The sequence below is a fragment of the Carassius carassius genome, chromosome 18 (genome assembly GCF_963082965.1).
Source record: "Carassius carassius chromosome 18, fCarCar2.1, whole genome shotgun sequence".
Classification (NCBI taxonomy): Eukaryota; Metazoa; Chordata; class Actinopteri; order Cypriniformes; family Cyprinidae; genus Carassius; species Carassius carassius.
In genome coordinates this window covers 7,774,348-7,846,436 of record NC_081772.1, presented here as the reverse complement: position 1 = coordinate 7,846,436, position 72,089 = coordinate 7,774,348, and the positions used below count along the sequence as shown (strand labels likewise).

General features: G+C 36.8%; 3 protein-coding genes across 5 annotated transcripts; 2 read left to right on the top strand and 1 right to left on the bottom strand.

The window, feature by feature from the left end:
- Nucleotides 1-20,692: 20,692 nt before the first annotated feature.
- Nucleotides 20,693-27,158, bottom strand: LOC132091829 (neuromedin-B receptor-like). Its single transcript, XM_059497933.1, has 3 exons — nucleotides 26,770-27,158; nucleotides 23,735-24,080; nucleotides 20,693-22,050 (listed from the first exon to the last, which is right to left on the bottom strand). The coding sequence occupies exons 1-3, from the start codon at nucleotides 27,156-27,158 to the stop codon at nucleotides 21,667-21,669; spliced, it is 1,119 nt and encodes a 372-aa protein (XP_059353916.1). The 3' UTR covers nucleotides 20,693-21,666.
- A 5,246-nt stretch (nucleotides 27,159-32,404) lies between these two features.
- Nucleotides 32,405-36,095, top strand: LOC132091828 (gap junction epsilon-1 protein). Of its 3 annotated transcripts, none has more exons than XM_059497931.1 (3): nucleotides 32,405-32,696; nucleotides 33,619-33,801; nucleotides 34,825-36,095. In XM_059497931.1, the coding sequence occupies exons 1-3, from the start codon at nucleotides 32,667-32,669 to the stop codon at nucleotides 35,224-35,226; spliced, it is 615 nt and encodes a 204-aa protein (XP_059353914.1). In that variant the 5' UTR covers nucleotides 32,405-32,666; the 3' UTR covers nucleotides 35,227-36,095. The 3 variants fall into 3 exon arrangements, with proteins under 3 accessions (XP_059353914.1, XP_059353915.1, XP_059353913.1); XM_059497932.1 differs by having other exon boundaries at nucleotides 32,657-32,792; XM_059497930.1 differs by lacking the exon at nucleotides 32,405-32,696 and adding an exon at nucleotides 32,821-33,491.
- Nucleotides 36,096-36,855: 760 nt separating this feature from the next.
- LOC132092257 (vacuolar protein sorting-associated protein VTA1 homolog) lies at nucleotides 36,856-68,018 on the top strand. Its single transcript, XM_059498419.1, has 8 exons — nucleotides 36,856-37,070; nucleotides 51,021-51,115; nucleotides 53,525-53,652; nucleotides 55,870-55,945; nucleotides 57,517-57,628; nucleotides 63,623-63,805; nucleotides 65,507-65,584; nucleotides 67,526-68,018. Exons 1-8 carry the CDS (start codon nucleotides 36,980-36,982, stop codon nucleotides 67,666-67,668), a joined length of 906 nt encoding a protein of 301 aa, XP_059354402.1. The 5' UTR covers nucleotides 36,856-36,979; the 3' UTR covers nucleotides 67,669-68,018.
- The last annotated feature ends 4,071 nt before the right edge of the window (nucleotides 68,019-72,089 follow it).

Here is a 72,089-nt window from a genome sequence, read left to right as displayed (position 1 = left end):
GACGGTGTTTTCAGCCTTCAGATACCCCAGAGATTTCTTTTGTTTTATCAGAGCTGGAAGCTTTACTCCCACGACACATAGTTCAAAATATTTAAGCTAGCATTCCCAGCAAGACTAAAGTATTCTAAGAATATGTGTATATGTGTTCTTTTGAAGAAATGCAAATTGGGACTTTCAATTATTCTTTCTGTTCCAATAGGTGGCAACAAGTGATGTCTTTCTAAGGAGTCAGAATTGAACAGTTGACTCAACTGATTCAGGATCCCACTGCGTTGAGTTTTGTAAAAAAAAATGTAAGTTGCTTGTAATGATAAAAACCTTCGTATTCATCCGGAAGAAGGAGGCGGGAACCGGCGGACAATCCAATTTTAATAATACAAAATAAACACAAAACAGCGCACCAGCCCCTCACGGACGACTGATGCGCACAAAATAAAACCAAAACACAACTAAAAGCCCAGGCCTGGTCCTCTCTCATCCTTCACTGTTGTCGCTCCAGTTTTATATCCTTCCATCTCCTACGTGGGACTCGGGACCGGCAGTGGGTCGCAGGTGTCACTGATTTGCCCAATCATTGCAGGCCTCACTCCTTGTTCCCACGTCCCTCGGCCCCGCCCCACTCGCCACATTGCTCTATATTCTTGTTTGTTAAACTTGAAAGCAATATCAAATCTGACTAATTATGAACACAGCTCTTGAACAGCACTCATGTGATATTACTTAAAGGGATAGTTCACCCAAAAATCTAAATTATGTCATTAATGACCCTCATGTTGTTCCAAACCCGTGAGACCTCTGTTTATCTTCGGACCACAGTTTAAGATATTTTAGATTTAGTCCGAGAGCTCTCAGTCCCTTCATTGATGCTGTGTGTACGGTATACGGTCCATGTCCAGAAAGGTAAGAAAAACATCATCAAAGTAGTCCATGTGACATCATAGGGTCAGTTAGAATTTTTTGAAGCATCAAAAATACATTTTGGACCAAAAATAGCAAAAACAACGACTTTATTCAGCATTGTCTTCTCTTCCGTGTCTGTTGTGAGAGAGTTCAAAACAAAGCAGTTTGTGATATCCAGTTCGCAAACTAATCATTCAATGTAACCGGATCTTTTTGAACCAGTTCACCAAATCGAACTGAATCGTTTTAAACGGTTCGCGTCTCCAATAAGCATTAATCCACAAATGACTTAAGCTGTTAACTTTTTTAACCCTCTCAGGCTCAAATTAAGTTTTAGTAACTTAGTTACTTAAGTAACCTTTAGTAAAGTTTTTAGTACTCCAGATACATAAAATATGTATCTGGAGTAATAAGGTTTTTAGTTTTTAACTGTTGCAAATCAGCAACGCCTGCCTTGAGAGGGTTAATGTGGCTGACACTCCCTCTGAGTCAAAATAAACCAATATCCCGGAGTAATTCATTTACTCAAACAGTACACTGACTGAACTGCTGTGAAGAGAGAACTGAAGATGAACACCGAGCCGAGCCAGATAACGAACAAAAGACTGACTCGTTCTCGAGTCAAGAACCGTTTCTGTCAGACGCGTACGATTCGTGAACCGAGGAGCTGATGATACCTCGCATGTGTGATTCAGCGTGAAGCAGACTGACACACAGAGCATCTGAACTGAACTGATTCTTTTGGTGATTGATTCTGAACTGATTCTGTGCTAGTGTTATGAGCCCAGGTAAACCAAAGGCTTGAATCAAGGGCAATCATCGCCAATGACGCCATTACGTCGAGCGCAAAAGAACCGGTGAACCGTTTTCTCCAACCGGTTTATTGAATCGAACTGTCCGAAAGAACTACTGGTGATCCGAAAACCGATGCAACCGATGCAATGTTTCGTTCATTATCTGGCTCGGCTCAGTGTTCATCTTCAGTTCTCTCTTCACAGCAGTTCAGTCAGTGTACTGTTTGAGTAAATGAATTGCTCCAGGATATTGGTTTGTTTTAACTCAGAGCGAGTGTCAGCCACATTAAAAAAGTTAACAGCTTAAGTCATTTGTGGATTAATGCGTATTGGAGACGCGAACCGTTTAAAACGATTCAGTTCGATTTGGTGAACTGGTTCTAAAGATGTATTTTCGATGCTTCAAAAAATTCTAACTGACCCTCTGATGTCACATGGACTACTTTGATGATGTTTTTCTTACCTTTCTGGACATGGACAGTATACCATACACACAGTTTCAATGGAGGGACTGAGAGCTCTCGGACTAAATCTAAAATATCTTAAACTGTGTTCTGACGATGAACGGAGGTCTCACGGGTTTTGAGTTATTAATGACATAATTTAGATTTTTGGGTAAACTATCCCTTTTAATACAGGCTTTTATTTCTGTGCATTTGTCTTGTTGTGCATGATGAATTTTTGACATAATTTCTATATAATGACTTTACCATGAAGCAAGGTAATCCATCTAATGGAAATGAACAGCAGTTACACTTAGTTCTGATTGAATGACACATTTAGCAAACACATACAAAGCAAAGGCACTGCAAGCATGTCTTGTAAAGAGAATTCTTTTTTTTTCTTGTTCTTTCTTCATTAAAAAGCTTAGTGTAGAATTTGAAAGTATTGCTGGCAAGTGCCCACCTTCACTCAAAAGGTCAGATTTTTTCACAAACATGTATCCAAAGTCATCTCGGTTTGTGTCATTTACTTGAGTTTGCTCTTTCAATATAGGTCTGACTGTAGAGGTTTCAGTCTGATTATACAATCATCAGAGGTACTCTGGTGAAGATTAGTGGAAAAGTAGTGTCAAATAAGCTCTATATATATTGCTTGAGTTGTCTACATTTCAAATGTCGCTATCTAAAATGTTTAAATGACTAAATTAAATGCACAGTGTTACATAGCTTTTCTAGAGAACCCCCGTAAACAGAGACTGAAATGCTTTTCACTGAGGTAAAGAACTTACGGTGGTTCTTAGTTGGCAGAACATAGTGTCTGGAAAATAAACATATTGTGTGCAAGTAATTACCAGAGCAGTTAGCTGAGAATGCAGGCCAAGTGCTAAGTTTATTCCTCAAATGAGAAAAACACTCCAGATACTGTCACATTGTGCATACAGATCACGTACTGACACAATAATAATGAATGTCTCATATTAGAATTGAAATAACATGCTGATAATAATAATCTGCAGTGCAATTGCAGTGCTGGTTAAAGTGGAGTGTCTTTTGCATGGATAATAAGGAAAGGTCAGAAATGATTATTTTTACATTACATTACACAATTCAGCTTTTTAAGTATATATATTGATCAAAATGAAAATATTTAAAATATTTTAAGAAATGCTCATGTATGAAACAAAATAGTGATGTAATATAATTATTAGAATTATAATAATAATAATTGTTATTTGTTTTTTAGGGCTTTGTTTGAAGACATGGTATTTCTTGTGATTCTGTGAGATTTAGCTGAGAATTTGCTGCTAATAAAGCAGTTCTTGTTTTAGACCATAATACAATTTTGACTTTAATAATATCTTGTCTATATATGCTATACCAAAGAGAAAATATATGCAGAAATTAGCATGTAAAGGAGATAAGCAACTGTAAATGTATTCGCATTTAATTATCTGTCTGAATGACAAAGGGCTCCATTTCTCTTAAAATAAGAAAGCATTTTTTATGTTTTCATCCAATGATCTTTGCAGAACATCTCATGAAATGCAGGTCCTATTGGCAACCTTCAGACTAACAAGACTGGTCATGTGTTTTGACACTAACTGCATAAGATGGATGTTGAAAATCCCCCTAACAAGCCAGCAAACAAGCGAGCAGCTTAGTAGGATTTAATAAGGATTACATTGTAATGCCTCATCTAGCAAATATTAAAATAACCTTTTCAAATTTGAGCTTATGCACCGTAAATAAGATTCTTCATGTTCATCTCAAACAATTTGCTCTCGTGGGTAGGCTATATTGTGACATTTGAAAGTGGAGATTGAAAAGAAAACACTTGAATATTGAGCTCTTATTTATTTATTTATTTATTTATTTATTTATTTATTGCAGCATATTGAATTAGATGTGATAAAATGTCTGGATATTCCATGCTGTATAAGGGGTAGGAATTGAGACTGTGTTCCTCTGTGTTAAAGGCAGTATGAGTGTCTGAAAGAATCAAATGGATACTTGTGGATAACAACCGTAGCACAGTCGTTTTCACAGATGTTTTCAGTTCTTTGTGAAGCACCAGACCACTGAACCAATCAGAAATAATCTTTTTTTTCTCTGAGCTATTTGACGGTTTGTGAGATTAGCTTGTCAGAATATGAAAATCTGACCTGTTGCCATCTGTCATGATGGGGTCTGATAAAGCATCATGGGATATTTGGCATACATTACAGTACGTTCTCTGAGGGCATGAAACAATCCCAATATTCATGCTCACCAGCAGCGATTAGCAGAAGCACTTTTACAATTATTACTATAGAGGGGAAAGCTGGAGCAGAGAAGATGTATGATTCTCTTATGTCCTTTACGCTGTTTGAGCTCGGAAATAGACCATTACTTGTTTTTGTATGCAAAAAGCAAAAAGAACAACCTTGAATGCGTCTTTATTTTTGTAAGTGTGCACTTTTCTTTTAGACTCAACGCTCTTTAACTTATTTAGCTTATTTTAATGGGATAGTTCACACAAAAATTAAAATTTTGTCATCATTTACTCTCCCCCGTGTTGTTCATTTGTGTTCATTCTTCTGCTAAACACAAAAGAAGATTTTTTTTTATATACTTTTAACTAAAGAAGCATATTTCTTCATGTTTCTTACAAATGTGACCCTGGACCACAAAACCAGTCATAAGTGTAAATTTCCATCTAAAAGCTGAATAAATAAACTTTCCAATGATGTAAGGTGTGATTTTATAGGACAATATTTGGCCGAGATATGGCTATTTGAAAATCTGGAATCTGAGGGTGCAAAAAAATCAAAATATTGAGAAAATTGCCTTTGAAGTTGTCTGAATGAAGTCCTTAGCAATGCTCATTAACAATCAAAAAATAAGTTTTAATATATTTGCAGTAGGATATTTACTAAATATCTTCATGGAACATGATCTTTATTTAATATCCTTATGATTTTTGGCATAAATGAAAAATCGATAAATTTGACCCATGCAATGTATTTTTGGCTATTGCTACAAATTACTTAAGTGACCCAGTGACTTAAGACTGGTTTTGTGGTCCAGGGTCACATTTGTGCCATCTAAACAGGTACAGTGCATGCATAAAATTTTCCCATTACTAGGAATTTTCTTTTTTTTGTTGTTCAAAAGTTACTGCTTGACCTATATTTATCTTATATGTTGTGTCCTCCACATGCAATTTCATGCCTGGCACCCCATTACCTGCGTTGCATTATCTTACCACACACCCCAGCCCAACTGCCATCGCCAGCTGTCTAATTCACTTGTGTCGCCACATGAGACGGGCCTGAATATCTAGATAAGAAATTTTGTCAATCCTCTCACTTTAGTTGTGGAACATGGTTCCAACTGATGTTAGAAGGGACTTATTCTTATTTTTTATAGCTTACAGTAACAAAATTGATAGACCTTGTAAACTAGTCAACTGAAAGAGAACAGATGTATTTTTATTCTCATCTTCTTCTCTCAATAGAGTTGAGATTGGATGAATCGTTGAATAATAGCAAATCAATAGAGTAATCAACTAAATTAATCCCGGAGGCATTCCATATGGGCAGTATTGGGATGTTGTTCTCTATATGAAGGATAGAGGTCGGCCTAAAGAGAACCGCTGTGAATGTGATTTAATCTTCACTTGAGATGAAGGCTTGTCTTTTTTTATGAGAGCTGTGACCTTTCTTAAGTATATAGCTAATGACATTGAGGCTCCTGTTGCAGTATCGGCATGCCAATTCACCGCTGTCTGATTTCTTCTGCATTACCGTAGAAGCCTCATCAGACTAACAGGCAGAGCGGCTGGAATAATCACTATTCAAGTATTCCAGTTGTAGACTACACAAGAATATCTAATAGCATTTCGAAGGAACACGGTGTAGATATTAGCTTGTGCCTTCAGCCATTTAAGCTGTCTTAAATATAAAGACAAGGGTAGAAGCATTGCACTGCAGGATTAAAAAACCTAATAACAGAGTTTGACTTTTGTAGCCTACACATCATCATTGCACTTTGGAGCTCTAAGGTTGTTTGTTTAATTATTATGAACACATTCATAAGTGTTTTGGCAGAGTTTGGATATGCCAGTTGGACACTGTATAACATGAAAGTGAAAGTGAAAAAAAAAGTGAAGTGACATTCAGCCAAGTATGGTGACCCATACTCAGAATTTGTGCTCTGCATTTAACCCATCTGAAGTGCACACACACAGAGCAGTGAACACACACACACACTGTGAGCACACACCCAGAGCAGTGGGCAACCATTTATGCTGCGGCGCCTGGGGAGCAGTTGGGGGTTCGATGCCTTGCTCAAGGGCACCTAAGTCGTGGTATTGAAGGTGGAGAGAGAACTGTACATGCACTCCCCCCACCCACAATTCCTGCCGGCCCGGGACTCGAACTCACAACCTTTCGATTGGGAGTCCGACTCTCTAACCATTAGGCCACGACTTCCCTGTGTCCCACGTATTATATAATGTGTGAGTGAGTCTGAGGTAAACACCCCAGGAAGTCTTCCTGGAGTCTTTGTGTGTGTGTTCAAAAGTGGCTCTACAATGGAAAATGTATGAAGCACTCCAGCACTTCAAACACCCTCTGAAGTGTGTCATGATCCACTGTGAAGTTCATTTCCTTTCAGATTTGTGTCTGGATTTCCTTTCAGTTGACTATGCCAAAGCTTTCCATATTTACACAACAACCAGTAAAGATGTTAGAAGAATTTCACTCCATCCAATTCTAAACGGTTTGATTGAATGTAGCCGTTTTGGCCTGCGTAACTTTTTGCATTTTAAAATCAGATCTTTACACAACAACAACTGATTTAGCTGATTTTCAGTGTTCGAGAATATTAAAAAAGAGCAGTAAAGACAGACTTTTCTGGTGGCTGGGATTTCTATTGTTTCTGGAGGAGGACGTAATGTCATCCCATTAATAAGATTGAACATTTATGTTGAAATAATTGAAACCCAGTGAATCGCTTATCTGAGATATATTCATTAGAGTAGCTCTAAATGCCTCAGTGAGCTTTGCATGACATATTCTTTATTTCTTTGGAGAAGTTTATGCATGAATATGCTCAGTATTCCATTCTGTCTGTCACGATGAGCATTGTTAAAAAAAACAATAAACCCAACGGCTCAAACTAACCTGACTGCTAGATTTTTGTGTGTTACCTACTTTGGAGAATGTGTTTTATTGGATTTTTCTGTGAAGCAAGGAAATGTTCATCAGAGCAAGAAGATGTAGTTCTGGCAAAAGTGTCACCATAAGTTGTTTCCTGTTGTAGAATTTGATGTGCATATGGGATCTCCTCAGTGCTCATGTTTAATGTATACAGGATGTTCTTTTTCACAGCACACCAGAAATGACCTTACAAGGTGTCAGTAGTGTTCCATATTAATGTGCAGGAGTGAATCCACTAATCCCCACCTGTGAATGCTTTTTTCAAAAGTGCCTCTGTGATATACCAGCTTTCAAAATGAAGTGGAGACCCATATGGTCTGACCCATTGGCAAAAAGGTCAGTTGAGTTTTGCCTTTAAACATCAAATGCAAAGTAAACGCCTTTTCACATCAAATGCAAAGTAAAATGTAAAACTAATTGCAGAAAGATTCATTCACATTAACACTGAAACACATTTTTGCCAAGCTAAATAAAAGCTAATTTCAACTCCCAGTTCCTCTGTAGTTTATGAAACAAACCCAAAATGGGATGTTTAAAAAAAGAAAGAAAGAAATTGTATGTATGTATGTATGTATGTATTTTTGATGCTGATGAGGAAATCAGGCAATGTTAAGGCATTAGCTGTTGAAATTGAAATATTACCATGCAGTCTGGTAGCTTAATGTTGGCTGGTTGATTTGCAATTGTGACGATAGTGGCGGGGCTGAGAGCCGTGGGTCCGGAGCATATCTCATGCAAAACATTACAAATTTGCCATGACATCACCATAACTCTTCCATGTATTTTTGCAAATAAATCAAAGAAATATGGTTTGATTAATGCCAACATTCATATGTTAGTTGAATTGGAAACAAAGTTAAAATTATAAGCTTAGTACATTTGCATTGCATGCATAACAGGATAAGATTTGAATTTTAGTATGCAACAGATGATACAGTGGAAGGTTAATTAACATTACGTTAATTAATCAAATCATGCATCCGGATTTGGGTTTGAACATTGCATCTGGTAAAAAAATTTTTTGTTGTTGTTGTTTTGTCCCCTTACCATTTAGGTCATGAAAGAGTGATTGTCAAATTGTGTGTGTGTGTGTGTTGTCAATAGATTGCTGTCTGTTCATTGAGATTAGACCAGGTAATGGCTAATCTCTTTACTTCCAAGCACTCTGTGACATTGCACAAATTTTTTTTATTAGTTCTTGCAGAAGATGTAAAGCATTGTTTAGGAATCAGCAGCATTCAAAAACATATTGAGTGCCCATGCTAAAATGTTAAAGACACATATTGAAGTGAAAATTCATTCATTCATTCAGTCATTCATTCATTCAATATACTTAATAAGCTGTAAGGAAAAGAGCAGTGTGAACATTCTTTAAAACTTCCACTTCCACAGAAGCAAGAAAAGTCTTGGATAACCCTTTCTAAGTAATTACCTAGGATTTGAAAAGATGCTCAGATGTCTTTTCTGGTCTCTGTAGCAACCGCTGGTATAATATAATATAGGAGGCACACTGATGAGGAAATTTCAATGTTAATAGAAGCCTGGAGGAGGTGATATGTATTGATGCATTGAAAAGGTGCGCAAGCACTACTCAATTATACTTGCAATTATGCCCATAGAGAAGTGGAAGGGAAAATATCTGCCTAATATAGTAATGGAAATATTTGTTACAGCAATTACTGCATTTGATGTTTGTCCAAGGTATTACAGATGATTTTGCTGAAAGGTTTGCCTTAATGATTTGTAGTTTTTATGACCCTGGGCAAGGCTTTGTAATGTCATTGGATGAGCTGTATAAGCACTCTGTGCATTTAAAACTTCACATTTACTCAAAACTGAAAAAATAATGATGTAAAAAAAAAATCAATTTAATTACTTTGAAGACTGAAGTATGCAGTTAATTACATAATCATTAACACAGATAGTCTTATTGCTGTATGTATGTTAAAGCCCTGGAGTGAGAAAAAAACCCATTGCTTTTCTGCCACAGTACTTAACACTGTTACTGCTCTAAATGCTTTAATGGACCATTTTCAGCACATTTATGACTAAATGAGACCATTGAAATTGTTAAAATGATGAATTTTGCCATACTGTAACTCAAAAAGCTTGACAGTAGTGATGACATCTTACTGTGCCAGCAGATTCCCAGTAGTCTCTGATGATGTTTTAAAGTTGGATAGATCGATATAGCAAAAAAAGCCTTGGCTAAATCCTGTTAGAAACCTCAACCTTACCATTGATCTGGGTGAGAATTAAATTCTGTTCAAACCTCCTCTCCACCGAGCAGACTTCTAAGGCTGATTCAACATTACACAGACGCAAAGATGCGGCAGAGACATTCAGGAGGCTTATCTTCAGAGGTTTCAAAACATCCCTCACCACATGCTATATGCTAGGCTTAGGGGAAGAGATGCATATTTATCATTGAGCTAGCAGACAGGAAGGATTTGATGGACGTACATAAAGCAGTCTGTCATTGAGTTGAGGATGCAGTATGCAGTGTGTAGTTTGTAAGTAGTGGATTAGTTTCTAACAGAAATATTCATGTATTCTGGACTCAAAGTACAGAAAAGTAAAGACAAAGCATGGTAAAGACAGTGATTTGTTTTTACTGGTAATTTTAAGTAGTATCAGTAATAGTTGTTGCACTGCATGTTGATTGTACCCATTTTACTTCCTTCATTACTTTCCACGATTCATATAACCCTCTTTGAACTATAGCCTGCGATGTTTTCCTGTGCTGAACACTCTTATAAATTAATATTTGGCTTTAAATTAAATGCATAATAGTTTACCAAATCAAGCAGTTGTATCATTTCCAACACTTTTGTTTCATTTTCCAGTCCAGTGGTGAGATTATAAGATTGTGCTTTGATGCAGCTTTCTCAGTTAAAAAAGAAAACAATTTGTATCATATGCTGCAAATGACTGTTTTCAGTAGTCTGTTCACGTACACATATGATTTCTCAACAATATTTTGAGGTAACTAACAAACTATAACTGTAATGCATGCAATAAAATATTTCTCTGAACAAATCAATCAATAAATTAAAAAGAATTTGACTGTGTAAAATAACTTGAAATCATATGTGAAGGCTTTTTGAACTTGACTTGGTTTTCCCTGCAGCTTTCAAGCTTCCCGTCGTCATGGGAACAGCCGAAATGACCTGGAAGATACCCTATGGAAAATGAATTCTATTCATGGAAATGAAGTTAATGGGCATCTTATGGGTACACCAACAACAGCTCTCCTTTCTATTCTGCACTGATGGCTAATAGCATAATGGCAATCATTCACTTATCTGCAGCTCTTCACAACAACTGTAACTGACCCTTTCCAATCAGACCTCTAGCAAACACTCCTAACCAATAAATCCTTTATTAAGCTTTCAGCACTTTTCCACCACCAGTGTTTGATATTTGTGGAGACAACCCCTAATTGCATTTTCTCTGGCAGGCAGGCAGGCAGAAAAACGTGATCTCTGGTTACCAGATGTTTTTACAAAAACAAATAAAACCTTTTAATCTTTATTAAATCACATTTTATTAAATTGCTTATACAGTAGCTAACATCTTAAAGTGCATTTCTGCCTCATAGTAAAAGATAAAAAAAATGTAAGTTTAAAATAGGAAATAAGTAAGAGGTTAAAATAACAAATAAAGCTGTATATGTTGTTTCGATTGTCCTGTTGTTTTTCTTTTTCTTTTTTGTTTTGCTCTATGGACAGCTGTGCCTCAAGGAGGTTTTAACATTGTATCTTTCCTCATTCATGAATCATTTCATTCCAGCCCATTCGGTGGAGGTATAACACATGATTACATCGCTCTGCTAACCACTAAAATAAGAAGAGGAGTGAGCTTATAGTTATTGTTTACAATTGCTGTTAAGGTCAAATTTGAGCTGTAGTGTTTGTAATGCTGTGGATGTTTGCCTGGTTAGCTTGGCATAATTAGCCCTTGCTGGTAAATGTTGTAACTAACTACACTTCTCTACAGTCATTAAAAAGTAGTGTGATTGTGATGATTTTTTATTATTATTGTAATTATTTACAAGCAATATATGAATTGCATTTATTTCATTGTGTTATAATAATATTTTCCATGTGTTCTGCCTTTGAATTTACAGCCTAAGATAGCTGCTAGTAAAGAGAGATTTTTACAGTGAGGTCAGCCAAACAGCATTGACACGATGTATTTTTTCACATGACATTTATGGCTCGGGTAATTGGCGTTATGTAATATAAATCTCTTTGGTGTTTTATCAGTGTTATTTTTGTATTGTTTAATGTTTTACTGCAGTAATTTCACTAAAACGAAAAAAAATAAAACTAAGCAGTATATATATATATATATATTAACCTACTTGTGCTACAATTTGAAAAATGATTATATGTTATCCAGTTTTATGTTTCCACTGTTGCTTCCTCTAGGCAGTATTTTAAGTATAAAAATAGACATCAAGACAATAATATTGCAATATGTACGTATTAGCTAGTTTTCCATCTAAACCCCTTTGTACCGAATCCACTATTTTTCTTATGCTGCTACTGGCCTTGGCTGACAAATTCTTTAAAAGGGTCACCCTTTCATTTTGTTTTGCCATCTTTGTTTCCAATAGCAATTGCAATGAATCTTTGTTTGATGAACTGTGCAGCACAGCACTATATTGCTAATATTGAGTGGTAAGTGGATGCTTTAGGTCCACAATATAATGAGAATGCATGTTGGTTAAGGCTTAAGTTACCGGTCACTCCTCTATCTTGCCTCAACAAAGCACCATCCCATTCAGTTAAACAATACTCTGACCTTATTTTTTTTATTTTATTTTTTTATCAATAACCATGATAAACAGTAGTGTCGAGAATGACCAATCACAAAGGTCTCTGGGTGAACCAGATAGCAAAAGCACACAACTTGCTGAAACATATGAGAGCAGGAGTTGCTTTACTTACAATGGCTTCCATACATCAATGTCTATGGGAATTGTTTGCCATTCTAGAGGTGGAGAAACAGCAACATATGGCAGAATGACGTACAATCGATATCTTGATGTCTAAATAATTGTGTGAGTTGGAATCAATATATTTATTAAGTGTTGTACAGTGAGAACTGATTGTATCCTTGATTAAAATAACTTAAGTTTTTATATTTAAGTATTTAATTTCTGCGCCACCAAATCAGAATTGCAAAAAAAATTGATGTTGACATAATATACATCTTGGTCTGCATGACTAATATATAAATGGCAGCATTTCCTGTACAGAATACAGACAGTTTCTGTAAATTCACTTTTGCTGGAATAATTTCAAGGGTCTGGCAAAAATGAACAGCAGTTGATTCGTTTCATTCTGTTCTGGTAAGATGCTTAATGACAAATTATTTCCTGCCTGCTTATGGTTTATAATTATGTATTAAAGTAGTGTAAATTGACTTCCCAGTGGCCTTTTGTGTTGTGTCCCCAAAAATCCTCTGTTTGCTCTTGAAGTAATTTAAATTATATTGAATAACTTGTTTTGATGAAGAAATCATGTATTAGTTTTTTCATAAACTAATATAGGAAGGCAACATGAAAATGCCTTTTGCATTGGTCTGTATTATAAATAATATTATTTAAAGATTTCAAATCCACAATGCATATAATTTGTTATTGTAAATTAGATTATTTAATGATTTCAAAGCCAAAGCAATTCTTTATTTTATTCAGTTGCTCAGTCTTATGTCCTCTTTCTCTCCCATCATTTTTGCTTTGATATTTTTTAACAGTGATCAATTTTGAAAGACCATTACCAAAAAATTTGGAAGATCTGATGAAACTGCCTACCAGCTGTTCTGTGATGTTATTTACCAGCCCATATTTGTGTCAGTTTTGATAAAACAAGGAAGGGAGGAAGATGAGGATGTGGAAGAGGATGCAAGCTGACGTTTGTGAGTATGTGAGGAAGGAAGAGAAAGCAAACACACAGAAGGGATTTGAAACATTTGAAGGTCTTGCAGGTGCTTTAAGTGACTTTGGTGAATAAATCGCCATAGGCCAGTACTATATCCTCCACAAATGCCTCACTGGCAATTCCTTTTGGAGCCCGTTTTCAATTATTTATAAAGGTACAGATTATTAATGAGAATGGTTAAGCATATAAAATGTCTAGCACACTATTTTGACACATTTATGGTGGACTAACAGGCCCAAGTGAATATTTTGTAATTATAATAACAAATTATATCTTTACTATGAGATCAGAGTTTAATTTGTACACTGCTGGAAGGGAACAGCAATATATTGTGAGAACGGTTAAACAAATTTTCTATTGTGCCTGAAAGAGTCCTGATGAATTAAGAAAGACTGCTCTGAAAAATCCCACTCACCCTCTTAGTTAATATTAATCTGATATTAATCTGATCTGCTGAGATGAAGGTAATCATATCTTGTCAGCTCTCCTTCATTAGCAACTGTCGTAAGAAATGAAATGATCTTGCTGAACTGTCATCACTTTACTGCATTGATAGTAACAGAAGATTTCTCCCCTACCAAGACCTGTCATATTAAAATAAAAAAGCTTAGCTATTCATGCTGTTAGGGTGTGTGTGACCCTGGACCACAAAACCAGTCTTAAGTTGCATGGGTATGTTTGTAGCAATACCCAAAAATGCATTGTATGGGTCAAAATTATACATTTTTCTTTTATGACTTCACTTGGACAACTTTAAATGTGATTTTCTCAACATTTAGATTTTTTTGCACCCTCAGATTCCAGATCTTCAAATAGTTGTATCTTGGCAAAATTTTGTCTGATCGTCATAAACCGTACATCAATGGAAAGCTTATTTATAAATTATGTATAATGTATAAATGTATAAATCTCAATTTTGAAAAATTGACACAAGACTGTGGTCCAGGTTCACACACACACACACACACATATATATATACAGTATAGTATATAAGTATTGGAACAATAAAGAAAAAATTGATTTATCTGCTGTGGAGTCAAGACATTTGCAAGTATGATCAAAAGATGAATATGCGACAAAACTACAGAATGTCACATTTTATTATTAGGTCCTTCGACACATACGTGCATTACCAAATAAAAAGGACCGCACTTTTACTTTCTCAAAAAATCTTATTCTGTATGATTTATACGGGTTTTGAAAAATGGGGACATGGTTTATGTCCTCATAATTCACCCTCTCCTTGTAATACCTGTGTCATACCCATGTCATTATACAGAGTTGTGTCCTGATATGTTACAAAAACAAGAGCACACACACACACACACACACACATATATATATGAGGACAGCAAATATATATATATATATATATATATATATATATATATATATATATATATATATATATATATATATATATACACCAAATAAAAAGGACAGCACTTTTAGAGTTCATCCCACTATTTGATGTGAGCATAAGTATTGGAACATTTGAATTTAAGGCAGATGTAAAAGATTAAAAGCTAATGTTTAGTTGCAGATCCCTTGCATGCAATCAGAGCAGTGAGTCTGCAACCCATAGACATCACCAGACTCTTGGTCTTATGCTTTGAAATGCTTTTCTCCAGCCTTTAATGCATCCAGTTCTAACTGTTGCTTGTTTTGGGGAGTTTCTGTCTTAAGTCTCCTCTTCGGCTGGTGAAATTAATGTTCGATCAGATTTTAATCTGGTGATTGATTTGGGTAATCCAAGACTTTACATTTCTTTGCCCTGATTAAGTCCTTGACTGAAATGGCAGGGTGTTTTGGGTCATTGTCCTGATCCAATATGAAGTGCTTTCTAATGGGTTTGGTGGCATTTTCTTGAATATTGGTAGCCAAGATGATTTTGTACCCTTCCAAATTCACTGCTACTGCCATCATACATTAAGTCATCATTACAATGAAGAGGTCCTGTTCTAGAGACAGCCATGCATGCCCATGCCATGACACCACCTCCACCAAGCTTTACAGATGAGGTTGTATGTTTAGGATCATTTACAGTTCCCTCTTTTCTCCACACTTTTGCTTTCCAATCACTTAGATAAAGGTTAATCTTTGTCTCATCAGTCCATCAACTCAGTTCCAAAACTCTACTGGGTCACATTTGTGAAGAATCTTGCCTTTCTATTTTTGGTGCTGATCAGAGGTTTGCATCTTGCTGTATAGCTTTTGTAATTCTGTGTCAAATTCTCCTGCGGACAGTAGATTGATAGAGCATCACCCCAGCTTTCTGGAGATTGTTGGTAATTTTACAGACATGTTTTATAGGGTTCATTTTCACAGCTTTTATGATTTGTCTGTCATCAACTACTGTTGTTTTACTCAGCCGATCAGTTCATCGTTGGTTGCTGATGTCACCAGTAGTTTCCAAGCTCTTGATTTCTCCATGCCCTTTGTTTTTCCTATGGTTCTAATTGACTTCCTCTTTTCTTTTAGCATCCAAATTGCTTGCTTTTCTTTCAGAGTCGGCTTCCTCGTCTTCATCCTGGTTTGTGTGTGTCATCATCGAATGCAAAACTTAGAATGCAGAAGCAATAGATATAACTGATAAGACACATTCCCTGCTTTTAATATCTGAAGAATAAATAGAACAGGACACAGCTGATCACTTATAAAGAACTGTGAAGCTAACTGTTCCATTACTAATGCTCAAATAAAAAAATGCTCACATTTTTTTTTTCGGTGCACTATTCCTTATATAAGAGAAGAGATGAATTGATAGCACTGGAGCAGTTCTTGGGTAATGAAATTATTCTGTTAAGAAAGTGCCATTCATTCTGTGGAAGAGGTATAAAAGTGATCAGCGCCAACAGCATCTGGCCAAATTTGAGATGTGAGCTAATAAATGTGTGAAGAGTCACAGCATGGGTGCTGTGTTAAATGGAATTATCACGCACAATGATGGGATGTCTGCCAATTATTTTCCTTGATTGAGCATTGGCCTTATCAGAATGACAGCAGAGGAATAGCCTCCATATCATCAACAGGCAAAGTTCTGCAGAACACGGGGAAGTTATAAAAATACATTTAACCAGGGTTGTTTACTTTGGCATATACACGAATGCCATTTTAACATGCTTTTTTGCACATTTTTGTAAAAAGCTGAACTCTTAAAGATGCAATTGTGTCACTCGACATTTGATGCTTTGCAATTTTATGGCATACGATTATGCAAATGTACATAGAAGTGAAAGAGTTAATGCTAGGTCACAGTTCATCAACTATGGCAGATGATAGGTAGAGAAATAGAGAGTGTGCCCATTTCCATATCACAATGAAAAATGTAATTTGGACTGTCTCTGTTTTTGCTCTTTTTCTTAAAGCCATTTTAAACTCCCTAATTAAACCTTACTAATGAAGTTAATAAGGGTCACTAGAAGACTTTTCCCAAAATCTTGGTTCAGTGATCAGCGGAGAGGGAATAATGGCATCAATTTGCATGCTATTCCACTCAGGAACACAAGTGAGCATGGCAATTTGGAATTTGGCTCTGCAACAATAAAAATAAAAGCATAATTAAACGTCTGCACTGTTCGGCCTTTCACTGGGGGTTGTTGGGAAAATTGCGCATTAGTGTTTTTTGCTAGCACAATGACAAGACTCACAAAGTCTTTCTCAATGCGCCTCAGTGTCTGATCTGACTCTCTTCCTGTGGAATTGCAAAGGAAATGTTAGATTGTCATGTCACTAAGGAACTCTCTCTGTGAAAAGGAAGAGGAAAATCATCTGGGATAGTGAAAAACACACATCATGTTATCTTATTTCCAAGGAAGAACCTAAACTGTGTACATATAGAATGAAGCTTTTCATACACTTTCATTACTATTTCATAAAGGACAATTTCTTTTATGTATGAGCAAGACCTACAATATTAGTCCAGTCAGTGCTGTACGGGGTTTACAAATATATGAGAGAAAACCATCAGTATTCTGGTAATCTGATTATTTATTAGTGTTATTCATTATAATTTCTTCTTAAATTTAGAATCTCATTTTCTCAGGTATGCTTTGATTAATAATGCATAGAAAAATACCAGTCTGGTGCAGTACAGCATAACATTCCCTTTTATGCTTGTTTTTGTTGATTTATATTTGATATACAGTTATTGATGCAAATATTTTCTTCCCATTTTGCTATGTGACAAATAAAAATAAAATGCAATTCCAATCTGGGAGACGAGGTTAAAACATGTCTTAAAAATTCTTTACATCTGACTTTCAAATGTTGGGCGCCATGACTCATTTAGCTGCGTTTAACTTTAAAGTTAACTTTATCTATGAATGAACAGATCATGCTCTTTAAAAATGAACCAAATTTGCATCGCAGTTGCATCGGGAAGTTAATATAGCCAATATTCCAAGTCTGGTTTCAGGGATCACAAAGCATTTTTATATTTGTAGAAGTGCAAAAATCTGTTTAATTTGATTCCATTTAAATCTCTAATAATTTTTTTTACTAATAGTAACTTTTTAATCAATTTAATAGCATTTTTAAACACACCTTGACAGATATTATTGAGAAATATGTCTCACAAATAATACAGTAAAAAATACACAAATACATTGAAAGGATCTCAAGAAAACATTAAAATACATCTTTGCAATGACCACATACAATTTACTTAAAGCCAACTAGTATTGTTGTAACACATAGAACAATTATGGTGTATTCATTCATATTTATTCATTCAAGTATGGTCCCATAATGAACATGTTTGTAAAATATAGTGAAATATTTTTAATGAGGTTATATTTAATTCTTATTTAGTGAAAAATAAATGATTAGGAAACATGAACATTGTAAGCATAACTGACAGTTCATAATATGCTGGAGTCTGACATTGCTTATTTATAATTATACTTTCGGACTTTGCACAGTGTCTGTGCGAGAAGGACCCACCTCGGGACTCGGCCATAAAGCCAGTGCTGGAGCGGTCTCATATGTATTAGGCCAAGTGGTGTAAGTGCCCCAGGAGCCTCTGAAAGAGTTTCAGTTGGACCGCTGTCCTGCTCTTGAACTTATTCAAGCAGGCTAGCACCGACCGCGCACGTTCCTCTGTGAGGCGTACAGTACTGTCTGTTCGACCGAATCCAACTCCATATCGAAAAAAGAGATCTCTTTTCCGAGGTGACCTGAAGGCCCAACAGGCTCAGGTGCCGGAGCACCACATCCCTGTGCTCGCACAACTGATCTCGAGACTGTGCTAGTATCAGCCAATCGTCTAAGTAGTCGAGAATGCGAACACCCTGCTCTCTGAGAGGAACGAGAGCTGCCTCTGTGACTTTCGTAAAGACACGGGGAGACTGGGACAGCCCGCAGGGCAGGACCTTGTACTGATATGCCAGTCCTTCGAACGCAAACCGCAGAAAAGGTCTGTGGCGCGGAAGGATGGACACCTGAAAGTACATGTCCTTCAGGTTGATCGCTGCAAACCAATCTTGGGGACGGACACACCCGAAAATGCGTTTCTGTGTCAACATTTTGAATGGTAGCCGATGGAGGGCCCGATTCAAAACTCGCAGATCCAAGATTGGTCGTAACCCACCGCCTTTCTTGGGTACAATGAAGTATGGGCTGTAAAAGAGGGCGGCAGCGCAGCTGAATCTTCGTCCGACAGCTCTCCCTCTGATGCTGAGATCGACATCCGGTCGGGGGGAGGCCCACTGGATACCACTGGTACGCTCGCTGTAGAGGGCCCAGTGCGTTCCGTGGGTTGCTCCACTGGATCGGAGGTGCAAGAGGAGTGGTGGTCCCCAGAGGGTTGGTTCACTGCGGGGTTTGCCACCACTGTGACCCTCAAACCATTCGCGCTACAGCCGGAAGTGTGTCGGCCGGCAGAATGAGCCCCAGATCGTGGCCGCGGCAACGGGACTCCGCCCCCCTGAAGGTAGCGAAGCCTGGTTCGCAGCTGCGAGATGGTCATATTCCCGCAGTGAGAACATGACTCATCCACGAAAGCCACCTCAGCGTGCTCGACGCCCAGACACGTGAGGCAGCGATCGTGACCATCACCCGTTGCCAGGTAACGACCGCACCCAGAAACGCACGGGTGAAACGGCATCCTTATAAGGACGATCCGTCGTCTTTACAAAGACGCACCCGTGAAGCTCTTTTAGAGAAGTTTGCTCTTTAGGAAATGCTCTTTTAGATTGGTCTATCGAAGCGATATCCCATATTCGTCAGTCACAGACATTGTTTTGCTTTTATGAATCGATGACTATGATACATAAACTTTACATCCAAATGAATGAATTTATAACTGATTATTTTCATTTTAATATTGAATTCCAAACTGATAATAATCACTTTAAGCAGAAAATTGCAAAGTAATGAATGTAGCGGGTCTCTGTAGCTCAGTGCTAGAAATATTTATGTTATATATAAGCGTCATCCTTACACTGCTTTTTTTTTTTTGCATTTGTTCTTAAAGATATAATTAACCAGTTTGGTTGAACTTCTCTTGATCCAATTTAAGAGCGCTCTTTAAGTTAATCCATATGTTTAATTTACTCTCAGAGTGAAATCCCAATAAAGAAGATGGGAAATGGGTAGTGAGTCTGTTTAATCAATCATTTAGATCCTGCTTCTGTGGAACAGTTACAATCGATTTTTGAGGAGTTTAGTCTGACGTGTCTTTTCACTTCACTTCATGATGCTAAAAGATGCTATTTATTATGCTCCGTGCTGTTATATGCAGGGTGTAAAAAGTATAAATTATGGGTACTGTCAAAATTTTACTTAAAAGTCAAAATATATAGTCAGAAACATACCTTGTGATTTGAAATATGCTTATAAAATCAAGAGCCATTGAAACTGTTCTCATTAAAGTAACTTGGAAACTGTGCAAATCAGCCTTTTTTTAACATCAGGGGGATGTTAAACTGACACCAACCTCTTGAAATGTATTACTTGAAATAGTTGTAAAAAGTGTCAACTAAGTCAAGTTAACATTTAACATAAATATAAAAACATAAAACGCATTGCTTTAGGTCAAAGAATATGTGTTGTGAGATATGAGATATCTCTTTACAAGGACAAATTAGTTATCACTAATTACATTTTGTCATTAAAATGGATTTTATTGTTTTGAAAGAAAGTGGAAAAGGGATTTGACTTGTTCAGTAAATAAGACCAAAATGCATTATGATGACCAATGAAATACATACTTTGAAGGTCTAAGTGAAAGTGTGTGTTGATTAAAAGTGCAAAATAATACCTTAAGGGCCACAAGATCACAAAATAAAACCTTCTTTAAACTCATTGTATAGGGCACTAAATCATGTAATGTTAAGGTTTGATGCTTTTTTATAGTTCAGGAACTTCATGAAGGCTCAAAACGTGGCTCAAATGTCCACTGCCTGTTTTAGTCCAGAAGCTAATGGCAGTTGCCACATTTACAGTTGATATTTTGTCTTCATGACTGAATGATTATTCCACAACATTACACTGGGTATAGAAAATAATTACCCCCTTTCAAATAATGATGCAGTGTTTAAAATAACAAAATATTTGCTGGTGAATTTAAGAATGATACACAGCATATATTCTGCCACAACGATCTTTTCATTACTATGACTCATATATTGGAAGGTGAGGGGGGAATTTATATTCATGTTGAATACTAATCTGTTTATGCACATATTAATCTAATCACCACAGTTTACCCTTGAGTGTGCGACCTCTCTGATCTATAATCATGGACATTAACATTCACCGGGAAGAGCCATGTCTTCCATTGCTCCTAAATTGAATATATTGTCATTGTCTGAGAAATAGAAAGTGATCATAGGCAATGGAAATGATTTCAGTGGCATCTCTATAATACGCTTGTCCCCATGGTGAAATCAAAACTGCTTTCCCGAACATTCATTTACTGTATTAAGTGCACTTTCCATCTGTGAATTTTCATCATTTGATTGGATGATAAATGAAATAAGATTGAGCTGAAAAGCAAACCTGCCATTATACAATAATGGAAACCTTTAGTCCAATTTTTTTGTACAGATCTGATATTTTATACAGGCAGAAATTGTGTTTTGGTTGAGGAGAAATATAATTAGTGTTCATTTATCAGTGAGATATCCATTCTTTTCTGTTTGCAATAAGAATAATGTTTAAAAAATGAAGCAAATTTCATTCTTGGGCTCAAGCAACACTGCAAGCGTTGGAAAAAAAACATGCATGCAATATATACAACAGTAATCCCTCTGTCTTGCCTGCTTCAATAACCGCTCGTATACCCAGCTGGGTCACCAAACACTTCAACTGAACCTAAATGTGAGTCACCAGCAACCCTTATGTTGAGATTTTGACCAATTTGGAGAACAAATGCTAAATGCAGACTCCTGTTTTGTGGCTATGTCCGTTGGCAACAGCAGGTGTACTCTTCCTGATGGAAGTCATGCGGATAGCAGAGGTGCTCTGGAGGTAGCTGGTGTTGTGCTCTTGGTATTTGCGCTGTCTGCACAGCAGCTGGTTGTTGAAGTGCCTTCGGAAGCTCTCGCTCAGTAGGTACAGGGCAAATGGGTTCACACAGGAGCTGGAGAAACTCAACACGCGCGCCACAAGCGTGATGATGAGGTGTGACAGTGAAGAGTCGATCTGTCGATAGTTGAATGAGCGGTACATGTAGAGAATGTGGTTGGGGAACCAGCAAAGTGCGAAGAGGCCCACAAAAACCAAAACGATCTTTGCTAGACGCTTCCTCGTTTCCGTCTCAGAAGAGAGAAGAAAAAAATGACACATTAGACCACTTGATAAAGCACAAGGTGCATTTTAGATGAGAAAAAGGTCAATAAAAATGCATGCAGGTTCAGTAGTACATCCTCTATCCTGATTCTTAACCCAGTAATTGATTGTCATTTGCTGAAATCAAGTTTAGTTCTAACAGGTATTCTTTTCAGCAATTTATGTTTTACCTATATCATTAACATGTTTTTTTGAAGTAAGTCTCTTTAAAAGGCTTAACAAGGCTGCATTTATTTGATCAAAAATATAGCAAAAACAGTACTATTGTGAATTTTTATAATTTAAAATGATTTTTTTTTCTGTGATGGCAAAGCTGGATTTTCAGCAGCCATTACTCCAGACTTTAGTGTCACATGATCCTTCAGAAATCATTCTTATATGATGATTTGATGCAGGCTGAAAACAGTTTTTTTGAGGGGGGGGGGCATATTAAAACAGAAAATGATTATTTTAAATTGTGATCATATTTTTGTCTGCATTTTTGGTCAAATAATTGCAGCCTTGGTGAGCATAAGAGACTTCTTTCAAACATATTTAAGAAATCTTAATTATTCCTAACGTGGTAGTGCATGTTGCTTTGTGCTTTGATTTTATCTTATTTTATTTTCCAAAGAATAAGGAAACTCATACTGGTTTGGAATAATGTGAGGGTGAGTAAATAATGTCTGAATTTAAATTTTTAGATATGTATTTTTCTTTTTTCTTTTTTTTTTTATCAGCCGGTTTCAGAGAATCTGCTGTGCTAGCAATGTTTAATTGTTCAATGAAGTACATGCAGTGCATAATACAAGAGATTATATCCCAATAAAGCCATTCATACCATTCATGCCATTCAGAGAAATGAATGATAGATGGATGAGAAAGACTGCATTGTTTTGCCCTGTGAAATGCATAATTACTTACAACCAGAAGAGATAAGAGCTGCGGTAAACCTCAACTAGGATGATATATTGTATTATCAAGGGCAAGAGGGAGTGGAAAATTTTAGCTGCCTTGAAAAAGCTGCTTAAAGAGATTATCAAAGAGAATATCTGTCATCCTTAAGGACCCTTGGCACAATGCTGAACTGATGATTCACAGCCCAGCAAAAGATAAAGTGCCCTGTCTCAACAAAACTGTCAAGGGAACATTTTCTAAAGGGTGTCCCTCAGTTCAATAGTGGATCATTTTATAGTTTCTCTAAAAATGTTTAGAGAAATTAACCTCGTATTAGATCATCATAAAGGGCCAATTCCATTTCGGTTACAACAATTTGACATTGTTTCTAAATAATGGGTAAGGGTTATATGTATTATGAACTGCATTAAGAATGCCTTTTGAACTTTAATTGAATTCCTGAATTTGATTAAAGAGTTGTTATTTCTTTATAATTATTTGTGAAATTTGTTATCAATTTCTGAGAAAAGTAAATCCAAAATGCTACTTTTTTTTTAATTATAAAAGTAATCTTGGGTGGACAACTCCAAAAATGGAATAGACAGATAATCGGATGGATGGATAGAAGGATGGATTCATATAATAGAAAGATTAAAAAATCAGACAGATAAATAAACATCAGATAGATCTGACAGATAGATGAAAAATAAGATACTGTATGGAGTGTATGCATTCAACAGTGTGAGCTTTATGCCCTTCCCCTGGAACCTCTTACCTGTCTTTTGGAGTGCTCACTAATCTCACCTGGCATATCGTGAGCACTCTTGTTAAGTGTCCTCGCAATGTGGTAGTAATAAACAGAGATAATGCTCAAAGGGATGAGGAAGTAGACAAGGAATATCATAATGGAGTGAATCTTAGGATGCATCTCGTTGGAGAGTGGATACGGTACACAGGCGGTGAATGTCATGTTCTTGTCTGGCATATGAACCACCTGCGAGAAGACCGCCTCAGGGATAGCCAGCAGCACTGAGACAACCCATATAGTGACAGCCTTCAAGCAGGTCCAGAACACTGCGCTGGAGGTCTGGATGTCCATGGGATTCACAATAGCTTTGTGTCTAAGAGAAACATATGTGAAGAATTGTCAGCACACAGATTGCTGTGCAATTCATTCAGGTTGAGGATGTATGAAATTGCTTTGTTTATCAACAATTTTTCATTGCTTGAGGGAAAACAACACTGTGGGCTCTTATCTGAAGTCAGATTTGATTCTCTGCTGAGGTTTATGGTTAGTCCACCCCAGAATGTGTGCCTGTTTAAACAGTACTTGACCCATTATTATTAAAACAGCGGTTTTGAGACGTGCGTTTTAAGTGTTACAACTCAGTGTCTTATTCAGTTTCATTCCATGTTGTTAAAATTACTGCTGTCATCATACAGGGATACATTTCTCTTATTGGATAAGCTTATTATGTGACAGTCTTTGAAGAATTTGACTACTCTTTCAGCACAGACACAATCGGACATAGACACTGTGAAACATTTGCATTAATGTTTATTTATTTATGTACAAACAGCAGTATTTCCGAGGGTCGTGGCACTTTTAAATGATCATTTTCAAGCGATAAGAATAATTGTAACTAACATTTTTTTTATTTTTATTTTTTTTACTTTGCCACTACAGATTTTTGGAATTATAAATTCAGAATATTACAGTGTGAAATCAGTGTAGAATTTTTTTTACATTCATTATATATTTAAATAAATGTTATAAAATATTTTGAAACTATATATATTTACAATGTGATTTGTGCTATACATTTAATAATGTAACAAATATATATATATATAATTTTTAATCATATGTTACTTCTCTATACTTGAACCTAAATAACTTTTACACTGGGGATCAGCAGTAAGTCTAAAACTACATGATCAAAGTCATAAATGATTCATCTCTAAGTTAATGTTTTGTTTTTTTTTCCTGAAGAAAAGATTTATAGAAAATACGATAGTTCATCTGTGCACATCTTTCCGATATTCTGCTGGAGCTGCAAAGCCTACAGACAGAATACACAAAAACCAATAGAGTAAATTCATGGTGGAAAATTGGTTGCTTTTGTTCCAACTAACTTGTCTGTTTTCTCCTATTGACAAACCAACATGTTTTGATCTATTTGACAGTGTCCTTTAGACATTCTGCTGATATCATTTCTAAAGTAAATGGAAGTCTCATACGACAGCATCATTGCCCTGACTTCTCTCCTCTACCAGGTTTCACTGCCCCAGGTTTGCTTTTTCCTCTCTCAGTGAAAACGGACTGCCCTGCCTCAGGCATGAGTTAGCCGGGGACTGCCACAATCACAGCTTGATTTCTCCCTGAGAAAACAAGTCCCAACTGAACATACAGTATGAACTCACTGAAATGCAAATTAACTTAATTGTATTTCATGCATGACTGAGTACTGAATAAATTCTAATCAGATCAAGTCTTTAAAACAATCGTTTGGGTGACGTTAGAAATCGTCAATGCACTTGTCGTCCTTCCTCAAATCTATAATTTTAGACTTAATTCCTTTGGCCAGGTAATTCATTATCACAAGCAGCTGAACATTGACTACATTTTGCATCACGATTGTCATTTTGGGGAACAGAACTGTTAATGTAGCCTACAAATCAATAGCAATAAATGAGAACTGCTTGGACCCCAGGGTGATGGCATAATCAACTTTTAGGTGCTCCAAACAACGAACAGACAGAGCAACAAATCAGACTAAGAAAGGTCATCACCTTTAGCAAGGGCCCCCCAAGCACTGACACAACAATGAAGTATAACACAGAGTATGTGAAACAGAGTGGACATATGTCATCTTCACCACGGATCCTGAGCTATATTTTTAATGCTATTAATTTCCACTAATGCAGCCAGAAATGAGCTTGTCAATAAATAAAACAATATATTAGGGTGTCAAATATCATTTAGGATTTGAAGCACTGCAATCTACTAATGTAATCTTTGAATTATAAAGATATTCCTACTTTCAGTTACCGTTTACTGGAAGAAATATTAGGGAATTATTATCCCAATGTATGTGGAGATTTCTTTTAATAAACAATTTTTTTTTTACTAAGCTTTATCCAAAACACTCATCTCTTGGCTGTAATGATGCCTCTGTTATTGACAACAGTCTTGGTCCAATTTGGTTATGAAAACGCTGCATTTCTAAAATAAAAATTCACTGCAGTGAGAGTAAATCAGAATAATAATGTCAGAGGTAGGCTGTAAAGATGACTTCCGACCTTCCAAACAATATTTATGTGTACAGAAAATATAAAATACCAAACTAAATAATAAATATTTTATGAACCTTCCAAATGTGTGCTCTGTGCTCATCTAACCCCATCACTCTGTCTAATGTCAAAAAAATGAACAGCATTTTTGTTGTTGAGAAATATATCTGAGCCATGAATCAAATGTAATACAGAATTCCTGCAGGCTGTTTGCCAAATGCTGTATGATATCTACATCATCACGATTAGTTCCTCTGTAAATCAAAGTAATTTGCATTTGCCCTCAGCTACAGGTGCTTAATAAGGAATTCTATGATGTTTAATGACTTAAAGCAGTAAATAGAGATATTGTTCTTATTCAAAATAGTTTTAAAAACGTTTATTGCTCATTTCTCTTTTTTATGGTTAAAAATCATAATCTTATATCTAAACGTCATTATCTTCACAGTAGTGAATGTGGCAGTGATTGCGGTGGTACAATGAGGATTTTTTTTTACAATTTACAATTTTTTTTACCTGTCCGCGCTAAGTGCCGTGAGAGTGAACACGGAGACTCCGACCGAGGTGAGCTGGATCACCGGGATCATCTTACAAGCCACCGTTCCAAAAATCCACTCCTCGTAGAAATACCTGAACGCGTCCACTGGTACACAAGTGACCAAAAGCAAAAGATCTCCCACGGCCAAGCTTGAGATGAAAATGTTTGGTACACTTCTCATCGCGCTGGTAGTGATGAATATTTTCACAAGAGTAATATTGCCCAGTAAACCAACGGTTATGATAAGTATGTAGACCGACGGGATAACGCACTGAATGATGAAATGCACCGTTTCCCCTCCATCTGATGTCCAGTCATCTGTGAAGTTCTCATAAACTGAGGTATCCTCAGAGAAAATGTTATCCATATTTTGTTTTAGTGGTTAGAAAGCAGAGTATTTGAAAGGGCTTCCAGCTGGGGAGAGAGGGATAGAAAGCGCTGTCCACCAAACTTAGTGCTGAAATGAGCGATGTCTTCAGCCACGTACCTAAAAGTTGACTGGCTTCTTTGACGGACAGGAGCAAGTAAAGGGGGAGCATGTGGCAAACAATTTTAACATTTAACCCTTTAGACAAACTATTGTGTATTGATGTTATTAACACGTGTTTTAGACTGCTAGTAAAAATCCAAAAGTGAATAGTATTTCTCGTTTTCTCATTTAAAAAAAAACGCTCGATAATGACACTCTTCTGTAGCTACTTTTTGGGTTAATCACTTCTTGCAACATCTACACTTTTCTTCAACTGTATTTATTTGACGTTGAATTGACTCAAACTGAATAACTAATAATAATGCTGGCTTCTGTAAAACTAGCTAAATTGAACTCATTTCAGAATAGATTAACTTTACATTTTTTATTGAACTTTATCAACACTAAACTGACTTAAGCTAAATAATGTCACTGTTGTCTTATAAGATCTGTTTTACAGAATCTGAATTGTCTCATTATTGAGTTTCCATAATTGCTTATGCTATTTTTCTGTTTATTACTTTGAACCTGTCTTGAAACAATCTGTATTATATAAGGTGTTATAGAATAAAGGTGACTTGACTTGGCTTGACATAACCAGTCATTTAATACTAGGATGTATTAATTTATCGCGACTGGTCTTTGTGTATTTGAGTTGGTTCTGGCAACTTCCTGTTTAACTATTAAGTATTAATTAGAAAACAAGTAAGCATAATATATATTATTAAAGGTACACATGTTCAATTGGCTTGCCATAGGAGCTACCGCTTCAAACCAAACAGTTCTAAACCTATCTATCTGTCTGTCTGTCTGTCTGTCTGTCTGTCTGTCTGTCTGTCTGTCTGTCTGTCTGTCTGTCTGTCTGTCTATCTATCTATCTATCTATCTATCTATCTATCTATCTATCTATCTATCTATCTATCTATCTATCTATCTATCTATCACCTTTCACTATCTTTTTAAAAGTGTATTTATTTATATATTTATTAAAACGAAGCCCTAACTCTGAAAGAATGGTGTTGGTCATATGGTGCGGTCGCTCATCAGTAGCGCAAAGTAGGATTGTGCTTTCTGGCCTCGTCAGGTACAGCTTTTGTTCGCGCGTTCCCTTATCGGGGTTCGGCTGGAGCTTTTTCATGCTCTTTCTATGACTCGCAGGGGGGATTTGCTGAGGGAAGAATTGCAATAAACACGTAATCAGAAAACCAACTGGGTCTGGACTATAGAGTAGAAAAACGGGTATATGAAAAAGAAAGATAGAAAAGGAAATTCTCCAGTCCCTTGCAAAACACGTGGAGAACACTTTTTATTTTTTCTATTTTTTGACTTGTGTTGTGTGTCACTGGATAATATAACCAAAGAATTACATAAAGAGATGTTTTATTCAAACCTCCATTTAGGTCTGCAGTCTCATCCCTATAGGGATAAGCAGCCACTGAAAACAGACATTTATGGATAATAAGTGTTAATGTCAACGGTTCCTTGTCCAGACAGATCTTGAAATCGGATTTTGTAAGGAACAACCTTAGTTGGACAGCCACTGGCCAATCTCCACCAGGCTCGAGTATCGAATGGCTGTCCACTAAGGTGCAGACCACAACGGTTGTCAATGTCTACAAGCCCCCACCATCAATGCTGACCATGACATCACTTCCACTGGCACCTGCACCCGCCATCTATGCAGGGGACTTTAACTGCCAACACATAGACTGGGGTTACAGTCATACTACACCAAATGGAGAGACATTAAGCCAATGGGCCTCCAGTGCCAATGCGTTGCTACTGTTCGACCCCAAAGAACCTCCAAGCTTCTTTTCAGCACGCTGGAACACCCACACCAACCCGGACTTGGCTTTCGCTGTGTGGCACACGGCTCAAAAGCCAGAGAGACGTGTCCTGGATAGGTTCCCCCGCTCACACCACCGACCGTCCATCATAAAGGTCCCATCCCTGGTGCAGCCAGTTGCAGGGAAACCCGTCAGGAGATGGAACTTTCGTAAGGCAAATTGGCAGTCGTTCACTGAGGAGACAGAAAAGACATCATCCTGTCTCCCAGACCCAGACAACGCCGACATGGACGCTGGGTATGCAGCCTACTGCAGAGTACTCCTTGGGGCAGCAAGGAAAACCATCCCCCGTGGCTTTAACACAAACTACATCCCGGGCTGGGATGGAGAGTGCAGCCACCTCCTGCATGTCCACCAGCAGGCAAGCTCCAGGGAGGAAGTGGAAGAATCTGCAACGGTACTTCTGCAGAAGCTAGATGCCACCCGAAGGTCAAGGTGGACAGAAGTAGTTCAGTCAATTGACTTCACCCACTACAGCCGTAAAGCGTGGCGGACAATAAACCAGCTGACAGGTAGAACACCATCGACCTCCCGGTGCCCAATAACAGCAAATGCCATCGCATCCCAGCTCCTTAAGAACAGCTGTTTCCCTGATGCTGATAAGAACTTTGCCGGCACAACATCACACCAGGTGACTTCCCTGTGTAGAGCAGCTAGTGTGGACGCCAACTTGTCAGGGGAATTTACAACAGCTGAACTCCAGACTGCCTTAAATAAAGCCAAACAAGGGAAAGCACCAGGACATGATTACATCCACCCTGAGTTTGTGACTCACCAGAGTGTAAGAACATCTGTATGGCTCTGCTCATTCTACTCGACATGCCTTCGGAGGTCCAAGCTCCCGAAGATATGGCGCCGCGCTGCTGTCATAGCCCTTCCAAAACCAAACAAGCCTGCTGAAGACCCCAAATCCTACCGACCCATCTCATTGCTCTGCGTCCCATTCAAAACCCTGGAGAGGCTGATCTATAATCGTATCGAGCCAATATTGGACCCTCAACTCCCACGGGAACAAGCTGGCTTCCGGCGCGGTCGGTCAACGGTTGACCAGGTGACACTGCTCACCCAAGACATTGAGGACAGCTTTCAGGAAAAACGGGAAGGCTGGAGTAGTGTTGCTTGATCTCACAGCCCCTTACGATACCGTCTGGCACCGCGGACTCCACCTAAAGCTACTAAAGATCATTCCCGACCGGCACATGGTGAAGTTCATCATTGAGATGGTGACGAACCGCAGCTTCACCTTAAAGACCAGCGACGGTCAATGCAGCAGGCTTAGAAGGCTGAGGAATGGTGTTCCGCAGGGTTCTGTCCTCGCACCGATGTTATTCAATATCTACATCCACGACTTACCGGAAACAACATCCCAGAAATATGGTTACGCTGACGACCTGGCCATTATGACGAGACGACAAACATGGGAGCAGATGCAGGCCAGCCTAAACCAGGACATGGACACCTTGGCAGCCTACCTGCGTGAGTGGCGTTTACAGCTCAGCATCGGCAAGACAGTTGCAGCAGCTTACCACCTGAACAACAGTGAAGCCAGACGGGAACTGGACATATTCGTTAATAACAAGCGCCTTGAGTTCCAGCAAGCCCCACGGTACCTTGGCATACGCCTGGATAGATCTCTAAAATTCAAACAACACCTTGAAGAAGTGACGGCCAAAGTGTCATCAAGGGTCGCAATAATTCGACGTCTCGCTGGTACTAGCTGGGGTGCAACTGCCAAGGTGCTTCGAATATCAACAGTAGCTCTCGTCTTCTCCACAGCTGATTACTGTGCCCCAGCCTGGTGCAGAAGCCCACACGCCAGGAAAGTCGACATTGCCATAAACACCGCCCTTCGGACTATAACTGGCTGCCTGAAATCTACCCCTGTCTACCATCTGCCAACATTAGCGGGAATTGCCCCGGCCGGCCTCCGACGAGAGGCTGCTACCCTCGCTCTTGCAAGGAAAGCCCAAAGATACAACTGGCATATCCTGCACAATACCACCACAACAGCACTGCCTCCTCATAAACTGAAGTCCCGCCACCCGTACAACAAGGCGGCACAAGACCTGCTCAGGTCCATCCCTGAGGACCTGTCTACAGAGGCATGGCTCGCGGCAGCCTGGAAGCAGGAGTGGGAGTCAGCAGGGCCCTCACGAATCCACCGTTACATCCATGACCCTGGAGGCACTCTTGAAGGAGAGGATCTGCCACGCCGGCAATGGACTCTGCTAAACCGCCTGCAAACTGGGGTTGGACGTTACAAAGCATTGATGAGGAAGTGGGGCCTGGAGGACAGAGCAGTGTGTGAGTGTGGGGAGCCAGAGCAGACCGCTGAGCACATAATCACCACCTGTCCACTGTATAAACCACCGTCGGAGGCCGGCCTCTTCGACGTGGGACCTGAGATGAGAACGTGGCTGAGTTCTACTGAGCTGGACATTTGATGACGACACACGAAAGAAGAAGAAGTTGAAATCGGATTTTTTAGTTGGCCTTGGTCTCAGAACTAATTTATCATGGTCATGTCTGTACTGCTTCTTAACTCGTCTTTGTGGCTTTATGCTGAATACAAAGACTTTTAAGCCTCGGTAGCCAGTTAGAAACTGAAGGCTGAATTCAAACTTTGAGAAACTTATTCAGGAATGATGCGGTGTAAGTTCTGCTCCATTTAAGATCAGCAAATGGAACAGACAAATTCTCAATTTGACATGAGCCTTGCATAACTGAATGGGTTTTAGACAACTAATGAAAAGTATCACTCGTTGTCTGTCTCTGTAGCAGGTCTGGTTACTCATCTTGACTCACATCCTATGAACTATCAGTTCTGTCTGTCTGTGTTTACCGCAACACAGATGTTGTCTGATGTAAATGTGTCCTTTGGTAATAGGCTAAATGGATATAATTCGCCACTTGGGTTGCATGCCATCATTTGTTGATTTAGTGACATCTGCTGGTATTTTTTAGACGCTCTTGATGCAACGTTAATACTGGACACAGAAAATCTAATTAGAGAACAGTGCAATTGAACTATTTAGTTGCAGTAAGGTACATGCTGTTTATGGTTTTCCTTCTCCATTTTTTAAAAATTTTTTTAATAAATGGTGTTTTTTTTTCAATGACTTTTTATTCTCAGAAATAATGCAGAAACACTATAAACAGACAAAACCATTTTGCGCTTAAAAATAAAAACTCATATAATAGAGTCATCCATTATGCCATAATCTCTGTGAGCTAACAAAACAATCAAGCAAGGTCACATATGAAGCATCACTTTGACTGACAGCTATGCTTGCGTGTGCACCACGTGCGCAATGACCGTGTGACCGCCAGACCCCGGCACTCTTATTTCGGTAATTATTAGCATCTCTGTGGCCATAATGATCTATTCTTTCTTACGTTTCTTTGATGCCTCGCTTGTCTGTTTGCTCTCTGGTTTATGACTCGAAAAAGCTTGCCGTCAGAAAGGCGCCCCCAACATGCCGCTTTTCCAGCAGGTCTGTCTTTCCCTCGGGACGCAGTGACATGAGAGCAGGACCTCGGTTCTGATTTAAGAAGGGGGATGAACAGCACTCCGCCTGGATTACGGTTGGTGTGTGGACTTTTATTAGACGATTTAACGCTTGTGAAACGTTTCTTACCGTGAGAACGTTACTCGTGCTGTAGTTTTAGAGAAGAGAGAATGCGGGTAAGTCTAGGGAAACTTTCACTAGGCCTATTAGCAATTAACTGATATAGATGTATAGCTATATAGTATATAGAAGTTATATGTAATAAAGAACGAAAATTGTACAGGTATATACATCAGTACCAGGTCTACAGGTGTCTTAAAGAGTCTCAAAATCTCAAGATATCATTACTCAGCCATCCTTTGTTTTGACATTGTTTTACAAAATGCACTTGTCGTAAATGTCATTTATTACATTGATTTGAATAGCTTGTTTAAGTTCTGCTCAGTAATTTGTGTTATTTGTTAATTGTTGTTTTCCATTATGTGATCTGCCCAGTGATACAATTGCATTTCATTGCAATTGTCATGGTTGCTCTGTTCTATTGTGAGATACAAGAGTTGTTTTTTCGCTGACAGAGTTGAATAGGGATTAGCCTATGGGCTGACCACATGTCCTGTGGCCTTTGTTATTTTTCTTTTTTGTTTTTGGTCGGGTTTTTTTTGCACTGAGTGAGTAAATTGATGAAGGCACTGTGGATAAAAAGAGAATGCATTGACAAGGGGTTTCTAAAGCGAAAGGTCATTTGAAGGTACGCAATTGCCATCTGCCTCTGCCTGAGGCTAAAAGACTGGCAATGATGGTGACAAGTTAATGTTGCAAAGTTGTGAAGTCAAACTATGTCATTAAACTACATCAAAAACTTTTATGAAGGATGTGTAAGTATGTAATGTACAGTTTTATCTTTATATTCAAAATTAGAAAAATGTAATATAAACATAATTTTAGTGGATACATGTCTGGTCTTCCATTTGTGTGTTATAATCTTTTCATTGCATATTTCAGCTCAGGCCTCCAACAGTGATAGGCCAGTTCCACACTCTGTTTTTTGGCTCTGTGCGTACATTTTTCCTTGGAGTCCTTGGATTCGCCGTCTATGGCAATGAGGCCCTCCACTTCAGCTGTGATCCAGACAAAAGGGAAATAAACCTTTACTGTTACAACCAGTTCAGGCCTATAACACCTCAGGTAAAAGTGCTTGAAAATATTTTGAGTTAATAACCTGCTATTGTGGTATCAAAATATGCATGAAATGACAGGTATAAATTGATTATTCCTGTAGAATTAATAGGGAAGAAAAACCCCAAAAGATTAATTCTGAGAAGCAAACAGCTTTTTATTAAATCATTAATTCATTTTTACTGATCTAAACATGAAACTAAACATGTAAGATTTGTAGTTGAGGTATCTGGCAACATACTGTATCTTAAAAAAAACTATTTTGGATATCTAATAATCAAAACATAGATGTAAAAAAAAAAAAAGCTGTCCTAGTAACTTTAAGATTTGAAGCTTACTTATCTGTCACTTCCACTGAAATAAATTGAAGGAATAGCTCATTGAAAATTTGCTGAAAGACTGACTTACCCACAGGCCATAAAAGATGTAGAAGAGTTTGTTTCTCGGTCGATTAACCTGATTTGGAGAAATTCAGCATCACTTGCTCACAAATGGATCCTCTGCAGTGAATGAGATTCAAAACAGCTGATAAAAATATCACAATAATCCACAAGAAAACCATGCAAGTATTAAAATCGTTTTAATTCACAAGACAATATATTAAAGGACTGGAGCCGTGTGGATTACTTATGGATTATTGTGATGTTTTTATCAGCTGTTTGAATTATCATTCTGATGGCACCCATTCACTGCAGAGGATTCGTTGGCGAGCAAGTGATGCAATATTAAATTTCTCCAAATTTATTCAAATGAAGAAATAAACTCATCTACATCTTTGATGGCATGAGGGTGACTAAAATGTCAGCATATTTTCACTTTTGGGTGAACTATTTGTTCAAGTTTTCTACTATATGAGTGTGACAAGCTGATTGCGAAGATGTGTTATGGCCTATTATCTATTGTAATTCTTTGGTGGAAACGTGAATAAAAAACATACTACTGGGCAAAATGACAAAAGTGTAAAAACAAACAAACTAAAGACAGAAAATGAAAAAAATAAAGCTGTTTTGTTTTTTTGTTTTTGTTTTGTAGGTATTCTGGGCATTGCAGCTAGTCACTGTCTTGGTGCCTGGAGCTGTGTTTCATCTTTATGCTGCCTGTAAAAATATAGACCAGGATGAGATCCTTCAGCGGCCAGTGTCCACAATCTTTTACATCATCTCTGTCCTGTTGAGAATAATTCTGGAAGTTTTAGCATTCTGGCTTCAGAGCCACCTTTTTGGGTTCCTGGTTGATCCTATTTATATGTGCGATGTCAGTGCCCTTGCAAAGATCTTCAGCATCTCAAAGTGTATGGTCCCTGAACACTTTGAGAAGACTATCTTCCTCAGTGCGATGTACACCTTTACCATCATCACCATACTCCTCTGTATCGCTGAGATTTTTGAGATTCTGTTCCGAAGACTTGGTTATTTGAACCAGCCAGTGACTTGAGAATTTAGAAAGTGTTTTGAGTGATACTTAAGCAGTGTTTGTTTTCTGTGGGTCTCTGAATGACAGACAGGACATAAACCCACATACCTCTGCATTTTCTGGTGGTAGACACAGAAATATATGCTTTTTTAAAACAAGACAGCCTATTATTCCTTTTTTGGAATAATCAAAAGAAAACATGCCTAATTTATGGCAAGGGACTCATTAATCTTTTTGGCTTTTCAGATTTTTTAAGCCTAAAAAAGCACCTCTCTAGCAGGAGAAACTCTTTTTTTCTTTTCTTTTTGACTTGTATGAGCTATTTGGCTTTTAATATTATCTCTGCAAAATTATTTTCAGATTTAGATTTATACTTATATTGCAGTATTACACAAAATGCACGTACTATTTTGGCAAATAGTATTTGATTTAAATTTCAACTAAGATTGATTTCTTCTTAAGGAAGAATAATTACATGCAACAGTGCATCAGTATCTAAAAACATTATTGAACGGTCCATGGTCTCTAGTTACAATCATGCACATTGATAGTTCATTCATCAGCTGTTGATTTCCATCTAGTTTATGTCAATTTGAGAATTATCTTGTGTGGTTTTAGTATCTGTAAATTTTTATCAGACATCCATCCAACTTTTGTTATTATTCTCAGCTAAGTGTACATCTCAGGTACAAAATGGCATACTGTGATCTCTTATTTTGTGTCAGCGGGTAACTATGTATTATAAGGATACGATTTATGCATGAATGAAACATCCGAGGAGATCTGACAGCTTGTCTGGCCTGCACATCTTCCCACAGTGGCCTTCCCACTATTTCAACACCACAGCTATTTGAGTAATAGCTTTTGTACCATGTGTATATAGCTGATCATTTATACTGGTTTTTGATCAGTGTCTGTGGGATTTATGATGAAAATTATGCATGAAAATCTTCATATATATATATATATATATATATATATATATATATATATATATATATATATATATATATATATAAATTTAAGACTGCCATAATGTATTATCAGTCTAGGTCAGAATAAACAGGTCTGCTTGTGAATCCTTGGGCTTTCTGTCAGATACAATTTTTATTTTTTAAGTTTCAATGTAGTAAAAATAGTTAAAAATATATTTTTTTTACATCTTTCAATATCAGTGATATTCACACATATAATGGTAATACAATTAAAAAATATATTCTGTTGGATAACAGGAATTAACACTTTACGAGGGGCCCTTTTATGACAGTTACATTAATGCTGTACATTAAAGCTACAGGGATACTTTGCACAAGTTGCACTGTACAACATATAAAAAGAAAACTGTTGATTATTATAATTCTTAAATGCAAATACATTGCAGAAATATATAACAGAATAAAAGCAGCAAAACAGTTACTGTATGACTTTTAATTTATGTAAATATAGCCTATGATTAATTAAAACAATGATTGTAGTATGACAAATAAATGACAAATTACATATATTAAAATATATTATTACTAAACAGACAAAACTTTGAAACATTTCTGTGTAAGTAAGCCAATATGTCTTTTATGCAGAATAAAAGTCACCACCACTGACATGTTTGTCATTTCCTACTCCTCCTCGCCTATGAAGGTCAGTAAAGGCGTGGCTGCGCGATCACGTGAAAACGCGGAAGTGGCTTCTTCGCGAGCGTCTGTCATCTTTGTTATCAGGCATTTTTTTGACACTTGCTAACCGTAGAAGTTTATAACAGAGTGTTTTCTTCGGCATGGCGCTCCCACCACAGCTGAAACCGATCCAACACCACTTAAGAACAGCCCAGGAACACGAGAAAAGAGACCCGGTGGTCGCTTATTACTGTAAGTTTGGAAAAATACTAAGTTAACGTTACTTTGTTTAGTTCGCTTGTTGCATAGCAGCCCCTAACGTTACCCTCTCACTGGTTTATTAAACGTGTCTTTTTTAATTATCCCAGTGTAATGCGACTTATATGGTTTTAATTACTAGGTATTTTTACATGAAGTGATTCGATTTTTTTTTTATTTAAACAAGTCTGATTTGGAAGTTAGTTTCAGTTACTTTGTTCACCTGCTGTTATGATAATGTATTCGCTATATTAACAGCCTTATGGAATATTGATGAGTACATATGTACAGCTAGATTCCCAGTTTAATAGCTCTCCACAGACGCTTTTGTGATTCAGTAGTTTAGAAATAAATTTAAGTTAGCGAATTGGCTAACTGGTTGCTTTGTTTTTGAGAGGTTTTGGTTAAAACGTCACCCCATCAGGTGGACAGCACATGGACTTTCGTGTACTAGGTTCACTGCTGATCTTGGATCTGTAGTTAAGATGTTGTCATTTATTATTGATAATATTTAGTTTGTTTCTTTGTAGCAGCTGTAAGAGTGATCAGATATATGCTGAATCATGTAACATAAGGCATTACTGTTATTCTTACTACGCAATGCAGAAAAACAAGTTCCTTGTCCTCCCATCTTGAGGTGTGCTGTGATAGGATGTGAGCTGAAATTTCCAAAACCTTGTTTACAGTACATTTCAGAATGTTTTTTACTCATAAGTTGTGCTGTCATCTTTTCAGTCTGCATTGGGAGGTTATTGGTGTTGTGAAGGAGTAGGGCTTTTGAAGGACTTTGGTACTTTGAATTATCATAGAGGTGTGTCAGAATTTGCATGTGGCACATCTATTTTTAGCAATATTGTAATACTTCAAACAGACTTTTAAAGTGTGACATAGACTGAGATGAACTGTGACCCTTTGTGGCCATATTATGTAGCCATATGCTTCTAGTGATGTCATTTTAAAAATAAAAATAGTTATATCTGTTAAAATTAAAAGGATGGTTAACAACAACGTTTTAATTTGGTCTTCATTTACTCACCCTCAATTTGTTACAAACCTGTAGGAATTTCTTTCTTCAGCTGAACACATATGAAGATATTTTTGAAGAATGAGAGTAGCTAAACAGTTGCTGGTCCTCATTTGTTTTCCATAATGTTTTTTTCACACTATGGAAGTCAGTGGAGACCAGCAACTGTTTGGTTACCAACATTATTCAAAATATCATCCATCGCCAATAGACATCCCGATGTTGAGCGGAACCGTGGCCACAAACACCCCCCCCCCCCCCCCCCCCAAGCTCAACCCTTACCCTCTACATTGCAAGTAAATCACTCGCATATGTGACTAAATCTTCACTCTGGGCGACTAAATTATGTCTAATATTAGCCAATGTCTAATCAATTCTCAGATTTTAATCGCCAGTATGTGAGTTGGAGGCTAACTATAAGTTAAGCTCAGATAAATGTTCACTAGCCGAACACTCTCTGACTGAGCGCTTTAGAGTTTCTCTCTCCTTCAAGTGATCTATGATAATTCTCAGTTCATCTCAATGGATGCACAGTGCACCTGTGTTTGACGTACCGTAAATTCTACTGTAAAGGCTCACCACTCGCCGTCACTTTGTTGAGAGCAGAGAGAGCGAGAGTCTTACATACATGCAGAATTGACATGTTATATTTAAATGATTTAGTTTGTTGTATTTTCCTGTTAAAATAACGAAGTTCTTATAATTTTTTTTTCAGCTTTTAAGAACTGTCGGGTTTTCCAGTAGTGGGCGGAGCTAATGCGCAAACGGCAATCTCATTGGCTGGTGCTCACATATTATCATCCCTTTTTTGATTTCAGCAAATCAGCTTGAGCAAATGCACACAACCTGATTAATATTCATGAATCCAGTAGCTCGCTAATCCTAATAGTGTGTTTTATAATGTGCTTATTAGTAGAATTCATATTATTATTATTATTATTATTATCATTATCATTATCATTATCATCTTATAAGTATTATTGTTAGGGTTTCCCCTTGTTTTTGTTGTTTTTTTTCCTTGTTTTATTTTTTTACAGAAACACTGAATGACCAACAAAGCACCACCACCTATCTAGTTAAAATGTTCAGTTAAATCTATGTATTCATACATGGTAACCAAGTATTAATTTTTTTATTACTAAAGTTCTATCATTAAATAATTTTGATTATCATATTATAATGCTTCACTGTCTGATTAAGAGTGTACTTTCAGATATGCAAAAAGCATATATACATATTAGTATTTCAGTCTGGCAAGTAAACTTAAAAATGTACTAGCCAATGGCGATTCAATTGCCAAGGTGTCCATAGAGGGTTGCTGTTTGCTGTTCGTAGATGCATTTTGTCAATTATTCAGTGCTGTAACTTGATGTGACCAGCTGCAGTTGTATGTGCACTGTGGGCAGACCCGACTAATAGAAAATGAGAATAGTTATCGATGATTTTCATTATTGATAATGATCGATTTTATCGATAAGTAGGGCTGTGCAAAAAAATCGAATGCGATTTTCATGCACATCTCATCAGTAAAGACGCTCCTGTAATTAGTAGTATATCTCCAGCACGTGCGTTCGGATCAGGGTTGCCAGGTTTTCACAAAAAATCCTGCCCAGTTGCTTCTCAAAACTAGTCCAAAACTAGTCCAATCGCTTTTCCAGGAGGTTCCCCGATAAAAATTGCTTCCCGGGGTTAAAATATAAGTTTTTTTTAGCAGGGTTGCCTTGGTAAAATTCACATTTTAGGGGCTAAATATCACTTTATTTGTATTGGGGTCGCTTCGACCCGCGGACATGAAAAACAACCATAGACTTGGCAACACTGGTTGGCATTTACTACACCGAGCCGTAATTCACTGACAATCTACACAAAATCGATGTTAAAATCGCAGGCGATTATTTGTCGATTTTGAAAACGATTTTGTGTTAGTTGACGGTAGACTACGGCTCTGTGTAGTAACTGCCGCTCCACCTGAACCAGTGTTGCCAAGTCTGCGATTGTTTTTCATGTCCGCAGTTTGAAGCAACCCCAATACAAATAACGTGATATTTAGCCCCTAAATGCGAATTTTACCAAGGCAACCCTTCCAAAAAATTTATATTTTAACCCCGGGAAGCAATTTTTATCTAGGAACCTCCTGGAAGCGCGACTGGACTAGTTTTAAGAAGCAACTGGGCAGGATTTGTTGTGAAAACCTGGCAACCCTGATATTTTTCATATTAACCCTATCTCCATTAGTATGCAGTGCAGGGACATTCAGTGATGTTTTTGTTTGTTTAATGCTCTGATTGTGTTGTACTCATACATAAAGACTTTCCTATTAATTCTAAAAGGTCGAAGCAGTTTCTTTTAATAGAGGAAGAATTCAGTGTGCCACTGGAGGTCAGCATTGACACTTAACTGAGGGATTCAGGCTTTGCTGGATTTGTTTCTGTTAACTTGCTGGACCCCTTTTTAATGACTTTATCTGTCATTATCCTCATAATAGTTGATCATGGTCTGTTTGTTATATAACTAACCTAGATTTCTATGATGATGCCTCTACACTCTTTCTTGGTTTTCGTGTCTTTCTTCATTATCCTAAAATATTAATTATTCTTGGCTCGTGAGTTAAGCTTGCTTTATGAATTATTATATTTAGTGATTTTTTTCATACCCAGTATTTCACCTGAAGTGTTGTTATGCTTCACACTTTTTAACACACCTTTAAAGTTAGGATGAACTACATTGTGATATAATGAAAGAAAGACCAGATTTTGTGCTACTAATAGCAAAACTGTTTTTCTGGATTATAAGAATTGATGTTTTTTTTTTTTTTTATGAAGACGACATAATGTGCGCGACAGCCATGTGCACAGTTCCAGATTAATATGTGGCAGTCTTTAGTTGTTTGTGGTTTTTGAAGCAGAATGCTCTTCAGATGCGGTTCTGCTCTGGCTTCTGTCTCTTTGACAGAGCTCCAGTTCTCTGATTGGCACCATGCTGTAAACCTATGGAAAAGGCCCTCTTTGACATTGTTTTCCTTCCTTCTTGCTGGACCTTATCCAGTCTTCAGGCTGAGCAGCAGCTACATAATAACATCCTTGTAGTAGGGAAATCAAAGTGTGAGGGCTGACATTCCTGAATATACAATTCGGTTCCTACTGCAGATGTCAGTGAAATACTTGGGAATGTCCTCGACTGAAGAGTCACGCTGTCTTTTGTCTGTCTTTCGTCAAGCTTGCGTTGATGCTTACTTGGCCATAATGAGCATCTGAGATACTGTAGTGTGTTTTGTTGCACAGTGAGAATTGAATGGGTGCAATGATATCACCCGTAGGGAAATAATAGATTATGGATTTTATTTTCATGCTTTACAACTGTGAATGGCCTCAGTGTTGCTTTGTTTCAGATTAGTAAAATTGGATGTCAAGCAGTATGGGCGCAATACAGTTTACAGACGTGGCCAAAAGTTTTGAGAATTACATAAATATTAGTTTTCAAAAAGTTTGCTGCTAAACTGCTTTTAGATCTTTGTTTCAGTTGTTTCTGTGATGTACTGAAATATAATTACAAGCACTTCATACGTTTCAAAGGCTTTTATCGACAATTACATGACATTTATGCAAAGAGTCAGTATTTGCAGTGTTGGCCCTTCTTTTTCAGGACCTCTGCAATTCGACTGGGCATGCTCTCAATCAACTTCTGGGCCAAATCCTGACTGATAGCAACCCATTCTTTCATAATCACTTCTTGGAGTTTGTCAGAATTAGTGGGTTTTTGTTTGTCCACCCGCCTCTTGAGGATTGACCACAAGTTCTCAATGGGATTAAGATCTGGGGAGTTTACAGGCCATGGACCCAAAATTTCAACATTCTGGTCCCCGAGCCACTTAGTTATCACTTTTGCCTTATGGCACGGTGCTCCATCGTGCTGGAAAATGCATTGTTCTTCACCAAACTGTTGTTGGATTGTTGGAAGAAGTTGCTGTTGGAGGGCGTTTTGGTACCATTCTTTATTCATGGCTGTGTTTTTGGGCAGAATTGTGAGTGAGCCCACTCCCTTGGATGAGAAGCAACCCCACACATGAATGGTGTCAGGATGCTTTACTGTTGGCATGACACAGGACTGATGGTAGCGCTCACCTTTTCTTCTCCGGACAAGCCTTTTTCCAGATGCCCCAAACAATCGGAAAGGGGCTTCATCGGAGAATATGACTTTGCCCCAGTCCTCAGCAGTCCCTATACTTTCACTATACTTTCTGCAGAAGATAAATCTGTCCCTGATGTTTTTTTTGGAGAGAAGTGGCTTCTTTGTTGCCCTTCTTGACACCAGGCCATCTTCCAAAAGTCTTTGCCTCACTGTGCATGCAGATGCGCTCACACCTGCATGCTGCCATTCCTGAGCAAGCTCTGCACTGGTGGCACTCCAATCCCGCAGCTGAATCCTCTTTAGGAGACGATCCTGGCGCTTCTGGACTTTCTTGGAAGCCTTCTTTACAAAAATTGAACCTCTTTCCTTGAAGTTCTTGATGATCCTATAAATTGTTGATTTAGGTGCAATCTTAGTAGCCACAATATCCTTGCCTGTGAAGCAATTTTTATGCAACACAATGATGGCTGCACGCGTTTCTTTGCAGGACACCATGGTTAACAATGGAAGAACAATGATTTCAAGCATCACCCTCGTTTTAACATGTCAAGTCTGCCATTATAACCCAATCAGCCTGACATAATGATCTCCAGCCTTGTGCTCGTCAACATTCTCACCTGAGTTAACAAGACGATTACTGAAATGATCTCAGCAGGTCCTTTAATGACAGGAATGAAATGCAGTGGAAAGGTTTTTTTGGGATTAAGTTAATTTTCATGGCAAAGAAGGACTATGCAATTCATTTGATCACTCTTCATAACATTCTGGAGTATATGCAAATTACTGTTATAAAAACTTTAGCAGCAACTTATCCAATTTCCAATATTTATGTAATTCTCAAAACTTTTGGCCACGACTGTACAAGGAGATCTGACTGATAACCATTTGAATTGTGACCTCATTATAATCTGTCTTCTCCCAAAATGGTGAGGTTTTAATTTAATAGCAGTCTGAACCATTTAAAATGGATTCCGTTTCAGGTGTGTATTTTCATCTAGTGTTTTTCTCTCTCAACTAAAACATTTGTAGTTCAATTAGTGAAATTTGAACCTACCTCAGATCTTTCCAGCAGCGACACCTTCATGAGGACTAACCCACAGGATCTATTTGCCGTGGCCTGAGCACTCACAGCTGGGTATATTTGCTTTTCCTTGTTTCCTTCAGGAAGTTGCAATTGCCAGTTCACTGTGTTTTACTGGCTAATGTGTTTTAAAATCGGATGACTGATTTCAAGGTCTGCCTGGCATGCAATGTGCCAATCAAAGTACCGTTTTGTCTTGATGAATGTCACTTCTGCAAAGCCTGTGGAATTGGTTATTATGTTTGGATATTTTATATTTCTAAAAGCACTGTAATATCAAGAAAATGTTTCCAGCCTTTTCCACTTTGTGTTTACAATGAAAAGACAGTAAGTCTGAATTTGAATTTCATTTAATATGAATAACGTTATTAGGGCTGAAACGATTCCTCGAGTAACTCGATTACAAAAAATGATCGAGGCAAATTCCTCATGTCAGGTTCTTTTGCAATGATTTTTTTAATGTGACACAACGCGTTTACGTCCCTCATAAAGCGGAAGGAGACACAAGCACTGCATCCGAAATCTTACTGCAAGGAGTCAGCAGTGTTTTGATTTGAGGACGTGGGCAAACGTAAAGAGAACGTGGCATGTGTCCATTGCAAGCATAGACAGTAAAAGAAATGGACACAGCGACCCCATTGGAACTCAATTGAGACAAGTGAAGCCCATTTTTAGCGATTTTTAGCACTTCCGTTTCTGACGCGCAGACTCAAACTAAGCTTGATGACGTCAGCAACCTGTCTGACAGATGTAAATGTTCTAGTAGCTGTGCGTGCAAACTGCCATCGTTAATCTTGCAGAGACAGCGAGCTTGAGCGGGGAGTTCTTTGGCGTGAGTGAGCAGGAGTAAGTATTCTGATTAATTATTTTGTATAGTATTTTAAAATGTAACGCCAGGGCTTGTATCTATGGGCTTCTCTCTTGACGTCTCCCCGATTGCCTGCGAGCTTCTCCTCCTGTCTGTACGGTAATTTCTCTACTTTGCGACAGAGAGTCGAGTGATTATGACGCAATCGTTAGCCTATTTTTACAAAAACTGTTTCTACGGGGCCATAATGTAACATAGAAGGTAATGGAGCCCTTTATACATTGTCGTGTATCTTTAGAAATAAATAATGGACAAATGGAGTCTTTAAACGCCGCAGATGTAAAGTTATTCGCTGTCAAAGTGACGCCAAAATGAATGGGAGTCAATGGGATGCTAACGCAAGTGAAATTCTGCTACAAGATGGCGGCACGCAGCCGACTTCAACTTCCGGTCGACTTCCTTCCCGCCTGATTGCAAGATAGAGCTGGCATACCACAACTAGGGCCCTATGATTTCCGCGATGCAGAAAACGCGGACGGAATCGCGGAATCCAGTCATAAAAAACGGAATTTACAGTTAAACGTGGAATGGCACGGAATTTGCCAAATTTTGAATGAATTAATCAAAAATAGGTCATTGCACTTCCATCAAATCACGATATGGACTAATATCTGTAAATATCAAGCCGGAACAGTCTATTTAAATATGAATCCTGCATGTTCTGCGTGTCTCTGTTAATGAATGGAGCAGAATCGCGTCTTCATTCATTAAACACACGGAAGCGCGCTTGACGCTCCGGTAATTTCAGCGTCTGCTTTCTCACTAAATAAGACGTGAACACATGAACAACATCTCCAAAACTGCTCTGACAGTCACTTCATGAGAATTTGACCGTTTGATTTGAGTAAAACTAGCGTCACATCACATACACAGAACTGTAAAGGTACTCCAACCCATCAAAATAAAAGTCCGGTTAAAGACTATTGTTAAGCAGAATGTACATAGCCTACCACTAAAAACAAAAAAAAATCTAAATTATTTTGTTTTTTAAGGTTTAATCACACAACATTTTCCATGTTTGATATTTAATAGTAAATCCCCTTTGTTTACCAAAAAGTTAAGTTAATAATCAATAGTTAAAAGCTAAATTAAATTAATGTTTTATGTGTTTAATGTGCATCTCAGAAAATGCTTTATTTAAAACCCCAACTGAATGGCACTTAAATGCTCTTAATTCATCTGTCAACTTTCTTGTCATTGTTCACAGTACAAGTACAGACAGAGAAACAATGGGTAATAATTAAATGTTTATTTTTGATGTATGCATTGCATTCTATGCATTTAAAAAAATAAAAATATTTTTTTTCTAAAAAAGGAAACTTAGTTGTTCATTTTAAGAGACCTGTGACGGTCACGGAGGGACCGCACGTTCAACATTTATGTTAATACGCAGAAACACACACCGAGACCGTTTGGTGATACAAGAGTTTATTGTAATTATTGATCAGAGAGTGAATAAAATACCTGCAACCCTCAGGCCACACTCTCCACTGCAAAAGTAAACACAGACTACCTTCCATTACAAAGACATTCACATTTATACTGGTGGCCAGCACCATTACCACATGTGGAGGGACAAACTCACAGAAAACACTTTACACATGTTCCCTTAAATATACAGAGTCTGAAAGAAACATATTGGCATGATGTTCTACTTAATAAATCTACTTTGATGTTATTAATTCGTTCCCATTAAACAGGAAATAACAGCAACAACTCGGCCACGTTGCCCCTTAAAACCCCACGCTCAATTAATACATGGTAGATTCCCACCCTAAGCGAAACCAATAATTCCTGCCATTGTTTCTTACCAGGACTCTAAAAATCATTGGACAAACGCTACACGGGAACAATACACATAGTTTACAGGTATTTCATTCACTCTCTGATCAATAATTACAATAAACTCTTGTATCACCAAACAGTCTCGGTGTGTGTTTGTGCGTATGTGTGCGTATTAACGTCCATGTTGAACGTACGGTCCCTCCGTAACCGTCACAAGACCCAGGAGTCTTATTTTCTCTTGCATAATTAATATTGCACTTTAATTAAGCAAAAACACATTTTATCCGATTACTCGATTAATCGATGGAATTTTTGGTAGAATACTCGATTACTAAAATATTCGATAGCTACAGCCCTAAACGTTATGCTTTCCTTATGTATGCATACTATGCTGAATTTTTTATTATTAAATTCAAAAGATAGGCTAACATATATTAAGTTAAAACATGTATCCATGTTTTTTATTTGAAAAAAATATATATTATAATAATAATAATCTTGCTCCTTTTCTTGGATTTCAGTATTTTTAATTATGTACCAATTATGTCTTCACAGTATTTCCATTAAAATACATTTCTTACAAATATATATCATTTTAATGACCAAGTAAAGACAGTTCTTAAGTTCACATAAAATTTCTCTCTCTTAGTTTTTTCATGTGACATTTAGTAAGTGGTTCATACTGATGTATCTCAGTGTTTATTGGAAGATGATTTTGGGTCATGTTTAGCCACAAGGGGATCATTTCATCCCTCTTCATCATACGATGGCAAGCTGAGAATACTTTTTAAGCCCTTATCTTTTTAATTTCCTTTGGGACAGCATAGGTTCACCTAGGTGAGATTTTAAATTGGTGAAAGTGTGGGTGGTACAGATATTATCTTCATTAGTGGAGCTTATCCCAAAGGATCTGGGCTTATTGCCTTTTTTCCCAAATGTCCCCCTTAACACTCCCTTTTAACTTAATGACTTTGAACTTGTGCAATAGCAATTGATTGTTGTCTTGTCTTCCAGAGACCCCATAATGAAGACTTTGTTTGCGCTGATCTTTCTCGAATTCTAATGAATAAACTCTGCGCTTCCTGTTTCATGCTTTGCCTTTTTTTTTTTTTTTTGTTAGGTTCTATTAATTGATCAAGACTTGTAATTTCATTCATTAATATTAAAATAGGCTGTTGGGGTTAATGCTCTTCATTGATGTGTGAACTGAATGTACTTCATTCTGCATTTGAATGTAATTTTATGCTCTTACGGCAGCAAGTTGTTTGTCCTGGCAGATGTAGCTGTGGTATTCAAAGTGTGCATCAAAGGCTTGTGGTACCCTTTTATATATATATTAGGGGTGTGCACGGATAGTCGAACATTCGAATATTCATTCTGCTCTAATTATTCGATAAATAAAAATGATATTCGAATTTAAAAAAAAAAAAAAAAAAAAAGGTCACAATAAAACCTAATTTGGTCACTTTCTGTGATTCTCCACGGCATATTTGAAGCTGTATGCAAGCAAAAAATAATTAATGAATGAATAAGGGGCCGTTCACATATCGTGCCTAAAACGCGTGGAAAACGCGCCGCTTTCTCCTTCTTTCCAAAGCGCTCGGGCAGAAGTGCTCCTGAGGCGTCTGCCGTTGCTAAGCAACAATGACGCGCTCTCTCCATGAAGACGCGGAAATTTCAGCAAAGGATAAATGGATTTGCAGCACAAAAAATCGCTTTCAGTAGCTCTGCAACTAAATTTATTTCAAAATGGCAATCCATATACAGCTATGATCAGCTGTTCCTTCATCTTGGCTGAGCTTTCAACGTTGTTACGGGAAAGGATGAAGCTGAATGTTTACTTCTTGTCACATGACCTGCGGTGCGCTTGCGGCTTTCTGAAAAGTTGAGATGTTTTCTGATGTTGATTTCTGAAAAGTCAATGCGGTGCGGACGCGCCTGGAAAAAACGGGTGCGTCGCAAGCGCGCAAAAGACGCGATATGTGAACGGCCCCTAAGAACTGCGGTCTTCTACAGTACTTCAAATATGCCGTGGAGAATCACAGAAAGTGACCGAATTCAAGAACATTGTTGCGGCATCTCTCAAGCAACGAATAAACACAGCTAACTTGGAGAATGCAGTGAAAACTCCTCTTCTAGCATCTGCCCTAGATATTAGGTTTCTCGATTGAAAACATGAGAGAAGTAAGAAAAAAAAAAACATTTTTGGACATTATCAGAACATTTTCCTTGATGCGAGTGGTGCGGATGCAGCCGCCGACACCAACGATGAAGAGGATGCAAAGCCCACTCGTCGGAAAAGGCTGAGCCAGTTCCTCAGCGATGATTACAGAGAGTCCAGCCGAGACGAGTGGGAACAGTTCTTGCTGGAGCCATGTATTCCACCAGATGAGGATCCCATTTAGTGGTGAAACGAAAACACGAAGCGCTTCACAAAACTTATTCGCTTAGCACACCGTTTTTTTGTGAGTCCCGCCAACGTCTGTGCCGTCAGAGCGCGTTTTCTCCGCGGCCGCCCTTATTGTTAACAGACTAAGGAGCCGACTTTCCCCCGATCATGGTTACATGCCCGTGTTTCTTAACAAGAACATGTACAATAGGGAAAAAAAGCAATAAAGATTTGCTGACAGTTTCAAAGTTAAGTGAAGGCTACTTTCTACAATAGCCTAATTGCTGCAGGCTGCTTTACGTTTTTTCTTTGTTCCCTTTTTTTTTTTTTTTTTTTTTTGCTTTTAATCTGTACTTTTGTTTGTTTGCATGCATTGTTAAAGGTTTTCAGCTACAAAACACGATGTGTAATGTTTAAGCTTATTGTGTGTAAGCTTGTTCAAAATAACGGAAACAATAAATGTTGCTGAAAAATAACGTCTGTCTCATTAAACTTAATTTAAATAAACGAATATTCGAATATTCGTTTTTTGTGAGCTCAAATATTCGAATGTGATATTTGCGGAAAACGCCCATCCCTAATATATATATTATTAGGGCTGCACAATTTAATCGATTTTCTAATCATCTAATCAATTGTGGATGGATGCCACATTTTTGCCACAAATTGGCAATTAATCGTTCAAAGTCCAATTATGTTATTCTGCATGATTAAGATGTGCTTTTTATTTCTACATGTTATCTTAAGGGTTTTTTCCCATTATTTTATTTTAGTTTTAGTATAACATTATAATACCTTTTATATTTTTATAATACCTTTTATATTTTATATATTTAAATAAGAAACCAATCCGATGTATAGTTGACTTTTGAGGCTTAATACTGTAGAAAAGCATGTTTTTTCAGTTCTAGTGTTTTCATAAAAAATATGGCATGCAGTTGCTTCAAACAATGGTATAAACATCAGTCAATTTAAATTGTGATAACCACAATTAATAATCATAATTAATCAATTAATTATGATTTTTGTCATAAACATGCAGCCCTAATATATATATATAACTTTTTCTCACTTAGTACCATGTATAACTTTAGTTTATTGTACAAAATGAGCAAGAGCTAGTGAGAATTCCATTGCATCAGCCTCATATGGCCAGTAAAATACCTTGAAAACATTTGCTAGATGTATAGACCTGAGCATGTTTGGTATTGTAACTCTAACTAGTGTTCTCTACATGTTTCTTTACATACTGTATATGTTTTTTTTTTTTTTTTTTTACCATCTTCCACTCATCATACTTTTCCTTACAGTAACAGTCAAACATTTGGACACTATTTCCTTTTTCACATTTTAGGTCAGCAAATATTTTAAATAACGTAAATGGAAGTATGATGCGATGGAAAAATGTAAACAAAACTGTCTTTAGCCGTTTCACTATAACACTATAAATATATTCTTTACATTGATAACAGTTTTGCACATTCTTGGCATTCTCTCAACCAACTGTAAGAGGTAGTCTGGTATGCTCTTCTTCTTGTTCAGCAATGTAGGAATTCTTTTATACTGAACACATCAACAAATTTTTGTTCGTTTTGCGAAGAAACTTTCAAAAGTACTCAAAAGGTCATGCTTTAAAGGGATAGTTCACCCAAAAATGAAAATTCTGTCATCATTTACTCACCCTCATGTCGTTCCAAACCTGTATGAGTTGCTTACTATCTATCCCCTTAAGTCATGAAAAATATATATCCAGTTAGGTGTGTCTAGACATTTGACTGGTACTGTATATTGAGTGGTAACATGACGTGCAGTTAGGGTTGGGTATGATTTGGATTTTTTACAATGCTGGTGCCAAATTGATACTTTTAAAATGGTACTGGTGCCTGAACCGATACTTTAAGAAAAAAAAGAGCTTCAAAATGAAGGTGGATGTCATTAAAGAATGGCTTTTTTATAACAAAAAAAAAAAACACACACAAAAAAAGGATTATCATGTGTACTTCAAATTTCTTTTGAGAGAAGTATTATTTTTCCTATCTTTACCCAAAATAGGATAGATTGGCCATTTTTGAGTGCTATAAACACATGTAATTTCGGTTTCATTCATATTAGATGCCAGAGGATGCTCTCACACATAAACTTCACATATTCTTTACAGAAGTAATAGAGCTCATGATCTTCCAGCAAATCCCTAATATGGGCAAAACATCCAGCTATTGCTATAGCTGAGTAAAAATAAGAGAAACATTTTGAATGATGAAACAAAGACCGTAATCACTCAATATATGGTTTGTGTGTTCTTCAAGCCGTCTTGGGTATTTGCATATTTGCATCATAATCCACTGCTAATCGACATAGCCTTTATTACAATATAGAATTTATTTTCTGCCTTAATCTGTGATAAGAAGCCACATCAGATCACAAAAGGATTTTTTTGACTGACTGAAGTTGAATCACAATGCTTCTTACATCTGTTTTGGAGCACCGGAGTGGAAATATTTCAATCGACAGCCCAGCCATTTAAGTGGTACCGAGATGAGGCACCGATATTTGTGTTCTGATTTGGTCCGGTACTGTACATACCAGTCACAGGTTTCGGTACCCGACCCTAATTGCAGTGACACTGATATTGAAAGTAAAATACTCCTCTCATGTTTAATGTGTTTCAGGTCGACTTCATGCCATGCAGACAGGAATGAAACTAGATAGCAAAACACCAGAGTGCCGAAAGTTTCTTGTGAAACTAATGGATGAATTGGAAATGGTAAGTCCTAAATGTTTTTTTTTCTTATATACCTCATTAACTCATTAAGCACACTGTTCAATTGACGTGAACTATTTATAACTATTCACATAAAGGGATATTTATAAAATGTACTGCCTCATCTTGCAGTATGGTGATGTTTTCAGATAAAACTAGATTCATAATTATAGACTCCTAGTTCTGGTTTTGAGTTCTGTTGTTTATGTGGCATAAGCAAAAAATGATGAGTGAACTTTTGTACTAAGGCCACTGTATTCACATCACAATTCAAAAGGCTGAATTTATAGGTCTCCTCAGAAGGAGAACAGGAAGCTATGAAAAAAACATAGCTTTTATGCTTAGGTGCTGTTATAGAAATTTAAGGAACCAATTAGATGTGAGTGGAGACCCTGCAGTCTCTAGAGCTCGCTTTTACTATTACCTCAGCTCAGTTCATTAAATGTCACCGAAACGGGAAACGGCAACCTGTGGAGACCCAGATCCTGGTGGGCACATCCGGTCAAAAGGTCTGAAGCATACAGTGTACTGAACTCTCATTTAGCACAGTTCAACCTGTCTGAAAGGATGGTGCTCTGCTCTTTAATTATGATCTGAATCATCCACCTGTCATTCAGGGGATTATGTACAAATTTATTTTTTGCTTTATTGCTATTTATAGATTATGTATAGGAGCTGTGATCTTAAAGGGATCGTTCAACCAAAACTGAAAATTCTGTCATTAATTACTCAATCCTGTCTTTCCAAACCCGTTAGACGTTTGTTCATCTTCGGAACACAAATTTAGATATTTTTGATAAAATCCGAAAGCTCTCTGACCCTCCATAGAGAGCAAGGGTCCTACCACAGTCAAGGCACAGAAACGTAGTAGAACATCGTTAAAACACTCCATGTGACATCAGTGGTTAAACCATAATTTTACAAAGCTTTTTGTGCGAAAAGAAAACAAAAATAACAACTTTATTCAACAATTCTTCTCAGCCAATTATGGACTCATGGCTTCTAAAGTATTTATAAAATAAAAAATTACTTCTAATTCTCAGTGAACTCAAGAGTTTTTGTCTCATAGATTTACAGCACAGAGTAGTGTAAGGTATAAGGTTCACTTTACCTATATCATGCTCTCGTGCTAAATATCAGCATGTTTTGGCCCAAAAACACACAGCACCTTCTTTGATTTTCTTAACAGAACAAGCTTCCTTTAGTAATAGTGTTAAAATGAGTGTTTTTTTCTGGGGGGATTTTGGGTAAACCTCATGGAATCGGTGTGCATAGACTAGATCTATTTTCAGGGCTTTGATTTAGTGTGCACTGGCAACTGAAAGCGTCCAATCTCGCTTTCCGCCTCTGTGCTGTTTTTGCAAACTTCCTTTTGACTTATACTTTTATATTCTTCTGCAATACAGCACAAGTGATGTACTGTGCCTTCACAATGCTTTTTCATAGAATAGGTAAAAATTTCATTAAAATGTGAACAGTGAGTCCATTCAGGCGCCTAGGTTCCACCTGTTGAAATGTAACCAGTCGTATTTGCTTTACTGATTTTACAAGGAAACCTGACGCTCTCTAGCAGACTGTAACATCACAGAGAGGAAGGCAGAACCCGGGGGCCGCCAACTGACTGAAGCTTTTGCGTTTGGGTGCTGGCCATTCCAAACCTAAGTAAAAGACCGGGTTACCAATATCTGTGTTACACTGGTTTGTCGAACACATGATTAAGGCTGCAGATGTGCTGAAACGTGCGATTCCTTTTGATGTTGCAAATAAATCTTTTTTTTTTATGCAGGAAGACCTCAAAAATAGCTTATGTTTATATAATATCTGTTTAAAATTTATTTTTAAATTAAGCTACAGCACATTTATTGTCAATGTACCAATATGGAGAAGAATGAAGGCCATGAAGACAGTCTTGTTGAAAACTCTGGCTAAAAAAACAAATGAATATACAGTATTTAGATTTGGTGCTGTTTCAGTATTATTAGAAGTATGGAAAACATAAGCCTGCTTCAGTCTATGCAATGCTATTGTCTGTTGCATTTTAACCATTTTCTGTGAATTTTGTGGCTACAAATTCATTCAGCTGGTGTCACAGAATGGATCATAATAATAGCTGGGTGAATGACTCCACTAATTACGTGTGGGCAACCCTCTAGAGGGACCCTCTTTTGCAACAAAATTTTAATTACACTAGGCTTCTGGAGTGGAATCAAAGTGGCCATGGAAGTCATGCAATGGAAAATAGAGGTTTGGAGGGTAATCATCTAGAATCTGTGATAAATGATGAAGTAAACACTCTTTACGGTATCGCACATTCTAAAATGACCTAATCTGCATAGCACTTAAGATTACATTACCATTACCATCAGTGCTGAACATGGAAAATGAACTTTTGAGTGGTTCTTTGTGTTTCAGATGAAGAAGGAGCTCAGTGGCAATGAATCCATCTCGCAGGAAATAGTTGGCAATGCCCACATTGAGAATTACGCCTTGAAAATGTTCCTCTACGCAGACAGTGAAGATCGATCAGGACATTTCCACAAGTAAGTCAGGGTCTGGATTGCATTAGTTTGCCAGTCCCCAGACTGTTCAGACTTGAAATGTGTTGCTGTTTAAATGTGCCATCCTTAATTACAGTTTTACCGAACTGTGACAAAATAATCCCACTGTCACTTTTGTACATACAGAGAGTGAGTAGCAGGCTAAAATTAGCAACAAAGCTAGTTCTGTATAGGGCAGTTGCCTGGGAGTGAGACGGCATGGATTAACCAGGTGTAGCGTTACAGGTCACGGCAGTATAATGAAGCTGTTGTGGACAGTGGTGTCATAAGCAGTGCAGTGATGGGTCCAGAAGCTGAATACCTGGCAGTGATTCAGTCCTCAGGTCATACAGACTGGCACTTCCCAAGGAATTTGAAGTAATTGTTAGTTTGGTTGTAGCTAGATAAAGTGGAGTACACATTTATAAAATGTTTACCTAGAAGTAAGACAATCTCAGAAATAAATTTCTGGATGTTGTCATTGATATAGGAATTTTATATTCGATGCACAGGAAAAACCTCCAATAGTGAATTGCGAACAAAGTCTTATGCTGCTGCAAGAAGAAAAGACAGGTTCCCTCTATGATCTCAAAATACATTCTGAAATGGATAAACTTTGGCATTTCATGCCCATTTTGCCCTTATGCTCTTTATCCTCTTCCTGCTGATGAGGTTTAGAGAGAAGATCTATCTTACTGTAGGAAGCTGTCAGACCTGCATACACTCCCTGTCCAGAGGCCACTCTTCAGGATGTGTTCACATACTCAGGGTTTGTTCGAACAGTGCAAAAGGTGAATCATTGTGTGCTTTGATTTTACTTTTAAAAGGCACTGTAGATCATGACATTTATCCTCATTCTGGAAGAACAATGCTTGTATTGTCAGCGAGTTCCTTTAGGTTTTCTTGAACATGAATGTATAATTGTAACCCTAAAGGTTTTATAGAGAGTGAGGTTTTTCTCACAGTGATCAGAGCAGCGTGCCTGAAGATGAAAGTGTACCAAAAGGGCTTTAAATCAGAGACTGTTTATAAGAGACATGCCACTTCCTCCATCCTCAATACAACTATATAAGGAAAACCCGTAACGGCAAAGATGGCGGTTGTGTGCACATGTCCCGCCCCTCCCGCTGGAAAGCCAATCATCTGCTTTTAACAGTCAAGCAGGGAAACATTTAAGCCTATCGTCTGGTTCCACTGACGTATGCACGCAGTTGATGAACCCTTGCGCATGCGTAGTAAAGGTATAACCTGTGGGGAAAAAGGCGTTTTAAACCTTATTTTGGGGCAAAGTCATCAAAATTTTTCAGCGATTTTTATCATATTTCACTGCTGTTTTATGTCCCGGTGACCAGTGAAAGTGCAGTTCTGACTCTCTGCCCATTCATTTAGATAGGAGCTGGTCTTGTTATTCTGAAATAGCTGCCCGGAGGCGTTGCCAAGATGGCGGCCGAGTGGCACGACTTGCCTGAAAGGACTTTGTTTAAATGCATCACTTTAAATGATATTTGTTTATTTTCATTTAAATAGGATATTCACTTGTCCCACGTGTCATTTCATGGTTCCTTATTCTAGAAAGTTTGAACGTTGACATGTTTCATTAACAGCAGAAGTGTGACTATGATTAATATGTCCCAGGATGGTAACAGGGAGCTGTTGTATGAGTCATTGCATAAGTTTTCATAGGAAATAAAAAAAACCCTGCCTAAACCTTTGATGATTGACATTTAAGTAAGAAAACTACTTTGGGTTACGCAGCAAAAAAAAAAATGCTGATGAATAAGTGAATAATTTCTTTATTTCAGTCGTTCACAGTTTCTCAGAAAAATAACACCTTATTTAACAATATTACCGGTTACAAAGATTTATATTTAAAATAAATGCTGTTCTTTTGAATTTTCTTTTCATCAGAAAATCCTGAAAAAAAAAATACATCACTGTTTCAAAAATATTTAGCAGAACAACTTTGGTATTGCCATTTACGTTTTAAAATAAATGAAAACAGAAAAGTAATTTTTAATTGTATTAATATATCATAATATTACTGTTTTTATGTTTCTTAAATAAATCTTACTGGACACAAAGGTTTGAACAGTAGTAAGTGTGTAAAATCCAGATGTTGTTTGCTTTACACATCTGCTTTGAGACATGTGGCTTATTTGTTGTACTTTGAGAATTTAATTGACTGCAGTGTTAACAGTTTAATGTGTGTTTTTATCACAGGAATCTGATCAAGTCCTTCTACACCTCTAGTCTTCTGTTTGATGTTTTGAGTGTCTTTGGCGAATTAACAGAGGAGGTGAGTCACCGTGGGTCCTTTCAAACCCTACTTTTTCAACTGGGTAGGTCTGTATTTTGACGCCAAGGCTAGTATGACAACGTTTTGTGTTTAAGGGACATAAAAATGGGCCTGAGATGTGTTTCTTGACACAGACCCCCTGTTTCTGATGGCACAGACACAAACTCACCTAATTTAGTGGAACGTGAAAACGTCTAATGGAATCAAATATGTCATTAGAGCCATGTTCTCGTGTTCAAATCTGAAAACTGCTACAAAAACATGAAAAGGTGGAAATTAATGGGAAACTATAAAGCTGAGCCCAAGGACTGACAACGCCTCACCAGATTCAATGTACACATAGGTTTTGAGAGGCCAATTCTTGGCAAACTTGTGCCTGGAAAGTGTTGTTAAACCACCAGTTGAATCGGTGTATTTCCAGTGTGCCTATTAGACCATCCCTACTGGTCGCCATGGCCGCAGATGTCTCTTTTATACAGAGGGAAGTGACCTGTGTCCGAAGATGGACAATGTTTCATTGAGTAATCTTTGCTCCCTAAGGGCCAGACATTTTCCTACTGTAGAGAGCTCATTGAATTAACTGTTGAAACAGTGTGCCTTCTCTGTGTAACACTAACCCAGACAATGAGCTCTCAGAATCACCCTCCATTACTGTGCTGTTTCTCTCCGACAATGTCACAAGGAGTTGTGCCATATTACATTACATAAGGAAAGACTTGAGAGGACTTAGTTCTGATGTATGTAAAAGTAGAAATAGATAGACCCTTTTAATGGATTTGAGCTGGTGGTGTAATTACAGGTGTCACCACACTTCAGACCGTTTAAAATAAAGCCGATATACTCTGAAATCATTAGATGATAAATTGTTTTACAGTACAAATTCAGTAATTATAACTCTTATATTAATAAAAAACTGAATGCATTGCATTCATTTTTTATACTGCAAAAGATTGCTTTATATCATGTATAGTCCTGAATCTAAAATAGCTGTTACATGTACACATTTGTAAATACATCAGTTAAATTCTGTATTAATTTAAATAAAGAAAATATATGCTGTCAATTAAAATTTTTCCAGATAATATTTTAATTAGTACGAAGTATACATCTTTGTTCTTAGTCTTACATCTAATTTGTGGGTACATAACATCAAAAAGTTTGAAAACACCTGATTATTGTTTATTTAATAAATATTGGTGTTTTTTTAAACTATTGCATATGCCATTCAAGGAATTTCTTTTTTCATCATGCATTCACGCATATAACAGTACTTTAAAACATTAAATCAATTTCAGTGCAAGCTTTTCATGTCTTATTGCCTTATTCAAAAAATACTAAAAATAGTTTTCATTAAACTTACATTCATAAGGGCATTTAGCATAATCATAGTGATGAGTGAATCATTTGTCTGTCAAGTGTTATCCATGTCATGTCCAGACAAAATCCTGACAAACAAATCAAATCTGTGCTTTTAGTGCCTATTGTGTTGTTGGAAAAGTTAATTAATTGAGCATTTCTTATCTTAATGATTGACTTACTGAATGACTTTTCACATGTTCTCCTCTATCCAGAACATCCAGCACAGGAAGTATGCAAAGTGGAAGGCAGCCTACATTCACAACTGCCTGAAGAATGGTGAGACTCCGCAGCCAGGTCCTATTGCAATGGAGGGGGAAGCATATGGTAAGTGCTGATATTATATCTGCTCCCCCAGAATGATCCTGTGACTCCCATTAAAAAAATAACATCAGTTGGGAGGCTTTCCTCCAGGTTAACTAAGTGGCTTTCTCGATGTGAGTCTGTTGTTTCTAAATCCGTAAATGTTAGCACATTGTGTGCCTTATCAATTTTGTGAAGAACACAGGAGATGACCACCCTGTGACCTTCCCCCTGTGAGTCAGCACAGGCTGCTATTTATGTAGTGATTATTTAAACAATCACGGAGTGGATCAGGGTTGCCACACATTTTAATAGTGTGAAAATGATCCACTGTTGGCTAATCTAACTGTTTTAAGTACAAGGTTAGTCATTAGGAAGGAAAGGGCTGAAGATTGTCAAGTTAGGGATACACACAGAGAATGAATGCAGAATTAAAATGTGTCCTTAAACATGAAGTGAAAAAGTAATACCTTGTTAGCACAGTGTTGTTCCCAGACATACTGATGAAAAAAAAATGGATAAAGCCAGCTAAAAGTTAGATCTTGCCTGATCGAGAAAGTACTTTCCAATTTTGTTACTTTTAGTAAATTGTTTGCAGTCTGTGTGTGTGCCATCTGAGATGGAGTTTGAAATGTTTTTCTAAATGTTTTTTTTTTCTTTTTTTTTCTTTTCTATTTTCTTTTTAATTTTTTTATTTTTTATTTTATGGAGTTACATGAGGCAGAAGTTTTATTTGGAAAGGGAAAGTGTTACACAATATGGCAACCCATTTCCTCTTGAAACTTTATTTAAATGAATAATCATGCCAATAGCATATAGCCAATAGCATATAGCAGGGCTATTCAACTTGATCAACAAGTGAGCCGAATGAAACATTCATCGTGGCAAACCCGAGCTGGAATATTTTGTGAATGAAAGCAGCAGAGAACAGTTACATTAATATTTTGGTAACATTTTACAATAAGGTTCAGTTAGTTAATTTATTAACTTGCAAGAACTTGCAATGAAACATACATTATTACAGTATTTATTCATCTTTATGTTAGTCGATGAAAATACAGTCATTCATTGTTAGTTCTTGTTAATTCACAGTGCATTAATGTTAATAAGCACAACTTTTGATTTTAATAATGCATTAGTAAATGTTGAAATTAGCGTCAAATAAGATAAGAGAATTCTATAGAAGTATTGTTCATGCTTAGTTCATTTTAACTAAATTAGTTAACTTATGTTAAATAATGAACCTTACTGTAAAGTGTTACCAATATTTTTGGTAATTTTATTTTATTTTATTTTTTATAGCTGTCTTTTATAACATTTTGCAGTATTTTTGACAAACATTCCCAACTAGGATGAAATTCTGAATGAATACAGTAAATTAGTTTTCTAAATTGATCTATAACATAATAGAATAAACAGAATAAAGCTGACTGATTTCAAGTAGACTGATTCAAGAGCTATGCATCTATTTCATAGTGCCTCTTCACTTTGTACTCTTTCACTATGAGTGATTGACAGTTTACACACACATTCTCCACAGAGTGCATGCAAAGGCACGTTTTCACTGCAAGGAAAGCAGTCTAAGAGAAATGGGGTGAAAAAACTAGCAACCTTAAGCGGGCCACCACTCCTTTTAAACAGATGGAATTAGCTAAGCGGGATGCCAGTTAAGTAGGCCTGGAATCGAACATATTTCTAAAGTAGAATATACAAATTGATCTATTTGTGAAAGCCTTTTGCAGTTTACCAACTGTTACCAACAATATGGTTGCGGTTTCATTATAAAGCATATCTTGTTTAGAGATCATGTGAAAGTGACCATTTGACTGCAAAATAATGTATTTTAGAAGATGTGAAGAATGTTCCTTGTTCATGTGGAGGTTAAAATAATGCTTGGCGGTGGGATTTAGTTAGATCACTTTCCCCTCCACATCTGCAGGGCGTGCTGCTTTTGACCTGGCCCGCTCATGTCAGAGATGAAGTCATCTGTAGTCTAGGCTGTTGGAATATACACATGCATGCACAGTATGTTTCTGTATTATGTGATATTTGTTATCATCACTGTTTTTATTCGGTGCAAGCTGTTTTATTTTTAACTGCTGTTAAAACTCATGTAACAAGTGCTTTCTTCATGTTGTAATAGTATTAAAATTGTATTTCTTGAGCTTTACACCTAGCAGCTGGGCCCTTCTTGTTAAGTAGTGACCTCATGCTTGGTTATTCCCACTGATGTGCAGCATTGCCAAGAGAAAAATTATAGCATGCTTTTGCATGGCAAAGTTTGAGCACAGTATCACAGATCTATCTTATTCCATGTGTCCGTCTAATTGCCTTTCCAAAAGGGTCCCTCAAAAAAATTATTATAACAATATGCCAAAATGTTTGTTTTGTATAACAAACACCAAACCTTGTTTGAGGTCAGCTGATTAACTGTTAGTTTTCTGTTAGTCAGGTTATTCCCGTGTATGCTGGAATTTTTAATGTAACTCCAAATGGATTAATCTGAAAGAATATATTCAAATACACCTAGGATGGCTTGAGGGTGAGTAAATCATAGGCTAATTTTCATTTTTGGGTGAACTATCACTTTGGCTACGTTCACACTTCAAGGCTTAATGCTCAATTCCGATTATTTGAAAAAATTTGATTTTTTTGCAAGGCCGTTCACATTTCCAATTAAATGCGACCTTTTGTGATCTCCTGTGTGAACGTGAAATGACCCAGAAGTGATCCGCATGCGCAGAAGAGTACTCGACGCTCAACGACGTCACTCGTTGTTTGCGGAAGTAGCTAACGTTAAACATGGATGTCAACAACAGTGTAGTCAACAGCGGAGCTCTTTTTGCAATATTAAAGTTATTTTCCCAACGGAGCCAGCACAATTACAATCTTCTCGTTTTAAGAAGAAAATAAAAAAGGAGGAGAGCAAGGTTTTTGGCCATGGCGTTTTGTGGAGCAGTGTTAGCAACGTCGTTACAGAGAAACGTGTGGGTGCGGAGTCGCAGCCAGGAGTGGTGGGATACTGATGTGAGTGGCTTCACTAATACAGAATTCATCAGTTTATCTTCTCGTTCCCGCCTACTTCAACGCAGACGTATGACGTTTGTAGCGTATCAATGACGTACGGGTCGGATACATGTGGCCTGGCCGTTCAGATGGAGGTCGCATTTCAAAAGATCGGATACGTATCGGATTCAGGACCACATACCCAAGTGGCCTGTGTCACATTTAAAAAGATCGGATCTGTGTCGTTCAGACTTTCATGAAAAGATCAGATACAGGTCGCATAGGGGCAAAAAAATCGGAATTGGGTCGTTTCAGCCTGCAGTGTGAACGTAGCCTTTAAGAACCATATTAATGGTATTGCATCCTTGCACAGCAAGCACGTCTCGGGGCTTGATTAAAAAAAAAGGCTTATTTGAAGGAAAGAGAACTGATCTGTAACAACTTTCTCAATTAGTATACTATTCCTAAGACTCATCTACAGTGTTTACACCAGTAGCTGTTCGTTTCCTGGAGCAGGCTTTGCACCCGTGCCATGACTCCATGGAAAGTAAAGGGTTTCTTTATTTTAGCCTGTTGAGAAATTAAGGTCAAACTGAAATGGGCTCTGGTGTCAGGACAAGTACAGCATGGAAAAAAATGTGAGGTTTAAAAATTCTGTGAAGAACATGCTCTAGACATACTGAAATCATTGTCTAAAGGACTCTTTTGTAGTAATCAGGTGAAACTGTGGATTTTGGACTGGTTTGCATTAAGTAGATTATATAAGCAAGGTTGGCCTATATTGAGACTCATATAACAGGCATGACCATGTGCATACATGTACATTATGATAATGTATAACATTATAACTTTATGTAGCATGACTGATTGCAAAACGTGATTTGGACATGCTTCAAATTGAATTATTCCCAGTAATGACTGCCTTTTGCCCTGGCAAATTAAATACTTTTATAGATGAACATGACTACAACATTCCAAGCAATTCATCTTGCATGTAAAAACAATTGCATCTGTTCACAATTTATCCATTCCCTCCCTGTCGCTAATTAGCACAGAAAACATTTTTCTTTTAAGTGTAATGTAGGTCACAAATTTTGGCCAGCAGCTGTACAGTTTGGTTGAGCACAGGCACTTTTCAGAATTCAGATGTCAGCGCAGATCAATAATAAATAGAGACGTATTTGCAGAGAGAGCTTCTCTTAATCCTCATGTTGACTTTCACAAATCCATAGTGTGCTTGAGCCAATGTTGGTTCCCTCTCCATCACCTTCCTACTTAAAACAAAGGGAGTTTGGACTGTTTTCATCAGTGAGAACTTTAATGGAGTTTTAAAATAAGTTTAACAGATCAATCTCTCTAATGCACTGGACAGTGAAAGGTTGGGTTCTATATTATGGATTGGCACTCAATTTGAGTACCCTGAAATGATCTTTAAAACAGAATTTTTTCCCCCTTTTTAAAAAAAATAAAACTCTCCAAAACATAAATCACATTGATGAGTCCAGCGAAAATGATGCACAAAATAAAGCTTATTTAACGTTTTTTTTTTTTTTTTTTTTTTCATTGGTTACAACTTTTCATATTTTTCTTGCTGATTTATCGGACAGGAATTTGACTTTTTCTCCAGGTTCACAGCTCTCAACACTGTTTAGAGAGGGTGTGAATTATATGTGGATTACTCGCATAGAATAAGTGAACATTAATTTTCCATGTGCTGTGTAGTTTTTATACTTTGCTGGTCTTTTTTGTAGTGCTACCATTGTGTAATCACAGCGTGTATTTTCACTATAGCAGTACAAAGCTATCTTAACTATAGACTTTCATGGTCATAGTCTGCCAACTTATGGCCTTTTTCACAATTCCTTTCACAAATCTGCCTACAGCATCGCTCTGAGAGCAAAACTCTCCTCCAAGATTGACCAGGAATCTCCCTGATCTGTGGCTGATCAAGCCCCTTTTCACAGAAACCATATAAAGGCCATATTTTCTTAATAGAATAATGTTTGTTTGACTTGCCCCACCCTTATTATTTCACAGCTGGTTCTGAAAATAAACCCCCTGCCTGACACATGTCTGGGGAAAGGAAAGTTGTCAAAAAAGCATGTTTAAATCAACCAAATTTGGAAATGTTTTTCATATGCTTCATTTACTTGTTCCCTGTGATGAAATGTTATATTGAAGTTTTGAAGTCCTTGTTATTAAATGTTGCTGATGCAAGCAAATACATATGGTGCTAACCTCTAAACTGCGTTTTGCTGTAATATATTTTTTGCGAAATCGAATCTGCCCAGTGGCTTGAGAAACATTATGAATGTGGGATTGTTGTTAAATTTTAAAATGGAAGGACCCAGCCACAGTTTGTTGAATTTTTTTTTCTTTTTCCTTGTTCTATTTATTTATATTCATCACTCATTTTGTGGTGTCTTACGGTTCAGCTTGCAGTTGATTGAAATTGGTTCCGTGCTGTCCTCATCAACCTATTCCAGGGTTTTGAGGAAAAAAAAAAAGTTTCCAGCTCAAATCACGCTAAAACGTCACTTGCATAATAGATTAGGCTGATAAAATTCCATGTGTCCAAATTTCATATTTTTATGTTATTTTTGTTTACCTGTGCTGATATGTATCCCCTTGGCTAAAGGAGGTTATTGTGGTAACCTCCAACAGTTGACTTGCGGTGAGGCTCATCTTTTCCATGATTTGTATTCATGATAAAATTGTGTGAGAAATAATGCTCTGAACATAGGAATCTTTCAGCACTGAATGGGGTAATATGAAAAAAAAACACAGAATAGCCTGATTAGTGTTAGCAGGAAACAGAGCACCATTAGTTGTGGAAAAATTACTCTTGGAAGGAAAACTTCTTTCCGAATTTCATAAATTCTATCATCACTCCCAAAACAAAGGCTTTTTAAGGGAGTGAACTATCTGGATGCTTTCACGACAACCTTAATGTTGACAAAGCGTAATGCTGTTTGCATGAACATATTTGCTTGTTTTTTCTCTTTACTTTAGATGATGAATTCGGTGCCGAGGGTGGTGGTCCTTCACAAGCGCCTGAAAATCTTCCCCAATCTCAGCCTTCTTTCCACGGCCATCCATCAAATCAACCCCCAGTGTCCAATTTCAGTAATATTCAGATACCTCCTGGGTCACACGCGCCAGCCAATACACCTGCAGAGGTTCCCCATTCAGAAGGTAAGCTAGCTGAGCTTAAGTATAACCATCTGTTTCAAATCTATGCTGTTTTTTTTGCACTTTCTATTCATTAAAGAAATCCTGAAAAACAAAATATCACTGTTGCCACAAAAAATATTGCACAACACAACTGTTTTAACATTGATAATAGTTAGAAATGTGTCTTGAGCACCAAATTAGCATTTAGAATGATTTCTTAAGAATCAAAGAGCAGGAAATACTGGAGTAATGGCTGGTGAAAATGTAATTTTGGAATCAAAATAATATATTTTTTAACATTAAAATATTTAGTTATTTTAAATTGTGATAATATTACACAATATTACTGCTTTTACTGTATTTATGATCAAATAAATACAGCCTTGGTGATGCAAAAGAGACTTCTTTCAGAAACGTCAAACAATCTTACCAATCCCAAATTTTTAAGTGTTAGTATGTACTTAGGGATAATGGGGTTTTTTTCTTCCAGGAAAAAGCCATGCATTTGACAACTAAATTATTTCAGCATTTGCTCGTTTAGTGTGTGCAGCGGTTGATGAACACTGATTGTCATTCATAACAGCACAAATCCCTTGACTCAAATGTAGAGGTTAATTAGTACATCTCAGAGGACTGGGACTGAGCTGTAGTGTATTTGCATGTGTATTTCCCGTACCTTAGGGTTCCTGTTTTTCTTTCTAAAGCACAGAAAGGCAGACTCAGGGTCCCCATGAGGGGCATGTTTCCCCTGGTAACTTCTGTCCTTTGTGATTAGTGCTATGGCTTCCAGATACGGAAATTACTAATCTGCAACATGGCACCCTAGAGGTGCAACCACTTAATTTTGATCATGCATAGCATTCTCTCATTTCCTTGCTTTTGTATTTGACTCCATGTCCGCTCTCAGACTCTTTAGATTAAACCAAAATGAACTTTGCTTTTTATATATATATATATATTTATGTGTATATGTATGTATATATAAAGGAGACAATGTACATTTAACTTTTCCGGCCTCTTATTGCTGCCTGTCCCAACTTTTTTGGTGTAGCTCTAATGAAATAAAAAATGAGCCGATATTTGGCATGACATTTCAAAATGTCTCACTTTCAACATTTGATTATGTTATCTATATTTTATTGTGAATAAAATATAAGTTTATGAGATTTGTAAATTATTCCATTCCTTTTTTACTCACAATTTGTACAGTGTCCCAACTTTTTTGGAATCGGGTTTGTGTATACTGTATATATATATATATATATATATATATATATATATATATATATATATATATATATATATACAGTACAGACCAAAAGTTTGGACACACCTTCTCATTCAAAGAGTTTTCTTTATTTTCATGACTATGAAAATTGTAGATTCACACTGAAGGCATCAAAACTATGAATTACCACATGTGGAATTATATATGAATTATATACATAACGAAAAAGTGTGAAACAACGTGCGTGCGTGCATATGTATATATGTATATATTTGCTAAATAAAATGCACCTTTTGTTCTTTTCCTCTTTGGAAAGATAGTGCTCAGCCATAGCCGGTAGCTGAGCACATCTAAATCAGTTACAGCGGTCTAAAATAAATGGACTACTTAATTCATCCATTACAGTTTTTCAACATCCTATCAGCCATAATTTGAAATGCAAAAGTGCATTCATGGTCATGAGCTAATGGACTTTTTACCCTCTTTTTGAGCAGCAGATCCCATCAAACCAGTGCCCGTTCCACGAACTATGCCAGTGGTTGATCCTTCACTTCTAAACAATACCCATGAAGGTAAGCTTTTTGTTTGAAGGTGACTCCTCTTCACTGAAATCCATTCTCACCAAAGTCAGCAAACAGTCATAACATAAAGGATAGAACCTCGTTTCACAGATATGATGGACCTAATTTTCTGCTTATAAAGCCAGAAGAGAAATTAGACATTGCACTGGATTTTCTGAAATAAATTAAGGCTTTATGGGAAGCAGATTGAGAGTTTTGGCTCTCCATAGTTGGTGGGGACGGCCACAAACAAGGCAAAATTACATTCCCTTACTACCAGCCATTGTGTCACTGGAATGTACCTTTAAAAAGAATCAATACCTATTGTGCCCAAAGCTACTGTTGGCATTCAGCCTGCCAATTAAATAATTTAGCTAATTAGTGAGCTCATTTCATTTACAAACACTGCCCATTATTGCTGCAATTGCCAGAAATAGAGCAGATTGAGAATTTTGTATTGCAAGACCCAGATACAATTTTGAGTTGCTTTTCTAGCCAAATTAGACATGTATACATTAAAAACAGAGCATCTTTTTATATTGTTTTGGCTAATTAAAGTCTGTCTGCTATCATAACTGGTACCCAGACCGGGAAAAATAAGGAAGATGACAAATAAATATTAGTCATTAAGTAAAACCTCAATGTGAAAAGTTTGCAATGTCATACTGCAAATTACTTGTCCTTTCTGAATCATCAAGGCTTTTCTAAAAACATATAAGCCATGACATTGTCTAACTGGTTTGAAAGTCTACACCGAATGAGACACTAATTGGTGATGTAAAACAAGACTCTGAAAGTGAGGTGATTTTTCATGTCTAAAGTGCTGTTTAAGTTAGTCTTCAGTTATTTATGTGCCCTTTTCCATTGATCAGCATTAGAAATAGAATTTTTGTAAAGGACACACAGTGTGAAAAAACTCATGAACCAGTGTGAGTTCCATAAATGCACAAATACACCTTCTGTTCCACATTTCACCCTCTCTATGGCCAAAATAAATAACGACCAAGGTCATAACATTACCAGTAAAGTAACTTGTTGAAATGTTCTTGAAATCAAGCATTTCAGTTGAGATAGTTCTGTGGTTATAGTCTACCCAGACTTTGTGCATTTTGTAGTAATCGAGGTGCAAGCAGTGCTTTTGAATGAGGCATAACTGTATTATGGTTAAATATTAATACTGGAGAGGAGACAGGATCTAGAGATCTTTTTAGGTTCCCAGAAATGCTGTACCTAAAACTATTTTGAAAGCTCACAAGTGCTTTGGTGGTCGTTTCTGTCCAGTTCATTATTTGGTTCCCACATTATGGATTCAGCTCAAACTGTCACTCTGAATGTCACTGTGAGAGCCAGCATAGTTTACATTGTGGTTAAGGCATTCGTGCACCATGACTATAACATTTCGCATGCCCACTGGCAAATGACTTTAGTATTCATAAACTAGCTCAACCTCAGCTCACCCTATAATTTAATGTGCTGGTTGGCACTGGAGAGATATGCATGTGTGAAATGGGTGCATGGCATTCCAGGCAAGGTATCTGGTGATAACTATATATAAATAATTTATATATTCACTAATGGTTTATTAATGACTTAATATATACTACCATTTAAAAGTTTGAATTATATGATTGATGAAACAATTGATGTGCTTAATATTTTTGTGGAAACAATTATACTACTTTTCAGGGTTTTTTTGTGGAAAAGTTGAAAACGGCAGCATTTTTACCATCACTTTTGATAAATTTCAGTGTGTCCTACTAAATAAAAGTATTTATTAAAAAAGAAAAAAATTGTACTGCCCCAAATTTTTCAACAGTTATGAATGTATAGTTTAGTGTGTGTATATATATATATATATATATATATAGAGAGAGAGAGAGAGAGAGAGAGAGAGAGAGAGAGAGAGTGTGTGTGTCAAGTTTGTTAACTAATGTAAACCTTTTCTTTTTACAGGTGATATGCGGCTCACACCAGAACACTTTACGCAGGCTCAGAAATACTGTAAATACGCAGGTAGTGCACTGCAATATGAGGATGTGGGTACTGCCATCCAGAATCTGCAGAAGGCCCTGAAGCTACTAACCACTGGCAAATAAAAAGACCATTGTGTTGTCCTTCTTTAAACCACTGTATCAGAGATCTGGCCAGAGGAGTTGAAAAAGGACCTTTTCCCTAGCCCCATCTGTATCAAAAAGAGACCACCCCCCCGCTCCCCAATCACTCAATACAACATCTGTTTCTGCCATAGTGGATGTCAATAGTTGCTCATTACTAGACCGATAAAATACAGATACAACACTAAATAATCAGGTGCTAAAATTCTGAGGAGCTCATACATATTTAGGTTTAAGGTGGTTTTGTCTTTTTTTTTTTCTGACATCACAATAATTTGGTTAGATCTTCATGGACAAGGTAACATGTCTGAATAGATATCTTAAACAGTAACTCTCATCTTACCTCAGGCTCTCTAAAACGTAAGCTTTAGAGACACTTTGCCCTTAACTAAATTTACTACTTTCCGTTCACTTCTATGTACACTATATGCTTCAGGTGGAAGGATTCTGTAGTTAGATTACATGGTAACTGTTTACTGACAATAGTTATGCGTTGCTATAATCAACAATAAATCATTTTTTGGTCAACTCTTTTATTGGTAATTTGCAGTGCATGTTTCCTTTTTAATAATCCTAATGAAAAATGAGCATCTCACATTTTGATTTTTGGAGCTTGATTATAAAATTTAATTAAATGCTGCTTTCCAAGGTGTATGCATTGCCTCATGTGAACGATAAGCATTTCACACATGCAGTCATAGAGCATGAATGAGGATTGTAATGGTGTTAACTAAGGGTCTCTGCACAGGCAGCTTTAAACAAATCACCGGCAATTGAAAACCAAATGAATTGAAAATGTGTGCAGATTATTTGGCTAAATAAAATAAAATTAACATTTTCCTATTGGAGCAATTTTCACTACAGCATAATAATAAAAATAAAAATAATAATAATAAATAAGGTAATTGCAACTCATCTTTACAGTTTAGATATAAAAATTATAAAAAAAAAAAAAAAAAAAGTCAGAATTGTGAGATATAAACTTTTTTCTTGCAATTCTGAATTTACATCCCTCAATTCTGAGTTTATCTTATTGAGTTTTGAGTTTACATCTCGCAATCACTACTACTACTATTACAAAATAAAAATAATTAATGCTGTCAAATGATTAATCACTATTAATCACATCCAAAAGAAGTTTTTGTTTACATAATATATTTGTTTATATTTATTGTGTATATAAGTAAAAACACATGCATGTATATATTTAAGAAAAATTTTGTTTATATATTAAATATATTTATATAGAATATAAATATATAGAATATAAATATATACATGTAAATATTTTCAAAATATTTACTTTATGTGTGTGTTTATATATACATCATAAATATACACAGAACACGTATGTAAACAAAAACTTGTTTTGGGTGATTAATCTGGATTAATCGTTTTATCAAAAACAATACGATTTTTTATTTTTTTTTGCCAATTTCTCACATGTATGAGTTAACAGCTCACCGTGAGATATAAACTCAGGATTGTGAGGGGGAAAAAAAGTCAGAGTTGCAAGTAAAAAAGTCGCAATTATCTTTTCATTTTTTTATTCCGTGGTCAAAACAGGCTTCCATATTTTCTCCTTCAGTCATAAATGTTTTTTTTTTTTTTTTCATTCATAATTTTTTAATCATTCCAGGTGACAGCAAAATGTGTTGCAGTAAGTATTCCTGCAGATTAAAAGATGGGGATGATATTGTATTTCAAAGGCACTAAAGGTGATGCACACTGAGTGTAGTTATGTTATAATGGGTCATTTTTTACTAGTCATAACTCATTTAGCCCTATGCATGACTGAACTTGGTCAATTCAGTTTGCGCACATTCAGGAAACTTATAATTACAATAGACAGTTCCTGTTGTTTTCTGCTCTACTTGTATTTCTTGAGGTTGCATTAGCAGTGTCACTGTTTCCTGTCTTTCCACAGTTTTACCTGAAGTGTAATAGAAGGGCATTGCACTTATCTGAAAGTAGACTGAGCTATCATTGCATGCATCTGCATTTGCCCGTATCCTTTCCTGCCTCACTGTAGATGCAAATGATGAACATCACCTGGGATTTTTTCCACCCCACCTGTCTTACTCCTTTGTACTCTTGTTTAATTTGCTCACGTGAATATACAAAGTATTGTATTTCTTCTAATAAAATCCATCTAGGAAAGCATATTTACACTAGAGTGGAGGATTAAACCATAACATTTTCACTGTAAAAAAATAAAATCTGTGACATTTGTGGTAAAATACTGGTAGCTGTGGTTGCCAGAACTTCATCGTTAAAGATATGGTAGCAACATTTTAGGTTTTACAGACTTAACTAAAATTCACAATTAAATAATTTTTATTTCATTAACTGATTCAGTTTTGGGGAAAGTTACTTTTAAAAGTAATGCATTACAATATTGCATTACTCCCCCAAAAATATGTAGCCCTTTCACACCAAGAAGTGTAATGAATAAACCTCAGGCAGAAGGAAAAGTAAATTCATGTCAGTACTGAAGAACACAGGAGGAGAAGGGGTGAAAAAAACTCATCAGCAAAAAAAAAAAAAAAACACATAAAAACAATGAGGCACAATTGTTAGTTTATCTTAAGTTATTTTTGCTTAGTATGGTTGAACTGGATCATTAAGGTTCAGCAGAATGGTATTAGATACATTTGTGTTATTTAACATATTTAATTCTTGAAGGTTTGCGTCTTATTCTGAGTTTGCAATGAACTGTTTTAATTCATTTTGATGAATACTAATTCTTTTTTTTTTCTTTTTTTTTTTGCAAGTGGGATGAATTAATGCACATTCACATTTAGTTCACACAACACACACTATGCCTCTGTATTTCTGATTTCTCCCAATATAGGGACAGGAGATTTGTAAGTAAATAAATGGGAAAACAAAGTAACTGGCGTTGCTTTTTTGAAAAAGTAATTTTTCTTGTAAATTTGAAAGTAATGCATTATTTTAGTTACTTGAAAAAAGTAATCTGAAAAGTAATCTCGCATTACTTGTAATGCGTTACCCCCAACACTGAACTGATGTAATGTTAATAACCATGCATATTGAAGTACTAATATCTGTTTTGAACCAATACTGATAACCACTAAAAACAGGTAGTGATGAGAAAGTCACATGATGAATCAGAGCTCATCACAAACAGCTCTTCCACAAGCTGAGAAAGGAAATACTAATATATATATATATATATATATATATATATATATATATATAAATAGAAGGTGCACAGTGTCATTCACACAAACACTAAACACCATCATGGTGACACACATGATACTGCAATAATGCAGAATCATGATAAACATTCATTTAACAACATTAGATGTATGATAAAACCCTAATGTACACAACTGACAGTTATTTCAATGAAAAAACATAAAATATGAAGTGTCATATTCACTTTAAATTATGCTATGACTTTTTTATTTTTCACTTCCAAAAACCATAATTTTAAGTGTTTTATTGTAAACTTACATTAAATATAATTACAGTTATTCACCATATATAAAATGGAAACTTACTGATAACCAATTAACAGGTTTTTACTGTAGCATTTTTACAGTCTTTTACTGTTAAAATCACAATAATGTTTTACAGTGTTGTCTTTTAACCTTTAAAAATTAAGCTTAAATTCTGATTGACCACATTCATCAGATTTCATGACATTGTAATCTTTTTTGAGTGTTTAAGGGTATTGACATTGACGTGCACAGATAAGTTTATGACTTGATTGCTATCAGTGCTGTGGGAATGGAGAAAGGGAGTGGGAGTGGGTTTTTTTAAACCACCATGTATGCTGCATTGTCATTAAAATTGACCATGTTTTGCAATGGCTATTGAGCAGAATAAATGAGTCATTTGTGAACAGCAAAGAATTTGTAAGGAGCGTGCAAATCCTAATTTCTGGCTCTATAGTTGTTTTACATTCAAAATCTACAGCCAAGTTTCTGTGTTATGATGATAAAACGTCATTGTGGCTGTAAATCTCAACACTAAACAAAACATATAACTGTAGCTAGCCTATAATAAATGTCTGTGTTATTGTGTATTGGTTCTCACACCCACAATAGATCAAAACCTAACAGTCCCCTACAGGGACTCTCTTATCAGATTCAAAGAAAGAGGCAGCCTCAACATCCACATAAAGGATGACAAAATGTTTAGTATTCTCATTCATAAATCATCTCATAAGCCTGTAGTAAGTAAACAGGAATTGGTTACAACTACATGACCTAAAATTTCTTTAGAGCGTACTATTTAACCTGAATGTTGAAATCTATATCTGAATCTGAGGTACATGCAAATACAGTTATCCGACTTGTAGGAACTATCTAACTGGAAGATCTTATCTGATGTTGAAAACAAAGTATCATGTTTACAGTATGTTTATAAGG

Excerpts from the sequence above, each read along its gene's own strand:
- LOC132091828 (XM_059497930.1), top strand. The coding sequence starts at position 33,453 with ATGTCATTAAACTACATCAAAAACTTTTATGAAGGATGT. Across the intron at positions 33,492-33,618 it reads AAAACTTTTATGAAGGATGT|CTCAGGCCTCCAACAGTGAT; the intron begins GTAAGTATGTAA and ends TGCATATTTCAG. Across the intron at positions 33,802-34,824 it reads TCAGGCCTATAACACCTCAG|GTATTCTGGGCATTGCAGCT; the intron begins GTAAAAGTGCTT and ends TTTGTTTTGTAG.
- LOC132092257 (XM_059498419.1), top strand. The coding sequence starts at position 36,980 with ATGGCGCTCCCACCACAGCTGAAACCGATCCAACACCACTTAAGAACA. Across the intron at positions 53,653-55,869 it reads CGATCAGGACATTTCCACAA|GAATCTGATCAAGTCCTTCT; the intron begins GTAAGTCAGGGT and ends TTTTTATCACAG. Across the intron at positions 65,585-67,525 it reads TCTAAACAATACCCATGAAG|GTGATATGCGGCTCACACCA; the intron begins GTAAGCTTTTTG and ends TTCTTTTTACAG.
- LOC132091829 (XM_059497933.1), bottom strand. The coding sequence starts at position 27,158 with ATGGATAACATTTTCTCTGAGGATACCTCAGTTTATGAGAACTTCACA. Across the intron at positions 24,081-26,769 it reads ACGGCACTTAGCGCGGACAG|ACACAAAGCTATTGTGAATC; the intron begins GTAAAAAAAATT and ends TGTTTCTCTTAG. Across the intron at positions 22,051-23,734 it reads GTGAGCACTCCAAAAGACAG|ACGGAAACGAGGAAGCGTCT; the intron begins GTAAGAGGTTCC and ends CTCTCTTCTGAG.